This window comes from Hemicordylus capensis, chromosome 1 (genome assembly GCF_027244095.1).
Source record: "Hemicordylus capensis ecotype Gifberg chromosome 1, rHemCap1.1.pri, whole genome shotgun sequence".
Classification (NCBI taxonomy): domain Eukaryota; kingdom Metazoa; phylum Chordata; class Lepidosauria; order Squamata; family Cordylidae; genus Hemicordylus; species Hemicordylus capensis.
The window spans coordinates 32,051,602-32,119,958 of NC_069657.1; the positions used below are offsets into that span (position 1 = coordinate 32,051,602).

The 68,357-nt window shown below is 45.7% G+C and overlaps 3 protein-coding genes across 5 annotated transcripts in view; all 3 read left to right on the plus strand.

The window, feature by feature from the left end:
• LOC128340316 (alpha-1-antitrypsin-like) overlaps window positions 1–1,575 on the plus strand; it is a 19,793-nt gene extending 18,218 nt beyond the window's left edge. Inside the window, exon 4 of the mRNA XM_053285289.1 lies at window positions 1,378–1,575. Within this exon, the coding sequence (XP_053141264.1) occupies window positions 1,378–1,575 (198 nt within the window). The remainder of the gene's footprint in view (window positions 1–1,377) is intronic.
• Window positions 1,576–18,687: 17,112 nt separating this feature from the next.
• On the plus strand, window positions 18,688–40,003 carry LOC128340664 (alpha-1-antitrypsin-like). 3 transcript variants are annotated; one of them, XM_053286085.1, is made up of 6 exons: window positions 18,695–18,849; window positions 23,380–23,478; window positions 26,456–27,124; window positions 27,853–28,123; window positions 30,760–30,907; window positions 39,574–40,003. In XM_053286085.1, exons 3-6 carry the CDS (start codon window positions 26,479–26,481, stop codon window positions 39,784–39,786), a joined length of 1,278 nt encoding a protein of 425 aa, XP_053142060.1. In that variant the 5' UTR covers window positions 18,695–18,849; window positions 23,380–23,478; window positions 26,456–26,478; the 3' UTR covers window positions 39,787–40,003. The 3 variants fall into 3 exon arrangements, with proteins under 3 accessions (XP_053142061.1, XP_053142060.1, XP_053142059.1); XM_053286086.1 differs by lacking the exon at window positions 23,380–23,478 and having other exon boundaries at window positions 18,688–18,849; window positions 30,842–30,907; window positions 39,574–39,683; XM_053286084.1 differs by lacking the exon at window positions 23,380–23,478.
• Window positions 40,004–50,417: 10,414 nt separating this feature from the next.
• Window positions 50,418–62,904, plus strand: LOC128340659 (alpha-1-antitrypsin-like). Its single transcript, XM_053286076.1, has 5 exons — window positions 50,418–50,452; window positions 51,529–52,212; window positions 55,753–56,023; window positions 60,529–60,676; window positions 62,452–62,904. Exons 2-5 carry the CDS (start codon window positions 51,549–51,551, stop codon window positions 62,758–62,760), a joined length of 1,392 nt encoding a protein of 463 aa, XP_053142051.1. The 5' UTR covers window positions 50,418–50,452; window positions 51,529–51,548; the 3' UTR covers window positions 62,761–62,904.
• The last annotated feature ends 5,453 nt before the right edge of the window (window positions 62,905–68,357 follow it).

Genomic DNA, 68,357 nt, shown 5'->3' on the forward strand with positions numbered 1-68,357 from the left:
GTTTATGCACACTCCTAGCTGTGACCGTTTGAAATAGTTGCAGGGATTCCTGACCTTTTTTTTCAAGAAGAAGGAGGAGAAGAAAAAGAAAAAGAAAAAGAAGTGCGCCCCTTCTGTTACAGACTTTCCACTCATACAGATGGTGTGTGTGTGTGTGTGTGTGTGTGTGTGTGTGTGTGTGTGTGTGTGCTCGCATACATGAGATCTGCCACTGAAATTAATGGAAAAAGTAAATTTGGCCTATTAATTCCAGTAAGATTGCTTATGAGTAACATAGCTTATGGATGTGAACCAGTGACTGGAGTAACCCCTCTCCCTCTCTCCCCCCGCCCTCTGTGTCTAGGGAGACACTTGCTCACATCCACACTAAGTTACTCATAAGAAGTCTGACTCAAATTAATGGGTCACATTTCAAAGGTAGTACTCAGTGTTTCTGAAGCCTGTAAGTCAGGCTGAGGAGAGGGGAACACTGAGCTTCAGCATGTAGCTAACCAATCAGAAGCAGAAAAGAAGAGTCCCTCCCCTTCTACAGTGGACTCATTACTAAGGGCATTTAGGCTTCAAGCAGGTGATCCTCAGATGGGGAAGAAATAAAGCGGCTGCAGGTTGGAGATGCAGGAGGACCCTAAGTACCCCCTGGGAGTGCTTCAAGTACCCCTAGGGGGACTAGTACCCCTGCTGGGAATCCCTGAACTTATTGTTCTGTTTTTATGGCTTTTTCTCATCTGGAGAGAGAGAAAGAAGGAAGCCTCTCATATATGTTAGTATTCTTTTTATTTTAAATGGGCCTTAATTATTCATATAATCAGATATAATCCTTTTAATATACGTTTTTAAAAGTAATGCGTTGTATCAGGCCTATCAAATGTTTTATAATAGATGTTAGTATTATTAATAATTGTTATTATACTTCATATGGTCACCTTCTAACAAATGGTTAGGAACATAGCAGCCCTGCTGGGTCAGGCCCAAGGCCAATCTAGTCCAGCATCCTGTATCTCACAGTGGCCCACCAGATGCCTCTGGGAAGCCCACAAGCAGGAAATAGAAGACTAGTAGCCATAGGTAGTCCTGTCTTCCATGAATTATTCTCTGGGTGGTTCACATTACATATTTTATTAGGTAATAAAGGAAAAGAAAAAGCCCACCCATGAATCTGAGTTTTGTCGAAACAATCTTTTGAGACAACTGTTCCAAAAGGGTATAATCTCCCTTGGATAGGAAGTTAGGGTAACCTAAGTCCCTGGCAGGAGTTTCCTTTCCAGTAGAAGACATACAAATCTGTAACAGCAACATGAGAATAGTGGTGTCATTTCAAATGTGCTTCTACTTTCACCTGTGAGATGGAGTGGAGACTAAAATATTATTTTCCCACAGGTTACTCACAAGGCTGCTCTGAATATATGGGAAAATGGCACTGAGGCAGCAGCGGTCACCGTAATTAAATTTATGACAGGACCTGCTCAAATCCCTTCTGTCATCACATTCAACAGACCACACCTACTGATCATAACTGATAATCCAACACAAAGCATAATCTTCATGGGGAAAATTATGAACCCTAATGACTCATGAATATGGTGGCGCAGTGTTAAAACTGCTGCCCTGTAACCAGAAGGTTACAAGTTCGATCCTGACCAGGGGCTCAAGGTTGACTCAGCCTTCCATCCTTCCGAGGTCGGTAAAATGAGTACCCAGAATGTTGGGGGCAATATGCTACATCATTGTAAACCGCTTAGAGAGCTCCGGCTATAGAGCGGTATATAAATGTAAGTGCTATTGCTATTGCTATTGCTATTGCTGAATATGAAGTGAATAGAGGGAAGCTGGCCCACCTAGGTGATTAAGAAATTAGTTTTCCACTTTGTACTACATTTCCACTAGCATGGGCTTTGAGTGCCACAAGTTATTTTACGACCAGAACTGTACAATAACTGTATAATAAATTTGATCTTAAAATATTACAATCCTGTAGATTAATTTCCCATTTTCCCATTTAAAATCTGCAAGAAATTCAGTGAACAGTGAAATCCTATTGAATTCTATTTCTTTTTTCTAAAAAAAAAATGAATGCCTCAGGTGTTTTAAAGTGCAAATGGGGGGAGGGGGAGAGTCTACCAAAGGAGCAGATGCAGTTTTCAGTAGGTTTTAATGCATTCTAATGGACAACATCAACTACTGCAATGTGCTCTATATTGGGCTACCTTTGTACATAGTCCAGAAACTGCAACTGGAATGCAGCAGATAGGCTGGTATCTAGGGCTACACAAAGAGACCACATTACTCCTATTTTAAAAGAATTACACTGGCTTTATATCCTCTGGCATAGAGGATACTCCTCTGGAGGGTGGGGACCACTTTGTAGTGGGCAATTCGATCATTAGAGGTATAGAGAGATGGGTTTGTGACCAGTGTGTTGACCACATGGTTACTTGCCTGCCTGGTGCAAAGGTTGCAGACATCATGCAGCGTCTAGATAGGCTGTTAAGCAGTGCTGGGGAAGAGACTGCTGTCGTGGTGCACATCGGTACCAACGATGTGGGGAAATGTAGTCGGGAGGTCCTGGAAGCCAAATTTAGGCTGATAGGTAACGTATTGAAGTCCAGGACCCCCAAGGTAGCATTCTCATAAATGCTACCTGTTCCATGCGCAGGTACAGTGAGACAGGCAGAGCTGAGGGGTTTCATTGCGTGGATGAGACGTTGGTGCCGGGAAGAGGGGTTTAGATTTGTTAGACACTGGGATACATTTGTGGGGAACCAAGGCCTGTACAAAAGGGATGGGCTGCACTTGAACCAAGATGGAACCAGACTGCTGGCGCTTAAAATAAAAAAGGTTGCAGAGCAGCTTTTAAAATGACACCTGGGGAACAGCTGATGGGAGCTGGGCAGTATCCCATTTGGCAAAAGCCATCCTTTAAAGTGTAAGGGTGCAGAGGATTCATATAAAACAGAAGGGGACAGAGCAGAACCACATAAAGAGCAGACAGGAGCCTGTGCCAGCAGGTCAAAGAGTCAAAAGAAAGATAGCAGATACCAGGGAAGAGATTCAGCGTATAGGTGCTTATATGACAATGCCAGAAGCTTCCAAGCCAAGATGGGTGAGCTGGAGTGTTTGGTTGCTAATGCAGAAATAGATATAGTGGACATAATAGAAACATGGTGGGACAGTGAGAACCAGTGGGACACTGTTATCCCTGGAAATAAACTCTATAGAAAGGACAGGGAGGGATGCCTTGAAGGAGGAGTACCACTGTATATTAAAGAAAGGGTAGAATCTAACGAGGTAGAAAACATAGGTGGACCGGAGTCCTCCACAGAAATCCTGTGGGTGACAATACAAGGCCTGAAAGGAAATGTGCTGCTGGGGACGTGCCATCGCCCTCTGGATCAAAACTCTGACAGTGAACGGGAGTTGCAGGAGGAAATCAGGGAGGCATCAAGGAGAGGTAGGGCTGTAATAATGGGTGACTTCAATTACCCACACATAGATTGGGTAAATTCACAGTCAGGTAATGATAGAGAGGTCAAATTTCTAGATACGCTGAATGACTATGCCCTAGAAGAACCAGAGAGAAGGCAACCTTGGACTTAATCCTGAGTGGCATCCAGGACATGGTGCGGGATGTCAGTGTCATCAACCCTTTAGGGAACAGTGACCATAGTGCAATCAAATTCAGCATACATGTGGGGAGAGAATTACCAAAGAAGTCTAACACAGACACATTGAATTTCAGAAGAGGAAAGTTCTCCAAAATGAGGAGTATGTTGAAAAGAAAGCTGAAAGGGAAAATCAGGAGAGTCACTTCGCTCCATAATGCATGGAGTTTACTCAAAACCACAATACTAGAAGCCCAGTTAGATTGTATAACAAAAAAGAGGAAAGGTACCACTAAGTCCAGGAGGATGCCAGCATGGCTAACAGGTACCGTCAAGGAAGCCATAAAAGGGAAGAAGACTTCCTTCCGAAATTGGAAGGCCTGCCCAAATGAGGAGAACAGAAAGGATCACAAACTCTGACAAAAGAAATGCGAGGTGACCATAAGGGAGGCAAAAGGAGAGTTTGAGGAACATTTAGCTAAAAGCATCAAGGGAAACAACAAAAACTTCTTTAAATACATCAGATGCAGGAAACCTGCCAGGGAGGTGGTTGGACCATTAGACAATGAGGGAGTGAAAGGGATTATTAAGGAGGATATGGAGGTCACAGAGAAGCTCAATGAGTTATTTGTGTCTGTCTTCACAGCAGAGGATACTGAGCACATACCTTTTCCTGAACCAGGCTTTTGGGGGATGGAGGATAAAGAACTGAGTCAGATAGAAGTGACAGGAGTTGATGTTCTAAACTGTCTTTAAAAACTGAAAACTAACAAATTGCAAGGGCCGGATATCATCCAGTAACACCAATTTCCAAAAAGGGATCCAGAGGTGATCCGGGAAATTACAGGCCAGTTAGCTTTACGTCTGTTCCAGGCAAATTAATGGAAAGCATCCTCGAGGATAAAATTTTAAAGCACATAGAAGAACAGGCCCTGCTGGGAGAGAACCAGCATGGCTTTTGCAAAGGTAAATCTTGCCTCACAAACCTTTTTGAGTTCTTTGAGAGTGTCAACGAGTGTGTGGATCAAGGTGATCCAGTTGACATAGTATACCTGGACTTCCCAAAAGCTTTTGACAAAGTTCCTCATCAAAGACTCCTGAGGAAACTTAGCAGTCATGGATTAAGGGGCAAATACATATGTGGATTGCTAACTGATTGAAGGACAGGAAAGAGAGGGTAGGTATAAATGGAGAGTTTTCACAATGGAGAGAAGTCAGAAGTGGGGTCCCCCATGGAGCTGTACTGGGACCAGTGCTTTATAATTTATTCATAAATGATCTAGAAGCAGGGTAAGCAGCGAGGTGGCCAGATTTGCAGATGATACCAAACTCTTTCAGGTACTGAAATCCAAAACAGATTGTGAGGAGCCCCAAAAGAATCAGTCCAAACTGGGTGAGTGGGCGACAAAGTGGCAAATGCGGTTCAATGTTGGCAAGTGTAAAGAAATGCACATTGGGATGAAAAAACCCAACTTCAAGTATACGCTGATGGGATCTGAGCTGTCGGTGAATGACCAAGAGAGGGATCTTGGGGTTGTGGTGGACAGCTCATTAAAAATGTTGACTCAATGCGTGGGAGCTTTGAAAAAGACCAATTCCATGCTCGGGATCATTAGGAAGGAGTTTGAAAATAAAACTGTTAATATTATAATGCCGTTATACAAAACGATGGTTCGGCCACACCTGGAGTACTGCATACAATTCTGGTCACCACGTCTAAAAAAAGACATTGTAGAACTGGGAAAGGTGTAGAAGAGGGCAACCAAGATGATCAGGGGCCTAGAGCACCTTTCTTATGAGGGTTTGTGACCTGGGGCTTTTTAGTTTAGAAAAAAGACGACTGCGGGGAGAAATGATAGAGGTCTATAAAATCATACATGGAGTGGAGAAAGTGGATGGAGAGAAATTCTTCTCCCTCTCCCATAACACTAGAACCAGGGGTCATCCCATGAAATTGATTGGCAGGAAATCTAGGACCAACAAACGGAAGTACTTTTACACACAACGCATAATCAGCTTGTGGGATTCTCTGCCACAAGATGTGGTGACAGCCAACAACCTGGATGGCTTTAAGAGGGCTTTGGATAACTTCCTGGAGGAGAGGTCTATCATCAGCTACTAGTTAGAGAGCTAGAGGCCATCTCCAGCCTCCAAAGCAGGATGCCTCTGAGTACCAGTTGCAGGGGAGTAACAGCAGGAGAGAGGGCATGCCCTCAGCTCCTGCCTGTAGGGTTCCAGCGGCATCTGATAGGCCACTGTGCGAAACAGGATGCTGGACTAGATGGGCCTTGGGCCTGATCCAGCAGGGCTGTTCTTATGGCCGGTCCAGGGGCGTAACGATAGGGGGGCATGTGCCCTGGGCGCCACTTGGCAGGGGGTACCAAAAAGTGCCCCCGCTGATCCCCTTCCTTTCCCGATTTTTTTTTTTTTTTTGCAAAAAAAAAAAATTTGTAAAAAAAATTGAGTCTTGGTCAGCGGCGGCGCCCCCCCCCCCCCCTCGGCACAGGCACAACTTGCCAGTCACTTGCCGGGCGGGGCGGGCGCCCTCCCACCATTGGCTCCTGGCTGATGACTCCTGCTTCTGTAAAAACCCCAAATGTTGCTCCCTCGATGAGATTCTCCTCCAACCCATCCCCCTCTGAATGGGGGTGGGAAGCGGCGGCTTCCGTGGCGCAGGGGTCGTGTCCTCTGCTACGTTTCCTGAGCAACAAGGAATCTCTTTCTCTAGAAAAGCAGGCGCCGCACTAATGCGACTACTACTACTACTCTTCGGCTTGCCTCCACCTCCTCTAGCCTAAGGCGTCAATGCAGCGGCGCGCCAGACTTCCTCTCTCTCTTGCTGCTTCCCTATCGCTAGGCGGGATGGCGGTAACCACGTGGTACTTTCTGGCGGTGACCGTGACTTGAAGCCGAGCCTTGCTCCTCTCCGTGCTCTTCTCCTTGGTATGGTAACGGCCCAGCTCAGGTGAGTGAGCAGACGATGCACGAGAGAGCAGCAACTCCTGTGCGCTTTTGACTCCCCTGGGAAGCCTTCCCCATCCCCTCTCTGTGAAGCTGCGGTCCTCCTAGGCATGATCGAGCGGGAGTCACTAAGACTTCTTCTTTTTTTTTCCCTGCCTAGAAGAGCATAAAATTGCGCCGTGGGTGCAGCCTTTCCCGCGCAATCAGCCTGTAGCAATGGTAGAGTAGAGATTTTTCCCATCGTTTCCTAGGATTTGCTCGCTCCTTTCATTAGTTGTTTTATTTTTCTTTGCAATGCCGCAGTAAATTTGTTAAACTTTAGGGCTTCTCAAGGGCAGCTCTGGGGTGGGGGACAAGAGGGCAATGCTTGCCCCGCCACTGGAGGGGGGGCCCACGCAGGCTAAGAGCCCCCTCGGATTAGGTAAGGTGCTTCCACGTCTCTTTGCTTCCACACGTCGCATTCAGGTGAGAAATGGGTCCCCCCCCCTCCCCACCTCTCCTTCAGATGCCCGGTGTGATCAAACTCTGCCTCATGGACTCCCTGCCTCCCAGGCACAGAAACTCCCAGCGCTCCAGTCTCTCCCTCTCCCCTTCTTTGCCCGAGATATGAGCAAGTTCTCTATACAAACTGCATTTCCCCAAAGAAAAGGTATTTTGCAACTTTGGTCTGGTTGCACCCGCTTTCTCCGCGCTCTCTCAGCGTCCCCAGGGGGGGGAAACCCCAACACCGGTGTGTGGCTTGTGTTCCTTGCTGCCTGTCAAGCCAAGCCAACTGTGAAATATCTAAGGGGTACTGCTGGTTCCCCTTTTAAACGAAGGAGAGGGGATGGGGTGGTGTTGGTGGAAAAACGGAGTGTCCAAGGGGAGTCTCAACATTCAACAGATGGATATTGAGTTGGGATGGAGAGAAGTTGCCCTGATGTAAGGCAATACATTTTGCCTGCATCCCAAAACCCTCTTCTTTGCATTGAATTTTTAAAAATACATATAGAAAATTGGGGCTGGTGCTTGTACTTTTGGAGTTTCACGGCCGCCTTGAGTTAAGAAATGTTCTGTTAACCTGAACTCTCTCACTCCCAGGCTGTATCCATAACATAATGCTAATGAAGAGTAATAAGCAGATCAGAGAGATTATGTTCATGACAAGTAGCTTTGCTGTAAGCAATATGTTTAATAAATCATAATGCCAGTAAATTCCCAAAATGTTTGTAGTGTTTCTGTTTCTCTTTTTTAAAAATGTGCAATATGGATCCACTGACAAGTGACACTGAGAAACCAGGGACATAATTCATGGGGAAGTTCTCCTGCACAACCCCTATGGAAATGAGGGATTAAGAACTTCCTGCTGGATCATGTCCCAAAGTCTTAGCCTTACCTGCTGCATCTCACAGGTACTGAATGCTCATATGCACGTGATGTCTGGGTTCCCTCATAGTGGGGAGGAGTAGATCCTTGCCAAAAATATAGGGCAAGTGTTGCATGGTCAACATGGAGCTGTATTAATCAGAAGAGAGAGTTTTGCAAAGCCACAATGCAGGGGTTGTTCCTTGGACAGGGTGTGTGTGAGAGAGAGAGTTGTCTGTCTTGTTTAGTTCTATTTGCAATATCCATTCTGCGGTTGTGTGTAGAGTTGGGGAGAGTTAACTGCGTGGTGTAGGAGAGAGCTTTGTTTTATGTGACTCTGGAGTTCATATGGATGTATTTTGTGTGAAGGTGTGGATTTATGGACCTGTCCGAGTGCTGCGGAGCTGCGGTTTACATGCAGTAAGGACGATTTCTGAAACATGTGTGTCAGTCAGAAGTATGTGGGTGGGGGGGGCAATTTCAGTGCTTGCCCTAGGCGCCGTTTTCCCTAGTTACGCCTCTGGGCCAGTCAGTTCAGTTTCAGGTTTATTCCATGTCTTGATGATTTTACTAATTGCAATAGACATTGCATGGCGAGAAAGTTCTACTCTCTTCATTTTTCAAATACTTTATATTGTTCTTGCACAATGGTGATTGGCCTTTCATTTCCGGCTGGATTTTTGCTGCCTTTGCTCCCAGCTACGTTGACATGTTGGCAGACTTCACCAATTTCTCCATTTACCCCTTCTATCTATGCAAGTTCCATTTGTAGTTCTAAAGAGATTCTAAAGAGGTAATGGTTGGTCTAAGTGCTGAGATGTTTTTGTCCCAGAAGCTGCTGAGTAACGTGTTGGGTTACTGCCACATTGCCCAGCCATGCCTGCAGGTGGCAACAACAAGGTGCAGGCAGTGAGATTGTGCTTCTGTACCCCACTACAGTAGTGGTGATGGGCTATTGCTCCTGCACCATCCCACCCCTTTCATAGTGTTTATATTTGTATGTGTGTGAACATTTTCCTTGCCTTTCTGCATATGTATCAGAGCAAATGCAACTCCTGTAGCAACTCTTCTGATTTTAAAATTATTTAATTACTTAATTATTACTTAGATAAATTATTAGAATTACTTATGATTTTTTGGGGTAAATATTTCCAAGGCAGCTGCAAAGTACTTTCTCTACTCTAATCCCCCACTGATCAGTAAGAGAGAGAAAAACACAGAAGGATGTAAATCCCTTAGGTAAATAAACATTAAAAGATCTCAGGTAATCTCTTTATAAGATACTGCTTGTTATGTAAATAAATAGAAGAAGGGTGTTAATCCCTTAGGTAAATAAGCATCATTTTTGTTGTCCTTTTCTGTACCTTTTCCAGTTCTACAATGTCCTTCTTAAGATACAGTGATCAAAACTGTACACAATACTCCAAACCTGGGCAATGTTGGGTTTCCTGAGACAGCAACTAAGGGCAGACCAAATCAGAGAGAGAGGAGATACTGGCCCCTGATGACAGTCCACCCCCACATCATGGAAGCCAGAGCCAGCCACTCTCTTGGAGATGTCACTGAAAACAGCAGGTGCCCCTGGTGGGGTTCTGATTCTCTCCTAGATCCCCCTCCATTGCCTCTGGTTGCATAGGAGCAGAGAAAACTCTGAGCCAGAGGTGAAATCCAGCTCTGAAGATGCATGGCATGACTGGCTGCTTTGGGCCTCTCTCCAAATGTGTCTATTCATGAGGAGGTGTTACTAGCAATGCTTTTCTGTCGGCTCTCAGGAGCCCCACCCCCCACTTGTGTTTGAGTCTCCAGGCTTGGAGATCTCACTCTTAACATGGTCAGGAGCCGCACAGCATTGTGAGCTCTACATTTGTGGCACAAGGGGACAGATAACCCCATCCAGAACAGGCAGAGCTAAACCATCTCTTGGATCCCAACCACCTACAGACAGTACTTCTGTCTTGTTTGGATTCAACTTCAGCCTGTTATCCCTCATCCAGCCCAATATCACCTCTAGGAAAGCACTTACGGGGGTCATGCCATTTCCTGATGAAGTTGGTATGAAGAAAGAGATCTGGGTGTCATCAGCATATTATTTTATTTATTTTTATTTATTTAACACATTTGTTTAACACATTTATTTAACACATTTAACACATTATTTAACACATTAGAGCCCCTGGTGGCGCAGTGGTAAAACTGCTGCCCTGTAACCAGAAGGTTACAAGTTCGATCCTGACCAGGGGCTCAAGGTTGACTCAGCCTTCCATCCTTCCGAGGTCGGTAAAATGAGTACCCAGAATGTTGGGGGCAATATGCTAAATCATTGTAAACCGCTTAGAGAGCTCTGGCTATAAAGTGGTATATAAATGTAGGTGCTATTGCTATTGCTATTGTATACCACCCCAAACTCAAGTCTCTGGGTGTTTTAAAACAAAACAATAACAACAAATAAAAAGGTTAAAACATAAGAATTTAAAATTCAAAACATTAAAACTATTAAAAACACAATTAAAACAATATCTAATTAAAAGCCTGTGTGAACAAATGCATCTTGACAGCCTTTTTTAAAGTTGTAAGAAATGGGGGGGGCCCCTCTTATTTCAGTAGGAAGTGAGGCGGGTCTCAAAATCCATGATATCCACTTTGGCTGGGTTTGCAGGGAGAGTGGGCTAAGCCCGCTCTCCCCGCAGACGAGCAGGGTGGGAGCAATCACACAATTCCCAGCTCTTGTGATGGAGCCGGTGGGAGCTGGAGAGTTCGGGGGCCACGCGGCCCCCGGAAATTCCAGTGTGCCCTGCGCCAGCACAGAGGGCATACTGGAGAGACCCCTGGAGCCGAGAGGTGACTTTTTGCCTCCCCTCCGGGGGTCTCCTCATGAGTAGCCATGGCACAAATTGGGCTAGGCTCCCCTAGCCTGATTTTGGCTGATCGTCAGAATAGCCTCCATGTGTTCCAAAGCTTCGTGGCAGCAATGGAGAAGGCCATTGTCACTGTCACTGAGTAGCCACCAGACGAGCTGGTAGTAACTGCAGACAAACCTCTCCAGGTTCATAGCAAAGAAGGCATTATCTTAAATACTCAGGGGCCAAGCTGTTTAGGGCTTCATAGGTCAGAACGAAAGCCTTGTATTTTGCCCAGAAACTTACCAGCAGCCAGCGCAGATCTTTTAAGATAGGAGTGATATGATCTTTCCGAGATGATCCAGAGACCAATCTGGCCGCCGCATTCTGGACCATCTTCAGTTTCTGGACTACATACAAAGACAGCCCCACATAGAGCGCACTGCAGTAATCAAGTCTGGAGGTGACCAGACCTCCATATATCAATGCTATATTGATAGCATCCCAGACCAAACTTCCTCATAATCTCTCCCAACAGTTTCATGTAGATGTTAAAAAGCATTAGACACCGTATGGAGCCTTGTGGAACCCCACACTTTAGCTCTCACTTTTCAGAGCAACCGTCTCCAAGTGACACCATCTGGAATCTGCCAGAGAGGTAGGAAAAGAACCACTGTAAAACAGTGCCACCCACCTCCTTCAAGCGACCTGGCAGGATACTATGGCCAATGGTATCGAAAGCTGACAAGAGATCCAGGGGTGTATCTAGGGTAGGGCAGGCAGGGCACGTGCCCTGGGCGCCACTTGAAGGGGGCGCCATTTTGTAAAATGAAAAAAAAAATTAAAAGGCTGCCAGAAACAAAATGACCACCGTGCATGCTCAAATGGCGTCTGTGAGGCCCTATGTCATACCAGGCCTTGCAGAGGCCATTTGTGCATGCGCAGTGGCCATTTAAAAATGGCCACCGCATATGCTCAAATGGTCCCTGTGAGGCCCTAGAGGCCATCGGGGGGAGACCTTTGCAGACACCCCCCCCCACAGCCTTTAGGAAGCCCCCCAAAGGGGCTACAGGTAAAAAAAGAATTTTAAGTAATATAATATAAGACACTGTACACATATTCAGATTGGCACTATGTACAGAGAGTCAGGGCTTGTGAATACTGAGCTGACGCTTAAGAGCTAGGATTGTATTCATTTGCTCTTACTTTGCTTCTTGTGATAAGTGAGTTAAATGTGATGTCTTGCTAATATGGCTATTAATGGTGAGTTTGTCTTTGAATCAGTGTGAAACCCTTAGTATGAAGGCCCACTGGGAGTTTCTTGCTCTCTTTCTCTCATTATAACTGTCTTTCTGAAATACTAGAATATATTCCAAGCAGTGACACAGTTTACTCTACATATCCTTTCATTATTTTCAGAGTATCTGGGAAAAGTCAAATTCTCCATTGATTTTTAAAACTTATGTAATGGTGATGTTACAATGCATAGTAGAGAATTAGACAGGCACTTCTGTTTAGTTTCCCAAGTACACCTCCACTTGGTATTTGGGTATTTCATGAGCCCCAGCATACTGAAATTTGTAGTTTTCCAGCATTTTTTGGTCTGGCTACATCCACTGCTAAATGGTTTTTGAAATATTAATAGATTAACGAGCATGACTTGTATTTTTCAGCTGATATTATGGTAAAGTTATCTGAAAGATGAGTGTCAGATGTTTGGACAGGGGGTGCAATTTCAGTGTTTGCCCTAGGCGCTATTTTCCCTAGATACACCTCTGGAGAGATCCAATAGGACCAGCAAGTCACACTCCCTCTGTCGATCACCCATTGGAGATCATCCATCAGGTCTACAAAGGCAGTCTCAAACCCATAGCCCACCCAAAAGCCAGTCTGGAAAGAATCTAAATAATCTGTGTCATCCAAAACTGCCTGGAGCTGAGAAGTAACCACTTGCTCTATCACCTTGCCCAACCAAGGAAGATTAGAGACAGGTCTGTAATTAGTTAACTCTGAGGAATCCAATGCAAGTTTCTTCAAATACGGTCTAATAATAACCTCCTTAAGACAAGGAGGCATCCTGCTCACCCTCAGAGAAGCATTTATAATATTTACCAGACTCTCTCTGATAATTTGACTGCCAGATGAAATTAGCCAAGTTGGGCAATGGTCAAGAAACAGGTGGTGGGGCGTATAGTCCAAAGGATGTGGATATTCATAGCCTTTTCCTTGTGGATATTCATGCAAATGAGTTTAGTCTATAAAATTCCCCACATTAATGATCTGGTTTGCTAGTATTACCATCAGAAAGCTATTTTACTAATTCCCCAATGAGATTGTGTATGCCAATTGTTCTTTAATCAAAGTTGAAAATATGACATTAGAAGCTTGGTGTCCTCATTTGTATCATGCTCACATCCATGCCCAGGTTAGCCCTACCTGCAAAGGTGAATCCAAATAAGAGTGAGGTATTTATTGTGTGGGATTGGAACTCAGGAGACAATTTTGATCTGCCTGCCCTCCCCCAGAAGGAACAGGTACAGAGTCTGGGAGTGCTTCTGAATCCAAACCTCTCTCCAGTGACTCAGGCTGAGGCAGTGGCCAGAGATGCTTTTGATCAGCTTCAGCTGATATGCCAGCTGCATCTGTCGGGGTTTTTTTTAGATAAATGACCTCATAACAGTAGTGCATATGCTGATAAGCCCCAGATTTGATTACTATAATGTGCTCTATTTGGGGCTGCCTCTGTATGTAGTCTCTGGGTCATCTTGAAGAGACCAAATTACACCTATATTAAAAGGATGACATTGGCTACCAATATGTTTCTGGGCAAAATACAAAATTCTGGTTATAACCTATAAAGCCCTAAACAGCTTAGGCCCAGGGTATTAAAGAGAACACCTTCTCCATTATGAGTCCTGCTGCCTACTGAGATAATGTAGGGAAGGCTGTCTGCAGTTGCCAGCAGCTCGTCTGGTGGCTACTCAGGGACAGGCCTTCTCCATTGCTGCCCGGAAGCTTTGGAATGCACTCTCTGCTGAAATAAAAGCCTCCCCATCTCTGTCAGCATTAAAAAGGGCTGCTAAGACACATTTCTTCATCTAGGCTTTTATTTAGACTTATTTAGTCCATCACTGTTTTAAAATTGCTTTAATGTTTTAATTTGTGTTGTTTTATTGTAAACCGCCCAGAGACATGAGTTTTGGGATACACACACACCATATTTTCCAACAGAAATGCTGCATTGAGGGGGAAAGGCTGGAAATTTAAAAAAATGCACATCAAAAACTCCTCATCGGCATAAACGCTGCTGCTAAACCAAGCCAAGTTCCAGTAAATCAAATAAATATGGCTATTTGCACTAGGGCGCAACTTCTAAAAGTGCCATGCTGCAGGACCAACCTGGCCACCCACGCCTGAGCAAAACCCTCTTCGGGGGAGAGAGCAAGGGGCCAAAATGCCGCCACTCGGAGCCCAAACAATCATGGGAAATGAAAAGGTTGGGGGGAGCCAGCAAGCCCAGGGCCAGGAAGTCCCTACTGTGCTGCCACTGAGCCTCCTGATGCCCTTTTTTTCCTCTTGTAAGTGGTGCATGGGCATAAATGCTTTAGGTTAGGAACATAGGAACATAGGAAACTGCCATATACTGAGTCAGACCACTGGTCTATCTAGCTCAGTATTGTCTTCACAGACTGGTAGAGGCTTCTCCAAGGTTGCAGGCAGGAATCTCTCTCAGCCCTATCTTGGTGATGCCAGGGAGGGAACTTGGAACCTTCTGGTCTTCCCAGAGTGGCTTCATCCCCTGAAGGGAATATCTTGCAGTGCTCACACATCAAGTCTCCCATTCAGATGCAACCAGGACAGACTCTGCTTAGCTATGGGAACAAGTCATGCTACCACAAGACCAGCTCTCCTCCCTCAAAAAAAAAAAGTTGTGGGATACTATCCAAGAGTCTAAGTGGTCAGGCATACCCAATAGGATTTTCCATTAACTATTTTCCCTTTGAACAGTACACACATACACACATACACCCATGCCATTTCACAATCTGCTTTTCAAAGTTCCTTCAGTTCAAGGAATACAAGGATAATGTCCTCTTGGCATGTGGAACCTAGTTGCACACTTCCCTGAATCACAACCAATATTTAGTTTAAAAGGTTGACAAAATTTAACCTATCACTTCCCTGTTTTTGTGGTTAGAATTTAACCCTTCCCACAATTTAGAATCTCTCCTATTTTTCTACATGCTCTGAAATATTCAGTGAATTTTGGACTTGTTGATTTATTATTGTGCAGAACAGTGGCTGACACAATAAGAAAAATTACCCAAAGTTGTTCCATTGGAATTAAAAGGACAAGTTAGGCATTGCACTTCAATGAGACTACTCTCTACTTCAATGAGATTACTTGGTATAATTTTCCTCATCATGTCTGCCATTATTTACTGTTTTCAGCATTTCTTGCAATGGACTGGGCAATTCAGTAGACTTTTCTCTTTCTCAGACATGCTTGGGAATATTGTCTGATATAAAACCCCAGGTTTGTTTGTTTCCCCCCATTGGAAGATTTTCTTTCTTTTATATTAAGGGCAGCAACCAGTCTAAGTTAATCATGACTAAGTCCCATTGAAAATACTGGGACTTCAGTTAGTCATGCCTAACTTTTCTCATCAATTTCGATTGTTCTCAGTAACAACTCATCCTAACTAGCCCAGGAGAAGGCACCAAATGAGGTGCAGCTGCTAGTTCTGCCACTCTCTCCCTTTCCACCTCAGCTTTGAGAATGATGCTGCCTACAGGCTGGCTATTCATCAGGTAGAGTGGGGCAGGCTGGTTATTCATTGACTCATTACAGTGGGAAAAGGTACTTTGCAGCTGAGAAGCTGGTGAGAGGAGAGAGAGTTTTACTACTTTCCTGCTAACCTGCTAACTTTCCTGCTATACCCCTGCTAACTTGGCAAAGAGGCACCTTTTAATGTGGTGATTCTCTTTATTTAGCAGGGGGAAAGTAACTGGCCCTATCCACCCCCAGCACAGTACCTCCGGTGACCATTGCTGGTGTCTGTCTTATGTTCTTTTTAGATTGTGAGCCCTTTGGGGACAGGGAGCCATTTTGTTTATCTTATTTATTTGTTATTTCTCTGTGTGAACCGCCCTGAGCCATTTTTGGAAGGGTGGTATAGAAATCGAATGAATGAATAAATGAATGAATGAATGAATAAAACTTTCTAGTCATGTGCACCGGACCGCGGAGCTGCGGTTCGGTGCTGGGGTGGGGGGTTCCATTAAGGGCGGGGGGGCTTTACTTACCCCTCCCGCCCTTTCCCGCGTTGGCGCCGTAAATATTGTAAGAAATCCGGGCGGCAGGATCCCTCGCCGCCCGCTTCTATTCCCAATTATGGCTCTGCTCCTCGGAATTTTAAACATCGGGGGGCGGCAGGGTGCTTCCCTGCTGCCCCCTCGAAGCCCCCTGCTGCCGCTGAAGCCCCTTTAAATCTCGCCCGGACCGGAGATTCCGGTGGAGAAACCGCGCTCGGGCGGGCGGCAGCGAGACGTCCGTCCGCCCGCCCACTCCCTGCCTTGCCGAGTGCAAAGTGCAGGGAGCCTTCTGCGCACGCAGAAGTAAAGCCCCCCCCCGCCCTTAATGGAACCCCCCCCACCCTAACCCTCCCAAACCAAAACCACCCCTTCTCCAGACCGGTTCGGAGGCCAGTAGAATGGCCTCCGAACTGATCCATACACACCCCTAAAACTTTCCCTATCAGCCACTTTCTCCTTAAAACCCATTTCTCCCCTGGCCAGTTTAACTCTTCTGGGTTCCAACCCTCTGTGTATGAAGTAAATACGTGCCTGCAGCCCTGAGGTGAGGGAACAGCAGGATGGTGTTTTGGGCAGGGACACACAACGCAGCAACAGGTTCAGACTGGCCCACAGGGCAACAGGGCATATTCCCAGTGCACCCCACCTGCAGGGCACCCCTGTGCCTCACCACACTCAGCAGCAGTGAATACTCCCACCCTTAAGCACCCATTCTGCTCAAAACCTGGCGCCCTCCCCACATACATTCCACCGCCCTCTCAGTGCCCAGCAAGTAAGATTGCTGAAAATTGCTGGTACCCTGCAAGTCATGTCATCTGCACCTAGAAATGTTGGCCGATGCTGCAGCACTAACGTCCTATAATCCGGTGCTGGTTACAGATGGGTTGCTGGAGGGAAGTGCTGCAGGATAAACTGACATTGCCAGATTCAGACAACACAACTGGCATGGAAATAGTAGCTCATGCTGGGAGCACACACTCAAAGGGAACCTTTCTTGCTGCATTATGTGTGAACCCACCCTACCAAAATAAATAAGCTCTCCTCCACTAAAGCTTTTCTACTGCAAAACCCACATTTATTTTATTTGATATAGTTTTATACCACACAAAACTTACATTTCTTGGCGGTTTACAACAAACCAAAATAAATGACAACAGAAAAGTTAAAACATTAGTTAAAACAAATCATCATCAGAAAAATGAAAACATTAGTTAAAATACTTAAATACTTAAATAGTTAAATACACTGTAGTGCCTTCAAACCATCTCAGCTGCATCATTGAATTAGAAGTAGGGATGACCCAAACAAGTTGTCCACAGTCCCCGCAGCACTTCATGATTGGCATGAAACACACCAGCCAGGATTAGGAGGCCAAGATGCACACAGTTATATTAGCTCAAAGGGCATCCACATTTATATTTTCTCAGGATGCCTCTCATTCCCTTGCAGAAATGTGCATTCAGTCTCTCAATTGGTTTTCTCAAGAAAGATGTGCAAAATATCTTCTATGACTGCAAGCATGAAGATTCCCTCTATTGTTTATATCATTGTTTCTCATGCATCCCCTGTGTGTTCATGTACGATGTCTGCACTGGGCAAGTAATACATTGGTTGTGGTGCTCTACACCAGGGTTTCTTAACCTTGGGCCCCCAGATGTTGTTGGACTACAACTCCCAGAATCCTCAACCGCAAAGGCTATGTCTGGGAATTCTGGGAGTTGTAGTCCAACAACATCTGGGGGCCCAAGGTTAAGAAACCCTTGGGCCCCCAGATGTTGTTGGACTACGCCATCTTCTGCTATTCCTGTCTGTCATGTAACCCTCAGTATCTTCACTGGCAAGTGAGGGTTCAGCAGACTGCTCAGTGCCACACATCCCACCACAAATAAGGTCATTCACATGACCTAATGGTACAGGGCTGGGAAGGGTGGGAGGAAGGCAGGATCGCACCTACACTCCCCCACAGATGATTGTGTTCTCTTTGGCTGTGCCACTCACATACCCACATGAGCCACACTGCCAGGAGCGGCATGGCAATCTGGAGGCCAGAAATCCCACAATGCACAGCATGGTGCATTGGGGGATTTCCCTGCTGCTGGGAGTTCTAGTTGCCTGGCTCGGTGGCTGCTTGGGCACAGGCAGCCAGAGCAGCCACACAACTGGGGCGCGCCTGGGTAGAAGGGCACACTTGCACCCTTCTACCTCAGTAAAAGTCAAGGTAAAAAAACTCTGGCTAACTGGCAGGACAGCCCCATGAGCAGCCTTATCCAGGTTGGAAGGCTACTCTGGGAAGAGCAGACACCGCTGAGAAGGTGAGCAAGCCTTTCTAAACATCTAGCCTTTTCCCCTTCAAACAAACTAACAGGAACAGGGGAGTTTTGCAGGGGCTGTTTCTCTTTAAGGGGTAGGGGTGTGTGTGTGTGTGTGTGTGTGTGTGTGTGTGTGTGTGTGTGTGTGTTACTTGTTAGGGTTATTTGTTAGGGTTAAGATATCACAGGGCTAGGAGTTCTTAGGAGTTCTTACCTAACTCCAGTGTTTACTTAGTGGGTGCCTGGAGGGGGTGGAGTCAGCTAGGGCTGGGAGAGGCCCCACATTCCTTTCCTTTGACTCACATCCTGTGTGACAGTTGGAAGCCTACTCTACATATGAGGTGAAGGCCCGAGAGCACAGCGAACAGGGATAGCAAACAGGACGTAGGAGTTTTGCAGGAGTTTAGTGGAAAGTGTGCAGGGGAGCCTGGAACAAGCCCCTGCGATCACAAGGATCACAAGGAGCCTGGTGGAGAAAAGAACGTAAGTACATATCCCTCCCTCGTATCCCTCATATTCTTGGGAAAGGCTGTTTGGACAGTTAAATAGTTGACCATTACAGCTGAGACCTATCCTAATAAACTATCTAATAAACGGACAATAAGCTCCCTAAATACTGTAAAGAGCAAACAAAAACAGTATGAAGATAGAAGGTCAGCAGGGGAAGGGGCACTTCCCAGTGTATTGCACAGAGTGCCATATATATGACTATTTGCCCCATGGGCAGAAGTCATGGGTGTGTACTCGGTGCAAGGAGCTCCTGGCTCTCAGGGAACAAATCCGTTCCCTTGAGACCAAGGTGGTGGATCTGGAGAAGCACAGAGAGACAGAGAGGCATGTGGATGAGACCTTCAGGGATGTGATAGAGGCATCCCACTCCAGGGCTGGTAGCTCCTCTGCTGTCAGGGAGAATGAAGGTCTTGGGCGAGGAGGACATCGGTCTGAGGAAGAGGGAAATGCTCCTTTAGAAGGGACCCCTTCCGTGGATGATGAGCCCATATCCTCTTGCACGGGGGATACTCCTCTGGGGGTTGGGAGCCTCCTTGTAGTTGGTGATTCAATCATTAGAGGGATAGAGAGATGGGTTTGTGACCCGCGTGTTGACCGCACAGTGACTTGACTGCCTGGTGCGAATGTTGTGGACATTACGCAGCGTCTAGATAAGCTCCTAGGCAGTGCTGAGGAGGAGACAGCTGTCGTGGTGCACGTCGGCACCAACGATGTGGGGAAATGCAGTTGGGCAGTCCTGGAAGCCAAATTTAGGCTAATAGCTAGCATTTTGAAGTCCAGGATCTCCAAGGTAGCATTCTCAGAAATGCTACCTGTTCCACACACAAGTACAGTGAGACAGGCAAAGCTGAGGGGTTTCAATGCGTGGATGAGACATTGGTGCCGGGAGGAGGGGTTTAGATTTGTTAGGCACTGGGACACATTTTGGGGCAAGCAAGGCCTGTACAAAAGGGATGGGCTACACTTGAACCAAGATGGAACCAGACTGCTGGCACTTAAAATCATAAAGGTTGCAGAGCAGCTTTTAAAATGACGCCTGGGGAACAGCCGATGGGAGCTGGGCAGTATCCCGTTTGGCAAAAGCCATCCTTTAAAGTGTGAGGCTGCAAAGAATTCAGATAAAACAGAAGGGGACAGAGCAGAACCGCATAAAGAGCAGACGGGAGCCTGTGCCATCAGGTCAAAGAGTCAAAAGAATAGCATACATCAGGGGAGAGATTCAGTGTATAGGTGCTTGTATGCCAATGCCAGAAGCCTCCGAGCCAAGATGGGTGAGATGGAGTGCTTAGTTGCTAACGCAGAAATAGATATAGTAGGCATAACAGAAACATGGTAGAACAGTGAGAACCAGTGGGACACTGTTATCCCTGGGTATAAACTCTATAGGAAGGACAGGGAGGGGCGCCTTGGAGGAGGGGTAGCACTGTATGTTAAAGAAGGGATAGAATCTAACAAGCTAGAAAACCTAGGTGGACTGGAGTCCTCCACAGAAACCCTGTGGGTGACTATACAAGGCCGGAAAGGGAACGTGCTACTGGGGACGTTCTATCACCCTCCGGATCATAATGCTGACAGTGACTGGGAGATGCAGGAGGAAATCAGGGAGGCGTCAAGGAGAGGCAGGGCTGTAATTATGGGTGATTTCAATTACCCACACATAGACTGGGTAAATTCACATTCAAGTCAGGACAAAGAGGTCAAATTTCTAGATACACTAAATGACTGTGCCCTAGAACAGTTGGTCATGGAACCAACCAGAGAGAAGGCGACCTTGGATCTAATTCTGAGTTACACCCAGGACCTGGTGCATGATGTCAGTGTCATCGACCCTTTAGGGAACAGTGACCACAGTGCCATCACATTCAGCATACATGCAGGGAGAGAATCTCCAAGGATGTCAAACACAGATATTTTGAATTTCAGAAGAGGAAATTTCTCCAAAATGAGGAGTATGGTGAAAAGAAAGCTGAAGGAGGAAATCAGGAGAGTCACTTCGCTCCAGAGTGCATGGCGTTTACACAAAACCACAATACTAGAAGCCCAGTTAGATTGTATACCCAAAAGGAAGAAAGGTACCACTAAGTCCAGAAGGATGCCAGCATGGCTAACGGGTACCGTCAAGGAAGCCATAAAAGGGAAGAAGAGTTCCTTCTGAAATTGGAAGGCCTGACCAAATGAGGAGAACAGAAAGGAACACAAACTCTGGCAAAAGAAGTGCAAGGTGACAATAAGGGAGGCAAAAAGAGAGTTTGAGGAACATTTAGCCAAAAGTATCAAGGGGAATAACAAAAACTTCTTTAAGTACATCAGAAGCAGGAAACCTGCCAGGGAGGCAGTTGGACCATTAGGCAATGAGGAAGTGAAAGAGATTATTAAGGAGGATATGGAGGTTGCAGAGAAACTGAATGAGTTCTTTGCGTCTATCTTCACGGCAGAGGATACTGAGCATATACCTGTTCCTGAACCAGGCTTTTTAGGGATGGAGGCTAGAGAGCTGAGTCAGATAGAAGTGACAAGGGATGATGTTCTAAACTGTCTGGAAAAACTGAAAGCTAACAAATCACCAGGCCGGATGGCATCCATCCAAGAGTCCTCAAAGAACTCAAATGTGAAATTGCCGACCTCCTTGCTAAAATGTTTAACTTATCCCTGAAATCGGGCCCTGTACCAGAGGACTGGAGAGTAGCAAATGTAGCACCGATTTTCAAAAAGTGATCCAGGGGCGATCCGGGAAATTACAGGCCGGTTAGCCTAACCTCCGTTCCAGGCAAATTGATGGAAAGCATCCTCAAGGATAAAATTGTAAAGCGCTTAGAAGAACAGGCCCTGCTGGGAGTGAGCCAGCATGGCTTCCGCAAAGATAAATCTTACCTCACCAACCTTTTGGACTTCTTTGAGAGTGTCAACGAGTGTGTGGATCAAGGTTATCCTGTTGACATAGTATACCTGGACTTCCAAAAAGCTTTTGACAAAGTTCCTCATCAAAGACTCCTGAGGAAACTTAGCCGTCATGGGATAAGGGGACAAGTACATGTGTGGATTGCTAACTGGTTGAAAGACAGGAAACAGAGGGTAGGTATAAATGGATAGTTTTCACAATGGAGGGAAGTAAGAAGTGGGGTCTCCCAGGGATCTGTACTGGGACCGGTACTTTTAAATTTATTCATAAATGATCTAGAAGCAGGGTAAGCAGCGAGGTGGCCAGATTTGCAGATGATACCAAACTCTTCCGGGTAGTGAAATCCAAAATGGATTGTGAGCAGCTCCAAAAGGATCTCTCCAAACTGGGGGAGTGGGCGACAAAATGGCAAATGCGGTTCAATGTTAGCAAGTGTAAAGTGATGCACATTGGGACGAAAAACCCCAACTTCAAGTATACGCTGATGGGATCCAAGCTGTCGGTGACGGACCAGGAGAGGGAACTTGGGGTTGTGGTTGACAGTTCGTTGAAAGTGTCGACTCAATGTGTGGCAGCTGTGAAAAAGGCAAATTCCATGCTAGGGATCATTAGAAAGGGGATTGAAAATAAAACGGCTAACATTATAATGCCCTTATACAAAACGATGGTGCGACCACACCTGGAGTACTGCGTACAGTTCTGGTCACCACATCTTAAAAAGGACATTGTTGAGCTGGAGAAGGTACAGAAGAGGGCAACCAAGATGATCAGGGGCCTAGAGCACCTTTCTTATGAGGCAAGACTACAACACCTGGAGCTTTTTAGTTTAGAAAAAAGACGACTGCGGGGAGACATGATAGTGGTCTATAAAATCATGCATGGTGTGGAGAAAGTGGAGCGAGAGAGATTCTTTTCCCTCTCACACAACACTAGAACCAGGGGTCACTCAATGAAATTGATTGCCAGGAGATCTAGGACCAACAAACAAAGTACTTTTTCACACAACATGTGATCCACTTGTGGAACTCTCTGCCACAGGATGTGGTGACAGCCAACAACCTGGATGGCTTTAAGAGGGGTTTGGATGATTTCATGGAAGAGAGGTCTATCAATGGCTACCAGTCAGAGGGCTGTGGGCCACCTCCAGCCTCAAAGGCAGGATGCCTCTGAGTAGCAGTTGCAGGGGAGTAATGGCAGGAGAGAGGGCACGCCCTCAACTCCTGTCTGTGGCTTCCAGCGGCATCTGGTGGGCCACTGTGTGAAACAGGATATTAAACTAGATGGGCCTTGGGCCTGATCCAGCAGGGCTGTTCTTATGTTTTTAAGGCTGTGCAAGCCCATATAGGGCTGCTCGTGTGAACAGCTTCACTATCTTCTTTCTCTCTCCACCTGGAACCAAGCTCCAATCCCACTGTTGTTGGGCTGTATCCCATCAAGAGAAGTGGGAGAAGACCAGATACAAATAGTTGCTGGTTGATCCATTGATGCCAAGCTTAACGGAGCTGAGATGTGTGGGTGCTGCCTGATGTGATCTTCTAGAGGCTAAAATTCCTGTTTCTGCAAGGTCTGATGCTTCTGAAGGATTTACTCTTTCCAAACACTAGGTCTGATATCTGGGAGGAGCCGGTTTCATCTGCCCAAACTCAGGAGCACAGATCTGTGCAGTGCCTCAGACTATTGAGCAGACACTACCATCTTTCAAGGTGAATTTAGCTTGCAAGAGGAAACAGTTATTAAATTCCCAAAGAGAAGCAAGACTTAGAAGCTGTTCTGACGATCACCAGGAAGCGAGCTAAGGGAGCCTAGCTGGCTTCCCGGTGATTGTCAGAACCACCAGGCTCACAGGCGAGCCCTGTGGTTCCAAGGCAGCTAGCCCGCCTAATTCCCCCTCCCTTTAAATGAGGTTAATGGAGCAAGCACTTCGTTAACCTCATTTTTCTGCTTGTTAGCCGCTGCCACGCTCCTTTCTAGTTTTGGTGTGTGGACTAAGCAGCTCTGCGTCAACTTCACTATTTCCTGCATTCTGCTGGAAGTACTCTTGTAGTCTCCATTGCATAGGTCCTCCTTGAGACATCAGGCTGCACCACTACATATTCAAAAGCATGCCCTTATTTCCGGCTAAACGTCCCTGTCTCCTCTACCCAGCCTGGCTAGTCTTATCGGGACTGGCTTCAGAGCAGGCACAGGGAGGGGATTGAGTGTCACCCTCTGCCTCCTTTGTCCCAGGCTGTTTGTTCCTTGAGTCTGCCCCTCTCTGGGGGCCCCTGACACTCTCCACCAGCCTCCTTCTCATCCCTGGCTGGCTCCTTATATAGGAGGCTATGCATCAACTGCCCCCAATTATGGGGCCAATGCCCCTCTTTATTACCTGTAATTGATTACCCCTTACAGCTGTTACCAATGCCTCTCCCCCTTCTCCTTCCTCCTGCTCAGACCCCCTCCCTTCGGGAGGCATGCTGCTGATGTTATCCTCGTATGCCTCCCCTTCAGTCCTATCAGGGCTCAGCTCCTCCTCCACTGGAACTGAGTCCCTGCCCGTTGGCAGTCTTTCCTCCGTCTCTCCCCAGCTGCCACCCGTCTCTGTCACCTTGGGCCCTCTCACCACTATGTCTTTGGAGGTAAGGACAGCCGGCCTCGCCGGACAGAAAGTTTTTGGGGTATAAAAATAGTCCCACCGGTTCAAAATGGCCTACTAAATGGCTTGGGGCCATCAGAGTTGCAACTGTTCAAATGGCCCCTTATCTAGACTGCTGATATGATTGCACAAACTTCAAAGACAAATGCCAAATCTGTTTCATCACATTTTGCTCTCTGTCTCACTTTGATCATCTAAATATATCTGCTCCACTTAATGGTTAATGAAGAATACCAGGCATTATATAAACCTAGCATTTAAAAGGGTAAGAAAGGAGTATGCAGTCCAGCTAAATGCCGTAAGAGTCTTTTACTGGTTCTGTAAGTATGACATACATAGTCAGACTGAATATACTTTTTTTGTCCATGGGTCATCATTAGGGATGCAACATTTCAGAGAGCATGTTTGCAAGTCAACTTCTCACATTCCCAGAAAAGCACTTTAATTTCCACATAAGATGGCACAAGGAAGCTTGAGGCCAACACTGCAGCATCAATTTATGTGGCCAGGGTAGGTTTCCCTTGACGGTAGGTCATCTGACACATGGTTTCTCGACATGGGGCACATGTACCTCTGGGGCTATGAAAGATGTGGGCAGGGGTACAAGATGAGGGGGAGATGTGAAAGAAGTCCAGCAAGGAGTATAGAGTGCCTTTTCCCCCTTGCTGCTCATTCTTGGCTGCTGGTTACTTCCCAGAATCAATCAATCTCTCTCTCTCTCTCTCTCTCTCTCTCTCTCCCCCCCCCCCACCTTTCCTTTCCTATCTGTCTATAGTGGCCCTTCCTCCTCTCAGAACTAGACATGGACGAGAATATTCTCCAACCACTGTTTTTTTTAAAAAAAACTGCACCTGGGTGGGGAGGAGAATTCTTAAGAGAATATTATCCAGTTCAGAAATGCTACCTCATAAATTTATTCACAGAGGAATAATTTGCAAATGCATAGATGGCTCCTTAGGGGTATGACTAACAGAGGAACCAGACCTTAAGGAACATATGCCCCTGGTGGTGCAGTGGTAAAACTGCCGCCCTGTAACCAGAAGGTTACAAGTTCGATCCTGACTAGGGCTCAAGGTTGACTCAGCCTTCCATCCTTCCGAGGTCGGTAAAATGAGTACCCAGAATGTTGGGGGGAAATATGCTAAATCATTGTAAACCGCTTAGAGAGCTTCCAGCTATAGAGCGGTATATAAATGTAAGTGCTATTGCTATATGCGGGGCAGGAGGGGCAATGAATTGAGGCTTCTGTTATGGTGGTGGTGGTTTCTGTTCTTGTTGTTGACGTTTTACCAGTGACTGATAGAATCTATTTAATTTTACAACCATATTTATGAACAAAATAGAATTTATCCAATTGTATAACCAAGTTTAGGAACAAAATCCTCTGTTTTCAAGATCAGAGAAACAAAGTCCCTCATTGTCTTGACAAATCTTTCTTTCTGTCAGAAAATGATAATTTGCCATTCTGAAGGCACCTGAGTAGCTGAAAGTTATTTGGCAAACCAAAGGGGGGGGTGTTTAACTGGTATGTGATACACCATCGACCCCTCTTGTTCTCTCCCCTCATTCAGTGAGGTTGGATCCTGAATCATGCATATGATCAGTGCACTATATTATACAGTGTATACAGTGTACTATATAGTAGCTGCCGGTGCGGGCGCCATTAAGCACAATTAGTCGATGTTTACCTCCGCTCCAGCGGCACCTGGAAGCTGGTCCAAGCAGCAGAATGCCTCCAGCACTCCCTGCAGCGAGGAATCAGCTCGGCCACTCACATGGCTGCCAGCAGGGGACTGGCCATGAGGAAGCCAGTGACGGAGCCAATCCCCCACCACACGGAGTGCTGGGCAGCATGCTGCTGCTTGGAGCCGCTTGTAGGAGCAGCCAGAGCAAAGGTAAACATCTACTAATTTATACTTAAAGGTGCCACTTGCTGCCCTGCCCACCAGAGGCATCATCACCAGCCACCACTGGTAACAATACATAAATCTTCCAGGGGGTGTGTGTGTGTTCATCATTTTCTCTTTCCTTTTTTCTTTTTTTAGCAAATTCCATATTCCAAATCACAATGAAGTGCATCATCTATGTCTCCTTGTTACTGATTTTTGCTCTACAAATCCATTGTTATCCTAAAGACCCAGAAGACCACAGTTTCCAGGATGGTGATGGACATGAAATTTCACATGAAGTGCCCAGTATCACAAACTATCAAAAAATAGCTCCCAATAATGCTGATTTTGCAACCAGACTCTACAAGGAAATAATTACTAATTCAACTGCCGAAAATGTTTTTCTATCTCCCTTAAGTATCTCCACAGCCTTTGCGTTGCTGTGCCTGGGTGCTAAAGCTGAAACCCATTCTCAAATTTACAAAGGACTTACATTTAACCTGACAGAGATTAAAGAGATGGAGATACAGAATGGATTCCGCCAGGTCATCGAAGTGCTTAACCGTCCAGGAAACAAAGCAAAGGTGAACATAGGAAATGCCTTGTTCATTAATGAGTCATTGAAAGTATTACCTAAATTTCTGGATGATGTCAAAACGTTGTATGCAGCCGAAGGCTTTTCTGTCAACTTTAAGAATTCTACCATAGCTAAAGATAAGATAAATAATTATGTGCAGAACAAAACACATGGAAAAATAGACAATGCTTTGGATGACCTTGATGAAAATGCTGTAATGGTTATATTGAACTATATCTTCTTCCAAGGTAAGTTTAAGAATTATAATAAATATTTAATGTGGTAGAAATATTCACACCTGCGCAGCAGTCCAAACTGGGACTGAACCAGCCTGGGCTACTCAGGGAAAGACCAGCAGGGGTGTGGGGAGCTGCCCCCAACCCGTGGGTGCTGTATTCATCAGTGGCAGAACTTCTAAGGTACCTTGTTACTCACCTCCTGCCTGCTCTGCCCCCCTTGACTTGGCCATTTACCAATAGACCTCCAAGCCCTTTCGATCTAGCTCAGTTAGAACTCGGACTGGCTTTTCCAGTTTTGTGCACATCCCTAGTGGGAGCTATTTTCCAGCTGTTGTGGGTGGTTACTGAGTAAAACCATGAGATGTGTGGCATGTTTCATTGTAGTTTTCAGTTAGGGAAGACTGTGGGGAAAGAGATATTTGCGATACACAGGATATTCTGACCCACCATTCTGTGAATGTTTTAACCAGTGTCTCACTGCTTTATCCCCTAGTGTTCTTTTTATACAGTGTTTTGATAACTAGGAGGATTCCGTAATTTGTTTCCATATATTTGGATTTCTTAATCACTTAATTCCTGGCATTGCCTTTTACTAAACTCACATGATTATGTATGCAGCAATGATACAGAAATTTGCCAGTTAAGGAATTATAAGTAGTAGTAGTATTAAAAGTAATACAATGTTTATGTAGGAATTATCATTTACACTATTAAATTGCCCATTTTTTTCTGATAAGGCTACTGGAAAAATCCTTTTCACGCGTACATGACCAAGGAAGAAGATTTTTTTGTAAATGGAAGCACAACTGTGAAAGTCAACATGATGTTTCAAGAGGCATACTTCCAGGTTCTCCGTGATGAAGATCTGTCTTGCTGGGTGGTGAAAATGCCTTACAAAGGAAAAGCCTCTGCATGGTTCATTCTGCCAGATGAAGGGAAAATGAATGATGTGGAGAAGCAGTTGCAGAAAGAAATTTTAACTAAATGGATGACAAGTGTTAGAAACAGGTAAGCAGGAGAAAGGGCATGCACATACCTCTTACCTGTGGGCTGCCTAGAGGCACCTGGTGGGCCACTGTGTGGGCCACAGAAATCACCATTAGCCTATTACAAAAAGCAACTTTACTGGGAACAGCCTATATTCTGCGATGATATCTATAATAATAACAGCAACAACATTGACAATAAAATTCAGCCATCCCAGGTCCTTGGGAAGGACTTGATGTCTGGATAAAACAAACCAGTCAATAACACCTGTTTGACTGTGTTGTTGTTGTTGTTGTTGTTGTTGTTGTTGTTATTATTATTATTATTATTATTATTATTATTAATAGTCAATATTCTTTTCATCTAAATCGTTCTATTAATATAATACAATTCTGTTAACATAAAGCCTGATAATTCTATTCATCATAAAATCAATATTTGTTGTACTGTCCATAGGAATTCTGGCATTCAGAATCTACATAATCAGAGCAAGGTTTACATAATCAGAGCAAGGGGCATAATCAGAGCAAGATTTAGACAGAGGTGCACCTAGGTAATTTGGGAGCCTGGACCTAAAGGCCTTTGAAGGCGCACTCCCATTCCCCGCTACAAATTAAGAGTCATTTTTCAACACATAGGTTCTTAAGGGCACAAACCACACCATCCAGGACAGACTAAAGACGATTTGGGGGCCCGCAGGGGGAGTAGAGGCCCTGGACTTCGGCCTTGAAGTCCAGAGGTAAGAGCACATCTGGGTCTAGAAAATTCTGGTGAATAATGGCTGTTAGAAGTTGCAAAATTTTCTTTTTAACAACTTAGTTGTTGGTGGCGAACCTTGGAGAAAACCTCAGGTTCCAACTGGAATTTGTCAGGGAAAACAGGAGTTAACTTTAGACCCTTATGAGCAGTTTTGTGCGTTAGGACGTACTACAGTTACAAACTCTGGCAGCGTTAACGGCAGTTAAAGTGTACGTGTGTACCGGCTCTACACCTTTCAGTGTTTGTGACCATTTCTTGTCCCCAAATAACATATTTTTAAACTTATACTTCTAGCAGTTTACATTATTTAAAAAAAATAAATCAAGAAGTTTGCAAGGTTGTTAGCTAATCTGAGATAAATCCATTAAGTTATAGGATTCCAAAGTTTCTGTTCTAAATCACTCCTTTAATGAAGGGCAAGATTTGTTCTGGTGTAACCCACATCACCAAGCAAACATGCCTGTCAATGTGCAGGCTGACACTAGGGTCTTTTACACAATCATATGAGGGGGGCTACGGAGGCTAGAGAACTCCTACCCTAGTAGCAACAGATGATCAGAACCTCTATTTGAGTCAGTGAACTCAAGAAACACATGAGTAAAGTGCGGGGCGCGCAAGGGAAAAGATAGCCTTAAAGTATTTTTACCTTTAAAAGCAACCTGCAGTGGTGGCCAGGGCAGTGGCCACAGCTGTGGGGATGGCATTGGTGTGGGCTCCTTCCACCAACTCCTCCCAGACTTCTAAATAACTGGAAGGCTGCACTATGGCCTGTTTGGGGCCTCTGCACATGTGTGCACATGCGCAGAGTCCTAAGACAGGTCTCAGCATGGCCTCCCACTCATTTGGGAGGCTAGTAAGAGGGTGGAAGAAGCTGCCACTTCCCTGTCCACCATCCCCACATCCATGGCTGTCTGGTCACTTGGGAGGCTGGGGTGGAAGGAGCACCTACTGCCAACTCTGTCATCCCTGCCATAGCAAAGTAGCCACCTGGTCACTTGGGAACCCATGGTGGGTGGAAGGAGCCCCTGCCACCGTCCAACGCAGCTGCCACCATCCTAGCCTCCACTGCCCCAGCCCCCATGACTCTCTTCACAAGTATACCTGTCAATCCCCTTGACCTGGCTCGATGGTCGGGCTGTACTGGGCCTTGGCTCAATCGAGTCTGAGCCGCCCAGGGTGGCTCGAATCTGGTCTGGATTCAAGCCAAATTGCGTGATCCAGCTCTGTGCACATCCGTAATCTTCAGGCTGGTTCGCTTTTACAGGGAAGATGCATCAATCTGCACTGATGCTTACCCTATATTGTTGAGTGCTGTTCTCCGTTAATTAGAATTATTAGTCTAGCAATATGTAACTTCCATCCTCTTTGTGTTTAATAACTCACTCTCCCTCCCTTGTTGCGAACTTTCTTGATAACAGAAAATAAACCAGGGGAGTGGGATCATAAGAGAACATAGGAAGCTGCCATATATTGAGTCAGACCACAGGTCCATCTAGCACATTATTGTCAACACAGACTGGCAGCGGCTTCTCCAAGGTTACAGGCAGGAATTTCTCTCAGCCCTATCTTGCAGATGCCAGGGAGGGAACTTGGAATCTTCTGCTCTTCCCAGAGTGGCTCCATCCCCTAAAGGGAATATCTTACAGTGCTCACACATCAAGTCTCCCATCATATGCAACCAGGGTGGACCCTGTTTAACTAAGGGGACAAGTCATGCTTGCTACCACAAGCCCAGCTCAAGATAGTAAAACCAAGACCGTAGAATAAAAATAGTAAAATAACTTGTATGAAGCTCAGAAACTACAAATGCTATGTATACTGCTGGGTGTATAAAATTACTTGTCACTCAACATATAAAGTACATGTTAATGGTGTTTTTTTTTTAATGTGTTAACCAGAAAAATAAAACTGTTTCTTCCGAAATTATCCATTCATACATCCTATGATCTCATACCACTGATGAACAAACTGGGTGTGAAGGATGTCTTTGGTCCCAATGCTGATCTGTCTGGGATTACTGGAGGAGGCAATCTGTGGGTTTCTCAAGTAAGTATGCATATAGGATTGTGGCAAAACATGGCCTAGTTTTCCCCCTTTAATCAAGCATTTTTGACCATACTATGCATCATGATCAGAATTTAAAGTAATGTCACTGACAAAACTACCTCTAAGCATTGTATGGAAGCCAATTTATTTTAAATAAATAAGCTTTTGTAAGAGAAAGTGTCAAGGTGAGCCAGTTTGATCAAACATCAGTATAAACTGTATAGAAATCAGTATAGAAATCGAATAAATAAATAAATAAATATATAAATAAACAAACTGGTGGGGTGACCAAACCCCATCAGGAGCAGACTTCTATTAGGTCACCACAGGTATTCTCCATGCAGAGTATGCAGACATCAGCATCAGACTTGGGTAGGTCCCGGGCGGGGGGGGGGGGAGGTTTCCAATGGGTCTCCAATTAGGCTTGAGCAGAACCAGCTTGATTTGAAGCAGGTTCAATTTGAACCAGGCAGGTTAACCTAGTTTGAATGAGGACCAGACTGGCCTCAAAAAGAGGCGGCCAGAGTCCACATTCAAACGGAACCAAGCCCAGGTAGAATAGAACCAGTTTGAACTGGTTCAAAAGTTCGAGCAGCATTGTGGCCGCCATTTTCTCTGTGTGTTAACAAGTTTTCTCCCTTGCTGAGTGGTTTTCTGCCACTGCCATCTGATTGGCCAGCAATCTCCTTTCTCCCATTTGGCTTGTTATCGTTCAAATCTGAGTGTTGTCAAGGCAACTCAGCCCCCATTGGTGGGGAGGGGGAGGGACGAGGGAGGGAGAGCAAAAAGGATTTAGTTTCAAAGTGTATTTAAAGCCAGGCAGCCTCTGGATTCTGGAGGAAGAGAGAGTAGGGATGTGCCCGTGCACCATGGAGGCGTGGTCCGGCACTGGGGGGAGTGTCACTTTAAGGGCAGGGGGTAGTACTTACCCCTCCCGCCACTCTTCCCCCTCCGGCGCTCGTCTTTAAACAAACGTTTTGGGGGCAGCAGGGTTCCTCCCTGCCGCCCCTGCCCCCATCGTTGGCTGCAAAGTTCTTTAAGCACACCCATTGTCACCGCCGGCAGCCAACTTTACAGCCAGCGATGGGGGCAGGTGCCTGCTAAGAGAGAGAGCTGCCTCAACTTTCTGCATTGCTGCTGCCTGCCTTGCCTTGCTGCCTTGCTTTGCTGCTGGACCCCTGCTCTGCTGGACCCCTGCTATACTGTATTACCTTGCTGCTGAGGCCCCGCTCTGTTGAATTATTTTGCTGCTGGACCCCCTTGCTGCTAGGCCTTCTTGCTGGACCCCTGGCTGTTAAGTACCAGTGTGTGCTGTTTGGCTTGATTGCCCAAGCTCCCTCCTGGTCAGACTCCAGCTGAAGACAATGAAAGAAGACATCATATTGGTAAGCTCCCACCACCAACAACAACACAGAGTAAACCCCTTGTTTTTTGTTTAGAGACTAGAGTATTAAAAAAAAATAGGGCCTAGTTTGGGGGAAGAGATGTCCTCTAGGAGGATGCAGGGCAGAGCTAGGAGCAGGATTGCAGGCAGGGGGAGGGGTGATGCTGGTTGTGGGGGCAGTGAGAGGGGCTGGTTCCCAAGTCACCGCTGTCCCCCTAGAGGTCATTACATGCAGGCTCACCTATTTGGTGCTGCCTACTCCTGCAGTGCAGCTGCCTTTGGCAGCTGAGGTAGAAGGGCAGGGTGAGGGGCTCCACTGTCAGGGAAGAAGCTCTTTCCTTGATGGAAGTGGAGGAGGAGTTGTCATCTGCTGCTAGCCCAGCAGCCAGGTCACCATCCTCCTCCTCACTAATCCCTCTTCTCTGTGCAACCCCTGCCCAGTCCGAGACTGAGTCAGAGCAGGAAGAAGTCATTCCTGTTGTTCGTGGACCTTCTGAGCCCTGGACAGAAGGTGGTGGGGATCAGGGTGGTGGCCCCCAGCAGGAATCAGCAACCCCAGTAGTTCCATCACCACCCAAATGTTCCAGGATCGACAGCAGCATGGTATGGGAGCTTTTTGAGTACTGCCAAGGAAAGCCTACATATGCTGCCTCCATCCACTGCAGGGTACAGTTAAGGAGGGGCAAGGACGCCAAGCATCTTGGGACACCTTTGATGTGGAGGCACCTCCAATGGCATCATCCGGGGGTCCTTGCTTCTGCTGGAAGCACTAGGCCTAGTGTGCCCTCGACTAGTGGTGGCAAGGGATGTGCTACTGCCCAGAGTAGGCCTGCTCAACCTAGCCCCCCCCCCACTGTTTTTGGACTTTAACTCCCATAATCTCCAGCCACAGTGGCCAATAGCCAGGGATTATGGGAGTTGTAGGCCAACTTTTGCAGGAGGGCCGAAGTTGAGCAGCCATGGCCCAGAGTCACATCTTGGTACCTGAGCCATTGGAGAGATTATAGCTCTGGATGACCTGCTATTCCAGATGGTGGAGAATGACAGCTTCAACTGGCAGCTCCAGTTGCTTGCCGCCAACTACCAGATGCACTCACGCACCACCTTCAGTAGGTGGGTGGCGCCCTCCCTGTACCGGGCACACAGCGAAATTCTGTCGGGGCTGCTGGAGTCAGTAGAGCCCAACACCTGCCTCTACTTCACTACAGAATGATCTGTGGACCATATAGTGGGATGCAGCTATAGTGGTATAGTGGGATGCAGGCTGCTTTCCTGACCCTCACAGTGCACTGGTGGGGGTAGGAGAAAGAGGGGAGATCATCTGCTGCTGGTGGCATAGCTAGCCCCTCCCATGCATCAAAGCCCAGGTGTGCTGTGCTGCATGTGGAGCCGCTGGTCACAGGCCATGTGGTGGATGAGCTGTTGGTGGTTATCGGACACCAGAACGAGTAATGGCTATCCAGGCAACCAAACCTTTGCCGAGGCTTCCTAGTTACCAACAGTGGTGCCAACATGTTATAGGCAGCCCACCAGCTGCAGTTTGTGTCCATACGTTGTATGGCATACTCTCTTCACCTAGTCATGACTGATGCATTTGGCTTCAAGGAGGCTAGGGCCAGGGGGAACATCAAGGCATCCCCTCTGGAGGGCCTGCTGCTGCTGCCACAGCTGCTCTTGTGGAGAAAGTGCCACAAGATAGCAGCCTACTTCCACTAGTGCGAGAAGGGTAGGCGGATGCTCTAGGAGAGGCAGCATGAGCTCAGCCTAGGGATGCTGAGACCTAGTAGAACTCCACCTTTCTTTTGCTGCAGCACCTGCAGGAGCAAGGGGCAGCCATCCACACTCTGGGAAAGAAGTGTAGCTTCGGAGTGTGACCTGTCCAATGCGGCCTGGAAGCTCATTTCCAAGCTTGTCTCAAAACTCTAGCCATTCCTTCTTGACATGAACACCTTGTGTGCCAAGGCAGCAACACTTAGAAATGCTGAGCCACTGAGGAAGCATGTGCCCTGGCAGGTCAGTTGAGGACAGGAGCAGTGGATCTACTCAGCAGCAAGTTGGGTCAATTAGCAGAGCATATTTTGGCCTGCCTATGTAACCCTACTATGCAATGCTGTCACCCCAGTGAGCTGCCCAGGTGGAAGGCCCTCCTGGTTCAAGAGGCTAGGCAGGCAGAGGAGAGGAGGATGGGTCTGAACCAGGAGCAGGTGCTGGAGTACCCACTGTGAGCATGCAGTCCACATCCAGCAGCAGCGTGACTACCGCTTACAGGTCCAACAGCATGGTGTTCCCAGCAGCACCAATGCAGCTGGCACTTCCACCCATGTGTTCCACCCTATGGTTCAAATGGGATTGCCTTGGCACCTTGCTAGGGGGTACGGAAGGCACCACCTGTGCCCTAAAGCAGTGCCGAGAGCTTTCTGCAGTACCTTTAGGAGCTGATGGTGGCGGACCCTGAGACAGAGACGTTTTGGGCAACATGCCTTGAAGTCTGGCAGTGTTACAGACCAGGCCTGATTTATACACCAAATATGCTCATTAGCTAGTATACAAAATTAGGTCTGGCCCATAATGTCATCAAGTTCTTTATATGGTGACCCGTGTGTGATCTGGGCGCAAGAGGAAAGGAGATCAAACCACTCCTGAAAGGGTTCAATGGGCTTTATTGAACATAAAAGGCTTAACAACAACCTAGCAAAGCAGAATTGCTAACAGTATTAAAACAGAACATCTAGCCAGTACCAATATTCCACCCAGTGTGCCTGACTGACATATGTGCGTGCAATTAAATCTTCCTAGAGCCTAGTACAGTTTAGATACAGGCGGAAAAAGGGGGAGGGAGGGAGGGAGGAAGGCTCAGGGCTTGTATGGTTTTGGGGGGATCAGAAATTAGTAAGGGGACGAGGGGAAGGGAGCAGGAGAAGGGGAAGGGATGAAGGAATTCCAGGCTTGTAGGAGCAGCATATTTACCAGGCTGGAGAATGGTGGATCTTTCAGCTGAAGAGGAGAGACTGTAGCTGGGAACAGCAACAGAGCGATGGTCTGGCTTCTGGTGGTCAAGCAGACAGTTTGCTCAGAGCGAGGCAGAGAGTGAAGGTGCCATGGCTGGGGAAAAGTCTTGACTTCTCACTGCGCAGTAGAAGTCACAGGCAGTTCCTGTTCATGAGCAGAGTTCCTGAGCAAATCTTGCTGTAGGCACAAGATAGCTAGAGTGTGAGCAGAATGCCCGTAGGCACAGAACTGCTAAACTGCCATGTCCAGAGACTCCTTCTTATAGTGGTTCCATCCTTTGATGTCCCTTTTTAGTCTTCTGGATCACAAAAGGCATTTATTCCTGCTATCCTTGGAATATTGTCTTTTAATTACCAAAATTAGCTCAGGATATTTGATCAGTCCAGAGAGATCTCACTCTCATCTCCTGTTAGCTGTTATCTTGAGGAGGGGACAAAGTCCAAAAGCAAATCTGCATCCCAGATGTGCTAGCCTGGTCCCAGAAGGTGTTAAAAGTTAGCAATTAGTGAGAGGGAGTTAGTTCTGGTTGTGTGAGACATTATTCCTTGTATACCTCTATCTAGTGTGTATTTGCAACAAAAGAATATTCAAAGTATCATCAAAAGGGTAAGCATGAGTGAGGCAAGTTAATCAACACATTTGACTTAAGGCAGAAGCATCCTTTTACTGGACACAGGTTAATTTCAGCAGTGTGAGACTGGTAATTAAGCCTGACCCATTGTCTCAGTGAGTTTCCGCGACCCTGATAAACAATGCTCCATTCCCCTGCCTCTACAAATCATTGACCAGGCAGTCGTGAGATTCACCTCCAGTTCAGACATTGAACTGAACTCTTAAAATAAATCAGACACAGGCCTATATTTCATCATGCTTCTGAGTTGGTACCTCTGGTTATGATGGGTTATGACCGTTCACAACAGCAGGACTTGGTGACGGTTGCCAGACTGTTCCCCTCATGGCCACTAAGCAGTGTCCAGAGCGAGAGGGTGCTCTCCATGGCCAGGGATGTGGTGACACCCCTTCCTGAAGGCCAGCCTTCACCTGCTAGGCTACTCGGAGCTGGATGTGAATGGTGAGTGACTCACGGTCACTCCCACCTGTAGCAACACCAATGCTGGCTTGCCCACCCTAGCCAACCACCAAATCAGATGTTGTGTCACAGTCTGCCCATTAGTGCTGTTGACATTTTATTTATTTATTTATTTATTTATTTATTTACATTTATATCCTTCTCTTCCTCCAAGGAGCCCAGAGCGTTATACTACATACTTGAGTTTCTCTTTCACAACAACCCTGTGACGTAGGTTAGGCTGAGAGAGAAGTGACTGGCCCAGAGTCACCCAGCTAGTTTCATGGCTGAATGGGGATTTGAACTCGGGTCTCCCCGGTCCTAGTCCAATGCTCTAACCACTACGCCACACTGGGCTCTGGGCTCTTTGGAGGAAGAGTGGGATATAAATGTAAGAAATAAATTAAATAAATAAATAAAAATGAGTGTAGACTGGTGCCCTGACATATGTCAGCCTGGAAGGCTGTCAGAACAGCCAGGGCCCAGCCAATCTGAAGCCAACTTATTCCAGAGATGAGGAGAAGAAAGAAGACTTCTTATCAAGTATGTGTGGTTTTCCTTTTCTCAGCACTGTCTAATATCTTGCCATGCTATTGCTGCTGCTGTGATTTATTATGAACAGCTATCTGCTTTTGCTGGATCCCAGATGGACAAAGGCAGAACTTGGTTGCCTGAGACTTGTTGATGTTTGGTGTTTGAGATGGTGGTGTTGTGGCAAGAAGCAATGGTCAGTGGAGCTCAGCGCTTTCTAGTGTATGTAATATTTTCTTGATGATTATCTGCATTCTGCATTGCAAGATATACACTCTTTTTTTTCCATTTTAAAATTTTATTGGTTTTTACAGTATCTTAACAATCCAATTACATTTAATTAAATAAATATTGACTTCCCGCTTACCAATCTGCACAGTTCATGTTAGCTATACATATAAACCATTGCTATAGTAATGCAAAACATATATACTCCACATTGCAAATTCGATTTTAGCCTACCCAACCTGCTGTTATTACTAAATTTCAAACCCTGCTGAAAGGTCCATGTTAGAAAAATAGTTCTTTAAATAAAGTAAGAATGGTTCCCAATCTTCTTTGAAACATTCCAAGTTTTCATCCCTTATAAGTGCTGTGAGTTTTGCCATCTCAGCGTATTCCAAAATTTTTATCAACCAGTCTTCTTTTGAGGGCATTTTATTGTCTTTCCATTTCTGCGCATATACTATTCTAGCTGCCATGGTTGCATACATAAAAATGTTAAATTTCTTCTGGAGAACTCTCCTTGAGTTATTCCCAGCAGGAAGGATTCTGGCCTCTTAGGAAATGTCATTTAAAATTTTTTCTTCAACTCATTATATATCATATCCCCAAAGGGCCTTTGCCTTCCCGCATGATCACCACATATGGAAAAAAGTTCCTTCACATTGTCCACATTTCTAACATTTGTTTGCCAACATTTGTTTGCCAACAAATGCAAGATGTACACTCAGTCAAAATGTGGCTGAAGAGGTTGTTCTTCTGCTTCAGCTCTGCTAGCAAAAAGGGTGCTGCTGCTTCTGTTGCAATGGAGACAGAATTGTGTGTGTGGGAGAACAACTTGTGCCAACCATGCAGTGCGGGCAGCTTGCACTGTGGCAGGCAATTCTGGGTCATCGGGGTTTTTTCCGGGCTCTCTTTTTCACCGTGTTTGGGGTTGGGACTGGGAGATTCCCTTTTTTGTATTTGTGTGGCCCCGAAAGCTGTTTTGACCATAGGGAATAATGGGGAAATCAAATCACCCCATTATGCCTTATGAGTAGTGCCTAGGGGCACCAAGGCAGGTTGGGTGGTAGAGTGTGGTGGGTGCTATCTAGGGCAGGTCACACAACCTGCAAAACAATTGGGCAACTGAGCAATATTTAATTATTATTCTTTGAATTTTTCTTGGTTAGTAGGGTTGACCTACTGACCCAGAAGAAATTCAAAAAATCATTTTTTAAAAAAATCTCCCAATTGTTTTGTGGGCTGAGTGGTAGTCAGCACCCACCTGGCCTCCCCCTCCCCTCTGCCCCTGCTGGCCCAGGCTACTCTGGAGGAGGTTGGTATGGATGGGGCAAGCCACACCTGCCCCGCTGCCCCCCATGGCTGCAGCCACAGCAGATCCTTCATTTAAATACCCCTGACCCCCCCTCCCCCATCGCCTCTAGCCCTAGGGAAGTCCCCCTGCCTCTTTACAGGTAAAGGGGAATCCTTATCAGACTCCCCTTTCCCATCCCTAGGGAAGCCCCCTACTAGCCCTAGGGAAGCCCCCCCCCCATCCCTTTAATGGTAAAGGGGAATCCTCGTGGATTCCCCTTTACCAGTAGACCACTGGTAAAATTACAGTTTCACCTCAGGCCGGCTCCCCATTTTAGAGGGTTGGTGCAACTCGAACCTGGACCACTTGGAAACCACCACCACCGCCACCCCGGTTAGAGTCGAACCAAGGTTAGAACCAGTTCATTTGCACATCCCTAGTGCTGCGACAGTTGACTGTATCATTTTAAAGCTCTCAGACATTTGTATGTCAGGGACAGGGCCATCTGGGAAATCTGAAATGCACCAGTGCCAATGACAACTCTCGTTTCAGGGACCCTTCTCAGGGGGTTGCCTCCCTGGGGGGTTTCAGGGACCCTCCATGGGTCTCTGTGGTGGCAACTAAGCCAATGGTCCCAGACTGGGCCTGGCCGGAGACCTGAGCAGAGAAGTCACTTTGATGTGCCTGTGCAGTGTAAATCGCAAGTGTTGCAAGCCCGTGATGTCACCGGCTTGCCATACTCAAGACTCACACTGCGCAGGCGCACGAAAGCGGCTTGCCTGCTCAGGTCTCTGGACAGGCCCAATCCAGGACCTTTGGCTTAGCAGCCGCCACCACAGAGACCGTGCTGAAGTGATGATTCCATCCATCACAAAGCGGAGCATGAAAGTGCCCGAAAAAGCATTGTGGAAATTCCCTCCCGGTTAATCCTCATTGGCCGTTTCAAATCAAGTAGTGCAGGTGCTTCTCCGTCACTTGCTTGCTCCTCAAGGTATACCACCACCCTCTTATCAGCGGCTTCTCAGCATGAGGGCAAAGAGCAGAACAGTGCTAGAGAAGACTTTGGTTAGCATGACAATACTGGTGTGTTATTGTACATGTGCTTCTATTTTCAGCTGTGAATGCAGGGAGGCTAATGTGTTCTTTCCCCACAGGCTACTCACAAGGCTGCGCTGGATGTACACGAAACAGGCACTGAAGCAGCAGGAGTCGCTGTTATTGTGACTCTACCAGGATCTTATTTCATGCCCTCTCCCCCTCCTCCTATCATCAGATATGATCATCCCTTCTTAATGTTTATTACCGATGATCAATCCACTGCCATGACCTTCCTGGGGAAAATTGGGAACCCCAAGTCAAAAATATAAAGTGAGCAGAGAGAAGCTTACAAAGACTTTTGGGTGATTAAAAATAATTTTCCCCCTTTGTACTACACTTCCACTAGCGTGTGCCTTGCCCCTTTCATGCCACAACTGTTCTTTGGAGGGGGAATAAGGCAAGAGCGGCAAAAAAAAACACCCCTGTATAATAAATGTATATTAATAATAAAATGTTTCGTAAATAAATAATGTGTGTAAAATAAAACATTGTAGTCATGTAGATTGAATTATTGTGCCACTATTTAAAACCTTCAAGATGTTTCTTCTCTAGAAGGAGGCCACTATTTCATTGGTGAACAGTTAAATCCTATCTAAATGCCTTTTCTAAAAACAAAAGCTCCAAGAGCTTTCGAAGTGGAATGAGTGGGAAAGGCTATGCCAACAGGAGCAGTATGAAAATGGCTCTTCAAAATATGTGGTTTGTGGCTGGGCTGAGCTGCCAGGATTTATAGTTGCATGGAAGATGCCCCTTGACCTGCAGTCCCATTCCATGTAAGTTTAGGGTAGGCTGTGAGTACTTGGTAGGAAGAGGTATGAATGCTGCACGTTTTCTAAGGAACACTTTATATCATTTAATATATATACTTGCATGGAACCGGTGGGGGCTGTGGAGATCGGGGGCCGTGTGGCCCCCAGAAGTTCCAGGATGCCCCCTGTGAGCTCACAGAACATCCTGGAGAGACCTCCCAAGTCTGCCCTGCACACGCGATGGGCGCAATGCACACCAGGTACTTCCAGTCACTTCTGGCCAAGGATGGCAACAGGACGGCAGGGAAGTACACTGCCGCCCCAAGGGGCTTTGATACAAAGGAGCACCAGCAGGGGGAATGCGGCGGGAGGGGTAAGTGCACCCTTCCCCTCCCTTAAGGGAGCACCCATGCTGCCTCCGAAAGCCAAAATGGCCCCGGTGGTTGAAATGTTTCGGAGGCTTCTATAATGGCCTCCGAAACATTTCGGGCACAAGCCTGCCTTTCAGCATGCCTTGTGTGGTCTGCCCTGGCCATTCTCAGCACCCAGAGTCCTTGAGAAAACTCTCTACCTCTATTCAGATGTTCCAAAAAATAAAAATTAAAAAAGAACCTATGTGCTTATAGTGCCAAAAACAGGTCAGAGGTCTTACTGCAGCATGTCACTCACCCCTCCATCTCACTGTTCATAGTTACAGCAGTGATTGTAGAGGGAGACACCACACCTGCGATGGCTGGCATTTCTGTGATAGGAAGCCTGAGCAATCCAGGATGCCAATCATGGAAGTTCTGGCCACCACAGTTACAACATTTCCTTCTGCAGATAATCACCTGCTGTAATCATGAGCAATCAGCTGGAGGGGATGAGTGACACACCAGGGTGGGATTTCCAACCTGCTTTCAGTGCTGAGGCTGCAAGCATATGGGACATGTTCAGGAGCCTCACAGCACTGTGTAGTGGTTAGAGCGCTGGACTAGGACCAGGGAGACCCGAGTTCAAATCCCCATTCAGCCATGAAACTAGCTGGGTGACTCTGGGCCAGTCACTTCTCTCTCAGCCTAACCTACTTCACAGGGTTGTTGTGAAAGAGAAACTCAAGTATGTAGTACACCACTCTGGGCTCCTTGGAGGAAGAGCAGGATATAAATGTAAAAATAAATAAATAAATAAATAAATAAATAAATAAATAAATAAAAATAATATTGGGGATCAGTCACTTAGGCCGTGGGACAGTAACCCCCAGATTTAGCAGCTGTCAGAGACGAAAGGGAACTAGCCTCGTGCCTTCCCAATGCTGGAATACCTAAGTAGACTCCTGAAGTTAAACTCTCAAAAGTTAACTCTCTGTTCAAGGTCTCGCTGCACGATTGACCCTCCTTTGGTTTACCTCCGCTCCATAGATGCCTCAAATGAGCTAAAAACCAATCATCTCAGCAGGGAAGTCAGATAAGGCTATGAGAATGCCCTTTCCCTCCTTATCAAAAGAAGGCTAAAGTGGACAATTGGATCTCAGAGATGTACCCATTAAAACTCTAATTAGTTTACTAGGTGTTTCCGACCTAAAAGAGTTCCTGTGTTTGCACATCCAATCACTCTATTTGCATTGATCTATTCAAGCATTGTGTTGTAACACAGCACAGCAAACACCAACAATGGGATCTTTTGAGATTCCCCAGAACTGCCCTACCCAAGAAAGAGGAGCAACTGTAATGTCCCCTCAGGACACGATTTGGGCTTTAACTGCCCCTGGATTCTTGAGCCAGTGTGCTCCCCTTGGTCTCCAGTGCCTCTCGCATGGTTTCCATATTTTGGAGTCACCCGTTAATTGGATGCTGCAGTGGACATTTGCCATACCACTTGGTGGTGTTTCGCTCTATGGGACACCCTTGTTTCCAGGCCTGAGATTGACTCCCTTGCCATATCCAATCTGCACAGTTCTTCTCACTACCACCTGGAGCTGGCTTCACAAGAACAGACGCCCTTTGGATCTATCCCTGCTACCTAAACCCCTTGATTCTTTGCTTCTGTTTGCTGCTTCCTGGTCCATCACCGAGGAAAGAGGTCCTTTGGTTGCTCCCAAGTTACAAGGATACACCAACCAATAAAAGGATTGAACAAGGTTGTATAATAACTGCTGCACCCCAGTCTGGGTTCTCTCTATCCCTGTTCCTTCTCTCTTAAACCGAAGAGCCTGTTTCTCTGAGCCTCCTTTGTCTGGTCAACCTAGAAGCTACTTTAATTCGGACACTAAGCTAAATTTCTTCTTAGCAGTTGTATGGTTAATCCTGTAACATATTTTTAGTAATAACATTGCTTTAAGTGGCTCTCTTACTCCATTGCACCCCTTACCCTCAAATAAAACCTTCTCTGTTTTTGAACCTCTCTCTCTCAGAGTCATTTTCCTGTAACCAACACTTTTCACAAAATTTATTCTGATGTTGTACTGCTCCACTCTGAGCTAATTTCCCCACACAAAGACTGAAAGCAATTTTGGGGCATTCACCAATCACCCTGGGGCAGTTCCATTAAAAAGACTGAGTGCCTGTCTGTCTGCTTCTGCCCCCCGCTTTTTGCTGTTTGCCCCGTGGGATTGGCTGCGGAGCTGTGGGGAGTCTGTGCAGGAATGGGGCCCGGGGGGTGACTTGGCAGTTACCTGAACACCACCTGCCCAGAGCCAGCTGCTCTGGGCTATTTAGGGTCACTGCCAGTGGTGGCAGGAGAGGAAGAGGAACATCTGCTTCCCAGGAGGACCCCTGTCTATCTGCTTCTTCCCCCTGCTCTTTGCTGTCTACCCATGGGACTGGCTGCGGAGCTATGGGGAGTCTGTGAAGGATTGGGTTCCAGTGGGTGACTCAGAAGTTTCCTGAACATCAACTGCCCAGAGCCAGCTTTTCTGGGCTATTTAGGGTTGCTGTCAGTGGTGGCAGTCCTGCCACCATCAAGGTTGCAACTAAAGGGGTGACTCCAAAGCGGATCACCCCTTCTGGGAGACACTTCAGGGGACAGCAAGGGTGAGGGCCTGGCCTCCTGGCCCAAGAACTCATACATGGGTGGACATTTAATAGTTGGGTTTCTGTTTTAATTAAGTCCTGTGTAAGATTGGTTTATATTGTGCCATGGGTTGCCTAGAGATGGAAATACAGGGGTTGTATCCACTGACTATGGGACAGCTATTCCAATGGTGCTGGGGGGGAAGTAACATTGACCGATCAGGAAGCTGTTACAGGGGAAGGGAAATCAGACATGCAATAATTGTTTCTCCTTCCAGCTGTACTGCCAGCTCTTTGACCTTGGGAAGCAGTGCCAACAACCAACCACAGAGCTTTACCTGGCTCCTTTGTAATGCCAGGTCAGTCCAGAATAAATCAGAAACCATCCATGATTTCATTCTGGATGAAGGGGACAACCTGTTATGTATCACAGAGACTAGGTTAGGGAAGGCTGCACTGCTTTTTCAGGAACTTTAATGCTCAGCTTTGTGTTGGATGCATCACTTCCAAATCTGGAGGCCATGCACCTGGTCTGAAGCACATTTGTGCAGGAAAGGTAAGTCAAATCAAGCAAGGAGGCATGGAGGAAGTTGTGGCACCTTAGTTTGCCACTGTCCGTGTTGCTGTGGCTGCTACTTTCCCTGCCTTTAGAGCCTTTCATTAGGCTTGGAGCATAAAGAGAGGGAGTCATTGATAAGTACAGTGTCTGTGCACCTTGGGCTTAAAGGGGCTTGCAATGAATTTGGGGATCTCAACCTCTCCACAATCAACAGTGAGATTGTGGGTTGTTTGGTCTGTCTGTCCACCGCATGTTTTGGGGCTTAAACAATTTTAAGCAGTGATCCTTCACATATCCCTACTCCTAGTAGACCTGACTCCAGGTGTCTGATCTTTCCCAGGCTTTTTGAAACTGCTTCTAATGGTGAGAGCATAGGAACATAGGAAGCTACCTTATACTGAGTCATATCATCGGTCTGTCTAGTTCAGTATTGTTTACACCGAGGATAGACAACATTGGCTCTCCAGATGATATTGAACTACAATTCCCATCAGCCACAATTTATTACAGCTAGAGATGATGGGAGTTGTAGGCCAACATCTGGAGAGCCAAGGTTGCCTACTCCCATTTTAAACTAACTGGTAGCAGTTCTCCAAGGATTCAGGAAGGATTTTTTCCCAATCCTATATGGACATGCAGGGATTGAATCTGGGATGTTCCGCATGCAAGCAGATGCTCTACAACTGAGCTAGGGCCTCATCCCCTAAGGGGAATATCTTACAGCAGGCAGTGCTTATATGTGGTCACCCATCCAAATTCAAACTAAGGTGAATCCTGCTTAGCAAAGGGGACAGTTCATGCTTACTACCTCATGACTAGATCTGCACCCACTTTGGTCCTCGAGTTTTGGAATTTTCCTCTTCAAAATGATTTATATCTTCCACTATCTATTTCACATGAGTCTTCTATGTAGGGTGTGTGGGCGACATTCATCTTGAGCAGGAATGCAAACATTTTCATCAAGCACTGGAGGCCAGGAAAGCACATGTCAGCATGAGCCTTTTTAGGGAGTTGTCATTGGCACTGGTGCAGATTTCCCAAATGCCCCTGTCCCTGACATACAAATGTCTGGGAGCTTTAAAATGATGCTGCCAACTGTGGCAGTAAAAGAAAAACCTGCTGACATTGCTGTCCTATAAGCTTACTGGGCTGGGAACTTACAATAGGGGGCAAGAGTCATTGGAGATAGGGGTATGCATGGAACCAGTTTGTGTGGGTAGGTTCCAATTTGCACCAAATTCGAACTTGTACATGGATTTTAGAACTGGTTCAACCAAACTGACACTGATCCAGTTTGAATTTGGTTCAAACCAGTTTGACCATAGGGAATAATGGGGGAAATGAACCACCCCATAATTCCTCATGGTTAGTGTCTAGGGACACCAAAGCAAGTTGGGTCGTAGGGCATGGTGGGTGCTACCTTCCACCCATCCCAAAAAATAATTGGCCAACCAGGCAATTTTTATTTTTATTTTTTAATGGATCAGTATGACAATCCTAACTACTAACCCTGATTTTTTTATTTCAAAAAAACTCATTAAAAATTGCCCAATTGTCCGATTGTTTTGCAGGTTCAGTGGTAGGTAGCACCCACCATGTCCTACCACTCAACCCACTTTGGTGTCCCTAGGCACTACCCATGGGGAACAATGAGGTTATGCGATTTCCCCATTATTCCCTACAGTCAAAACAGCGTGCACTGCCACACAAGTGAAACATACACATACAGTACCAAAAAGGAGGAATCTCCCAAAGCCCAACACAGAACATGACACAAAAAACAGTCCAATAAAGAATCAGTGACCCAGAATCTGCCTGCCACAGTGCCAGGTGCCCACACTGCATCGCGGGCACAAGTTGCTCCCACACACTGAGCTGAGTCTCATGATCAGTGAGACCCAGTTTGGGAAGCTAAGTGGGGAGAGCGGGCTAAGCCCGCTCTCTCCACAGATGATCAGGGCAGGAGTCCTGGCCAGCCGGATCAGCCACCCACATCAGCTCTGTGACAGAACTGGCAGGGGCTGGGGAGTTCGGGGGCCACGCGGCCCCTGGAAGCACCAGTATGCCCTGCGTGAGCACGCAGGGCATACTGGGGAGACCTCCGAGCCGGTAGGCTGCTTTTCAGCCTCCCACTGGGGGTCTGCTCATGAGTAACCACAGCACAGAGTTGCGCAGCGGCTACTCACGATTTTTTAAAAATGGGTTTGTGAAGCGCTTGCTCTGAAAACCTGGTTTTAGGGGCGGGCTACTTGAGCGGGTTACCCACTCAAGAACCACAGGGCTCGCAGCCGAGTCCAATGGTTCTCACAATTGTAGAAAACTGGGCTAGCAGAGGCTAGTCCGATTTTCTACAATCGTGTGAATAGCCCCACTGTCTGACATGCACAGTTATGACCCAAATTCACCAGCAAATGTAGCACCCTTTTTGCAAGCATAGTTCAAGTAGAAGAACATTTTGACAGAGTGTACATCTTGCAACACAGAATACAGATTGAAGACAGAGAAGACCACAGCAGTGAGTGGAGCACAACTTAGTCTCAATAACAGACACCTGTAGCTCATCTCACAGCAAATAATCACCAAGAAAACAACAGCAGACAGCAACAGCAAGCAAGCAGCAGCAAGAGTGATTTTTGTAAGGCCAGGGCTTGTCTTTAAATAGAACTTGAAACTCCCTCCTTTTGGAGCCCCCACCTTTGCCCTCCACCCTGGCCAAGGACTGGTGCCACTGGAAAGCCTATCAGAGAGCCAGAGACATCTGACCAATCAGGGAAGCAGGAGCTCAGTAAATGAAATCAAGCAAGACAAGTGACACAAAATGGAGTCTAGGACCTAAAAGGCTAAAAGGCTGCTGAAATCTGAATTATTCCCTATGGGGGAAAGCTTAAAGACACGTACACTTAAAAAAAAATCATTTAAAAATCACCCCTTTGCCCAATTTCTTTGAAATCTGGGTGGTAGCTTCCTTGCACCCACTGGGCACTACCATCTACCACAACCCGCTCTGGGCCACCCTGATTCACCCCACGTGGAGCTATAAGGCTGCTGAAATCTGAATTATTCCCTATGGGGGAAAGCTTAAAGACACACCAACTTCAAAAATTCTTTTAAAATCACCCCTTTGCCCAATTTCTTTGAAATTTGGGTGGTAGCTTCCACTCATTGGGAAATACCACCCACCCCACCCTTTTGCCCCTGGGGCCCATTCTTTGCCCTGAAACAATTCAGATTTGGAAAATTTGGGTACAAATCGAATCTGAGTGATTCGGGGGGGGGCAAATTTGGACCCAAAACAAATTGGGGATGATTCAATTTGGGTACAAATAAAAAAAAAATCAATCCATGCACATCCCTATTCTTAACCCTTTTGAAGAACTCGACTATACTGATAATATATCCCCACTCATAAGAACTATCAACCTCCTTCCCTCTTGGAAAAATGGCATTCAATGAGGTGCTTTGCCCCACATGACTTTGGGCATATAGAAATTAATACCTCCATTTTTACTGAAATCGGCCTACAACCCCTCAGGGATCAATTGATTAGCAACAGCTCTCTTTGCTGGGATGGAACTTGAAGATATAACGGACAACTGACATGATCTGACATCAGAGGGAGATAATCTTAAATAATTCCTATCGTGGTATGTGGCAAGCAGGAGGAACAATAATAATGTTCTTGGATTTTATAACTAAGTTCCACATTTTGATATTTCAGGAAACCTGGCTTAAAGTTTGAAAACCAAACCAAAAGATATCAGTTTGCCAGGCTAAGGAGCATATTCTGTTCTAGCAACTACAGGCAAACCTTGTTATTCATGGGGGTTCCGTTACATGCCTACTACTGCGAGTAATGAAACCACAAGTAACGAGGCATTGTGCCTACTGGGAAAGGGGGGTCAGATTCCAGAATGGACCAGAAATGTGGGGGGGGGGACCCAAAAAGCAAAAAGAAGCAAAACAGTGGCAAAAATAATTGTAACTGTTTACTATACCATACTCCCATGTGCTCAGGGATGCCACCCACCCCACACCGCAATCGACAGAATGCCCCCCAAACCACACAAAAAATGTTGCAATTTCCCCCCAACTCATATTCCACCTCCTTTTTTGGAAGAATGGTTCCTCCTGTCTCCTCCTGACAAAATGACAGACGGAAGTGACTCCATGGTCACTTCTGGCCCTCTAGGAACTGTGAATACATGTATTTTAACCCTTTTGTATCCACACGAACACATGTATCTGCTAATATAGAGTATGCAATGGAGCCTCTTGTGCTTTCCTTCTTACTGCAGTCCCTTTATACACACATCTCCAAAAGCACTACTAAGGGTCAGGGGACTATTCAAGATAGTATGAGATGAGTCACAAGCAACCTCAGTGACCGATAGCCAGGGATTATGGGAAATGTAGGCCAACATCTGAAAGAGGGCCAAATCTAAGCAGCCTTGCTGAACAACCTGCAATCCTACTTGTTTTTATTGCAGTCCTCCAGCTTGGTTCCCAAGGTAAACATCTCTTGTCAATGTGTCAGATATTTGTGCATCACAGCACCACCATATTTTCAAAATGTACTTCTTTGGCTTGTTTGATGTGCGTTGCCAGAAGGTAGAGTATCTCAGACACCTAACAGTTGTTTGTCAACTGTTAGGTTAGACTCAGGAATGTAGAACTGCTGCAGCTGCTGCACAAAGAAGGCACAGATACATCTAACAGTGCCATTTTGGCAATCAGTCTTCTCTCTTGTCATGTGACTTTGTCATTAAGCTTTATATTACTTGTGATGTCCTCAAATCAAACCATCAAATCTGTATCACTGCCCACAGTCCCTGCAGCACTTCCTGATTGGCATGCAACACGTCAGTCAGTATCAGCAGGCCAAGATATGCTTTCACTTTAGTTTGGTCAAGGTGCTTCCATCATCACATAGGAAGTTGCTACTGTAGATTCATCTACAGCAGATTCAGACCGTAGATTCATCTACAGCAGCATTGCCTATTCTGACTGGCAGTGGTTCTCCAGGACTTCAGGTAGTATTTGGATTCACCATGGTCCTTCCTTCCTTCCTTCCTTCCTTCCTCTGATTGAAGGGGAGGGAGTTGCTTCACTCACTACCTCCTCCTGCCAGACTAAACTCCTCTGGATCTGGCCTATCACTGGAGAACCCAGATCCCACCTCGGCACTATTCACTTCATCACTCATTTGTGCATTGCTAAATACCTCGATGTCACCCACACAATGCTTGAAAGGCCTCACCCTTCCTCCTCCATTTCTTGTCTCCACTCCTGTCCTTCCCTGATGAACCTCCTTGCCCACCCTCCTTTTGCTATTTCCCAAGATGAGCCTCTCACATCCCAAAACCATCTCAGCTCAGCCCTGCCTCATTGCTGTTGTGCATGCCAGCTGCTACACCAGCCTGCTGGCCCCTGCTGTCACCTAGCTTCCTCCCATCACTTGACCAGTACCATTCACTCTGGCCAGGCCTTTGAGGCACGTCAGTTCCACATGTTATCCTTGTGTGCTCACATATGTTACATGCATTGGGCCAGTGACAGATGTTTTATACAACCTTTTATCATTTCTGCTTGTCATGTAACCCATTATCTTGGTAACTTCATTGGCAGGTGAGTGAGGTTCAGCAGAAATGCCACACATTCCACCTCTACAGCTTCTTGTTCTCTCTACCTGGAACCAACTCCTGCCTCTCCTCTGGGCTGTATCCCACTAGGAGAAATGGGAAACGACCAGAGATGTACTGTGGATGGTTGATACACTGATGCCAGGCTTACTGAAACTGACGTGTGGTTGCTGCTGTTGTGATCCCTTTGGCTTTATTCTGCCGGCAAAAAATCCCTGCTTCTGTGAGGTCAGATGCTTCTGAATGATTTACTTCCAAATACTAAGTCTGATATAGTAACAAAGGCTGGTTTAATCTTCCCAAATTCAGGAGCACAGAACTCCGCAGTCCCTCAGACCATGTTTCAGACACTTTCAACTTTCAAGGTTGATTGAGCTTGCAATGGGAAGCAAAACTGATGTTTCCAAAGAGAATAGTGTTCTCTCCCATTCCAAATGGCTTAAAATGGGCATGGGATAGAAACCACCCCCACCACAGAAACATTTTTAATATTGTTGTTAACCACCATGGGGTTCTTAGGAAGAAGTGTGGTATATAAATATAAATTTTAACAAATAAAATCATGGGTCAAACAGCACTACCACAGGTATTTGATGGTGCTATGCTTTATTTTTTGCATGTGTTGCATTGTTATTGGTTTAAAGTGGTTTTTGTACTTAAAAAATTCTTTCTTAATTTAGTGTTGAAATGTCTTAAATAAATAGATAGCCCCACTGGTTCAAAATGGCCTACTCGGAGAGGAATGGCTTCAGAGCTCCAGGCTTAGGGTACATTTCAACCAGCCCTTATCATAAAACTGTTGCAGATGCCATGTTCAAGGTGAAAAGAAAAACAACTCATCTGTTGCATCACAATTTCCTCTCTGTCCTACTAAGATAATCTATATTTACATTACTTAATGGTTAATAATGAACATTAAGTAGACGACTGGGACTCAGATGGCAAAGCAAAGAGTAACATAGACCACCTGAATGTCGTACGAGTCTTTTGGAGATTTTGTACGTATGATATACACTTTTCTCAGTTTTTTTCCTTATCGTTTAGATGGATACAGGGGTACTAGCATCTAAGAGCTTGAAATATTTGCTCAGTCTTCTGTTGGGAAGGGTAAGAATCAATATGGCAGTGGTGCTGCTATGTAAATATAGTGCCTTTCACAGACATGATGGGTCTTTATTGGGTCTAACAGAACTGAGATGCATTATAAATATGCTATTCATGTCTGCAGTTGAGGTGCCAGAGCATCTGAGTCAATATAATTTTGAAATGCACCATTCCAAAAATATATCAACAGTTCCTTGCAATATATTATTTACTGACTACTAACTACTAACATTTCTAACTAATGAGGCACTTCACACGATTAGTGTGAAGCACCAGGAGGCTAAGCCTGCTCTCCCCACACACAAGCAGTTGCTCATTGCTGGGTGGCTAGATCAGCCGCCCAGATGAGTGGCTTCTCCAACTGGGCCCTCCCATGCCCATCTGTGGCTCCGTTGGGAGCTCCGGGGATTGGGGAAGGGGAGGACTGCTGTGCAGTGCCCTAATCCCCCGAACCCCAGGAAGGCACCTCGCAAGGGCAAGTCGCCTTCCTGGCTCCCCCCTTCCCTCTCCCCCCCCCACCCTGAGTATGCCAGCCACAACTGCAGACAGCACCGGCTGACACACAAGCAGAAAAACAAGGTTAACGGAGCACTCCCTCCATTAATCTTGTTTAAGAGGAAGGGTTGTCAGGTGGGCTTACCACCATGGAGCCACCGGTCTTGCCTGTGAGCCCAGTGGTTCTGACCATCACTGAAAACCGGGCCGGTTTTCAGTGATCGTCAGAATAGCTTCACTGACTACTAACTACTAAGATTCCTTAATATAATGTTCACAAGAAATGTGAATCGTTACATAACTCTTGAGAAGTAGAGCACCATCCAACACATTTGTGTAAGGCTCACTCATTTCTGAAAGGGAAGTCCCCAGTGGATCATACTCATCTTCACTCAAATTCTCTGCTTCAAATCAAATTGTGCATGAGAGGTTAGAAATGGGCTGAGCCTTAAATCTATGCTTTGGGATGTTTTAGCAGAACAGCGACAAACCTCAATGAAGTCCTTCCAGTTCTTCTCCTTGCTGCTGATTGGTTTTCAACTCCATGATCATTGCCTCCAAGGACACCCCGTTGATAAGGAAAGTCATGGAGGTAGAAACTCACCCAAATATCGGAGGCCCCCTTTGAAACTTCAAGAAAGCAAAGCCATAAACTGGCATAAGATCGTTCCAAGTAATGCTGACTTTGCATTCAGATTCTACAAGGAAATCGCTTCCAATGCAACTACCAAAAACCTTTTATTCTCTCCCCTGAGCATCTCCTCAGCCTTTGCATTGCTCAGTCTGGGAGCTAAATCTGAAACCCTTAATCAGATTCACAAGGGCCTTGCTTTTAACCTGTCCAAAATTAAGGAACAGGAGATACATCGTGGATTTCAAGAGCTCATCCACAAGCTCAAACATCCAAATAAAGCAGAGGTGGACATGGGGAATGCTTTGTTCATCAGTGAGAACTATAAGTTAGAGCCAACATTTTTGGATGATGTCAGGAACTTCTATGAATCTGAAGGCTTTTCAACAAACTTGGGGAATTCCACGCAAGCTGAAGATCAAATCAATGGTTATGTACGGAGCAAAACTCATGGGAAAATAACCCACCTAGTTGAGAATCTTTCCTCAAACACTCTAATGGTTCTTGTGAACTATATCTTCTTTAAAGGTAAGTTGAAGAATAATAAGTAATCACTTATAAGGAGTTAAGATATAACCAGCAGGAAAACTATTCACAAGTATCTTACACCTTAAAGAACAAAACAGGTAGGGGTCCCCCCCCTTAAAACAGAGCCGTGTGTGTGTGTGCGTGTACATGTGCGTAATCCCAGTCAGAACACTGCGGCATGGGAGAATGGAAGGGGGTGTTTTCAGATAGAAGCTTCAAGAACAAATTACCATTTTTGACAGTACAAGGGGCAGAATTAGCCTCCTCAGTCCTATATACTGACTGATAGATTAGTATCCCCTTACCCCACAATGGTTATTAAGACAAATAGGTGCTCCTGATTTGAACATTTTCCATATGTGTTTCAACAAGCATGTAGTTTGACCCCAAGGAAAGGTTGTACTGTCAAGTCAGTGACAACTCCTGGCTAACACAGAGTCTTGTGTTTTTCTTGGTAGAATGCAGGAGTAGTTTACTATTGCCTTCTCCCGCACAGTATGAGATGATGCCTTTTCAGCACCTTCCTATATTGCTGCTGCCCAATATAGGAGTTTCCCACATTCTGGGAAACACACCAGCAGGGATTTGAACCAACAGCCTCTTGCTCTCTAGGCAGTATGCTTCCCTACTGCACCATAAGAGAAGGCTTGCTCCCAAATCACCAGCAAATGGTCTGGCAGTATATGGAAAACAACCTCTCTTGATGTTCTTAATGTGCAGTGGGGATCATGCAGAAGGAGGTGCTCTCCCAGGTAACCCTGTCCTAAGCTGTTTAGGGCTTTAAAGGTAATTACCAGCACTTTATATTTTGCCCAGAAGCCTATTGGCAGCCAATGCAATTGCTTTAAAAAGAGCATAATATGGTCACATCCCAGAGACCAACCTAGCCACTGCATTTTGAACCAAATGAAGTTTCCAAACTACATACAAAGGCAGCCCCATGTAGAGTGCATTGCAGTAGTCAAACCTAGAGGTTACGAGAGAGTGCACCACAGTTCTGAGATCATTATCTTCAAGGAACGGATACAGTTGTCGTATCAACTGAAGTTGATAGAAAGCGCTCCTGGCCATAGCCTCAACCTGAGAAACCAAAGTGAGGCCTGGGTCCAGAAGCACTCCCAAGCTACATACCTGTTCCTTCAGGGGGAGTGCAACCCTATCCAGTACAGGAAGATCTATCACGTTCCTTGAAGTATGACCCTTTATCATGAGTACCACTGTCTTGGTTGGATTCAACTTCAATTTATTATCCCTCATCCATTCCATTATTGACTGCAGGCAGACATTTAGTGGGGCTATGCCATATCCTGATGATGATGTCATGGAGAAATAGATTTGGGTCTCATCAGCATATTGATAACACCCTGCTCCAAATCTCCTGATGATCTCACCCAGCGGTTTCATGTAGATGTTAAAAAGCATTGGAGATAGGAAGAAGCCCTGAGAGACACCATAAAATTGCTCTCATTTTAGAGAGCAACTGTCTCCAAGTAATACCATCTGGAACCTACCTGAGAGATAGAACCACTGCAAAGCAGTACCACTTATTCCCAACCCCGCCCAAGCAACCCAGAAGGATACTATGTTATTGAAAGCTGCAGAAAGGTCCAAAAGAACCAACAGAGTCACACTGCCTCTGTCCATTCCTTGGTAGAGATCAGGCCGACTGAGGCTGTCTCCACCCTATAGCCTGCTCTAAAGCCAGTTTGAATCCACTTATTTTTTAACAGTAGGGTACTGGTGGTCTGAACTCTGAATGCTTATGGTTGGAATTTGGAGAGAAATGTGGCAGAACCATGGAATTCTGAACTTGCACGTTTTAAACTGTCTCCACCCCATAGCCCACTCTACTACTACTATGAATATTTATATACTGTTCTTCAACAAAATTCTCAAAGCGGTTTACATAGAAAAACAAATAATATATAAATAAGATGGTCCCCTGACCCCAAAGGGCTCACAATCTAAAAAGAAATATAAGGTAGACACCAGCAATAGCCACTGGAGGGATGCTGTGCTGAGGTTGGGTATGGCCAGTTGCTCTCCCCCTGCAAAATATAAGAGAATCACCACTTTGAAAGGTGTCTCTTTGCTCAGTTAGTAGGGGTTAGTTAGTTAGCCATCTTGAGGCTGGGAAAATGGAGCCCGGCCTTCAGAAATCCCACAATGCACCACACAAGGAGTGTGGTGCAATGGGGGATTTCACGCTGCCAGGCACTCTGGCCACCTGGCTCTGTGACTGCTCAGGCTGCAGGCCAGGAAGTGAGGTAGAAAGGCTTACGACTTTCTACCTCAGTAAAAACCCAGGTCAAATACTCAGGCTAGCCAGCTGGACAGTGCCAGATCAGGCCCAATCCTGGCACTCCACATGAACAGCCCTACCCACTCGAGCAGCCTTTCCTTGGTGTGAACAGCCCCAAAGAGCGGTCAGAGCAGATTCCTTTACTCACTATCTCTACCCCAATACTTCTAATGTTGCTAAGAGCTGATTCTTTCAGGAGCTGCATCTTCAACAGTTATTTGTAACAAATACTTGGCATGTATAGACTACTTTCAAATATTCAGTGTATTTTCTGTTCATTACACACAGAGCCCTGTAAGCATTTCCAACTCTGTGTTAAGTTTATAGACAAAACTGACATTATACAAAGAAATATTAGAATAAATAACAATAATAAAATATTTCCAGCTTCATTTGCTGGCTTACCTTCCCTCACACAAGAAGAAATGAATATACATTCAAACACACACACACCTTTCAAAGTTTCCAGTTTTATTTTCTAGCTTGCTTCTCCTCAGAAAGAGAAAAAATAAATGTACTTTTCCAGTCCCCTCACACAGAGAAAAAGAAATGTGTATTTACACACAGACAAACAGAGTGGAAGGCTTCTAGCTTTATTTATTCACTCAGGTTCCTGTACCTTTGAGTTGAACATGGAAAAGAAAAAAGTCACCACTGCTCTTTACATTCAGAAAAGCAGCACGTAAATCCAAAAAGAAATAAAACTGCACCGCAGCAAGAAGCTTCATGCCAAAATGTCTGCCTGTCAGGCTGCCCCCAAACTGCTCCCATACTGGTCACAGCTTGAGCGAAAGGTTGGGCACAGTGCAGGTGTGTGCACAGGCCTCATGGATTTAAGCACCGCATCTTCCCTTCTGTGACAAAAGGGACGAGGAGGTGCCAGGCCCATGCAGCACATACGCAGCAAAACCGATACAGCACTGCACATGGCCCCTATCCATCTCTTCCCTTCTGTCACAGAAGGGGACAGGCAGCACTAAGTTCTATGCCTCAAAGCAAAACAGATTAATAGCATTTGGCAACACTGGGTGCATGGTCAATGGTCCCAAGGCCATCAAGTGAAAAACAATGCAGGTGAGATGCCCATGGTCATGAACAGAAGAGCCATTCTTATGTTCCCTGCCCCCTCCCCCGCACCCCAAAATCCCATGAGCACAGGCAGCCCAGGGACATTTGTTCACCACCACCTTGCTTCATTATAGTTAATGCACCTGACCACCCTTTTCTTTTCTTCTAAGCCTTCTGGAAGGATCCTTTTTATCCTGACTCGATAAAGGAAGAAGATTTTTTTGTAGATACAAACACAACTGTAAAAGTCAAATTAATGTATGAAAGAGGTTATTACAATGTTCTCCATGATGAAGATCTGTCTTGCTGGGTGGTGGAACTTCCTTTCAAAGGAGATGCCGTAGCATGGTTCATATTGCCAGACAAAGGGAAACTGAAGCATGTGGAGGGTGCTTTGGCAAAAGAAGCTGTGTCTATATGGCCAACATATTTTACAAAGAAGTAAGCCTTTTCTGTTCTAAAAAATATTATTAATTATTGGTATAATAGTGTTGGGGTTATAGATTATTTAGCAAAGTGCCAAGAAAGCTCCCACTCCAGTTATAGAGCACAGAGGTTAGTTGTTGCAGCTATACACATGAAGATCACTGTAGAGTCTCAACTAAATTGGTTTATTGGTGAAGTACATTTGAGATAGGAAAGACCAGTCCTTTCTATCAGCTACATAATGAATAGCTGGGTGGCGGGGGGAGAGGTGTTTCCATCTTCTGAGGAAAGGAAGAGGACTGACTCACTACAGGAAGTACTTGAGGGGTCAAAGCAGGGGTCATAGAGTATAGGCAAACAAGGGCAGGTAGGGAGACCCTCACTAGCTACCTCTGCACCCGATGCCCCTAGCGGTCATTAGGATATTTGGTGCAAAATGTCGATGCACTGGAACGCCATCTCCAACACCCCTTCTCATCACCTGCCTCACAACTCCCATCTTCTCACAAAGAATCTGTCTCTGGGAAGTGGCTTAGTCTACCACCATCTCATCTGTTGGGCAGTACTCCAACTTGACAACCCCTTTTCCTTACATGTCTTGAACACAGTGATACTTTATGGGAATGTGCTTAGTTCGAGACTTCATCTTCTCCATCTGGTAGATCTGGATACAACTTTGGTTATCCGCAAACATTACTGTGGGCTTTGGTTCCTCAATCCTAATGTCTGATAGTAGCTGGTGCAACCAAACTGCTTCCTTGCACGCTTCAGCAGTGGAGACATATTCTGCTTCTGTGAACGAGAGAACAACAAGTGATAGCTTGTGGCTAGCCCGACTTATGGCATCATCTCTATACAAGAACAGGTGTGCACTTGTGGACTTGCAGTCTGTTCTGTCTTCGCCACAGTCTGAATCCATGTATCCCACTAGTCTGGGATTGCTGCTTGCTGAAATCTCCAATGTGTAGTGTGCAGTACTCTTTAGGTATATTCCCAGTCTTTTAACTGCAATTCAAACATTACTGGTTGGTGCACTCACTTTTCTGCTCAGGATTCCCACTGCTGAAGCAATATCTGGTCTTGTTACTGTGGCTACATACAGAAGCTTTCCAATTGCCTTTCTGTTTTGGCTGTTGGTTGGTAAAGTCTTGCTGTCTCCATCTTGCTTCCATTTCATCCATTGGTCTACTGACCTCATTGGCATCTCTCAGTCCCAGGCATTCTAGAAGATCTGTTATATTCTGCTTCTGGTTGAGAAGGAATGTCCCACCCCATTCTCTTTTGATTTGGATGCCAAGGTAATAGGAGATGCTTCAGAGTTCCTTCACCTGTATTTCCTTCTTCAGGTGCTGTACAATCTCATGGTTGTCTTGTTTCTCCTTATATGCCATAATCAAGTCACATGTGAGGATGTCAGGATGTAAGTCCATTTATTGTCTCTGAATCTTGAATATAGGCAGGGGACAGCTTTCCTTGCATGAACCCCTCTTTAAGTAGCAGTTGATTCAGTTTCTCATCCCAGGCTCTGCCTGCTTGATGTAAGCCATAGATGATCTTTTGTAGTTTGCATACAAGCCCCTTGTTTCCAGGTACCTCAAAGCCTGGTGGCTGTTGCATGTAGATGGCTTCCTTGATTTCTTCATGAAGGAAGGCAGTCTTTACATCCAAGTGGTCAACTTGCATCTTTCTGGTTGCTGCCACACTGAGCAGTGTCCTAATTGAAGTATGTTTCACAACTGGTGCAAAGGTCTCATCATAGTCCTCACCATAGATTTGGGAGTATCCTTTGGCTGCTAGTCTGGCCTTGTAGTGCTGTACATCCCCTTCTGCATCCTGCTTGACTTTGAAGACCCACTTACACCCCACAGTCTTTTTTCCAGCAGGTAGCTCCACAAGTATCCAAGTCTCATTTTTGTGCAGGGAACCAATTTCTTCTAATGCTGATTTTCTCCATTTCTCAGCTTCATCAGCTGGCATCTTTTCTATATCTCGCCATGTGGTTGGTTCTTGTATCTCTCCTCCTTTCGTCATGAGTGAGAGTCTATTGGGCAGAACCCCTTTGTTGGGCCTCTGTGAGTGCCTCAGTGCTGTGCAGCCCCTTCTGAATCTGCTTCTGGTTCTGACATAGATTCTTTGGGTTCACTGGCTCTAGCTTCATGAGGGTCCACTCACATGGTTCCTCTTTCACCTGGATCTCTGGCACAAGTTCTGGTACATCACCACTATTTGGCCATTACAGGATCAAGGATTCTGTTTGAAATTTTTTGGAAAGATAAGTGCAAGACTTCCTAAATAAATCACTAATGAATTGGAATGGCTGAGGAGAGAATACCGGAACCGTAAAAATTAATTCATTGCTTTTCTATAAATGCATGTGTTTTTGGTTAATGTTAGCATTCTCAATTTGGTTGTTGCATACAGCACACATAAGTCCTATTCATATACTATGCTGAACATTCATAGCAATGTTGTGTACATGCACATATTTTTGTGTAAATGACTGCCAGACACTTCAAATAGTACAGCCCCAGCAAACACAATTATGAAAGGGACGTGCCAAAACCCACCTGTCACATCTCGGAGACATCCTTCCTGTTCATCTGACAGAGGCTGGATGACCACTTGTCAGGGATGTAAGATTTGACTGCATAACCTTCAAGGTGCCTTCCAACTCTACAGTTCTTTGAGTCCCCTTTTGTTCCTCATGACTGACCAGCATTGCCCATTTTCCCTCACACACACACCCCAGTTTTATTTGGTTTGCTCACCAATAGGAGTGTGCACTAACAGTTTGTGCTGAATTGTCTTACCTTGAATCGGGGCCAGTTCAGAGGTTTGACCACAGACCAAACTGGGTGTGGTTCAGTGCATGATCGGGGAAAAACCCAGGTCCGGTTCGAGTGAACCCATTCAGCACAGTAAGCGGTGGCTGGGCAGGGGTGGCAAGAGAGGTAATAAGCTGCTTAGCCAGCCAGTGTGGCTGCCAGTGCTGCTGCTCACCACCGCTCACCATCCCTGGCACAACCCCAAGTATGCTCCCCCGTCCTTTACTAAGCCATCAGCGTGGTAGCTCCTCAGTTATGGCCTCCGTGCCTAGTCTCTGTGCATGGCTCAATACTGGCCTCCACCGGCAGCTTGGTTCAAGAGGCAGGAGGGTGCCTCCGGCCATACCAGAAGGGTGAGCAGTGGCGAGCAGCGGTTCTGGCAGCTGCAACAGTTGAGTAAGCAGCCTTTTACCTCTCTCAGTTAAGTAAGCAGCCTTTTACCACCCGGCTGCCCCTTACCGTTAGCAGAGTCCCCCACCCCTGTACTTGTAAAGGGAAATTCTCACTGGATTCCACTTTACAAGTATATTGGCTGCCCAATCCGGTTCGATCAAACAGACTGGACTAGACAGTTGGTTCCACCAAACAGCTTCAGAACAATGTCGTTCAGTTCGAGTTGATTCAAATTTGAACTGGATGTCGTTTCTTGGTTCATACACACTCTTACTCATCACAACTCACTGCAATTACTGTATATCAATAATTTCTCAGCTGGGAGAGAAACAGCAGATTGTATGATCCCCCTGTATGTTTTCATGCTGGAGGATGAGCAACTGTCAGGGATGCTGTGGCTTGAATAGATCAACTCCAACTCTAAAATTCTGTTATCATATACTGTTATCAAATCTTTTGATCCTCACAATGGGCCACTTCAAACAATGGGTGTTCAAATGATATTAAAACTCCCATTAGATTTAAATATCTAATTTAGATTGAAATCTAATTTTAAATCTCTAATTCCATCATTTTGAAGTATTTTTTTTAAAAAAATTACATGCCCAATCTGTAAATATTGAAGCCATGGGATTCTGTTCTGATCCATGGCAGCTGCCCAATGATGCCAAGCCCCCATACTGGTCCTAAGCAAGTCCCCAAAGGAATGTGTCCTGGGAGTCAGTCCATGTTGGCCATTATCGTACCTCTAGTTATGGTGGTTTATTTGTTATATGAAATATTTCAATCCTGCTCTTCCTGCACAATGCTGCTTAGAGTGGCTTACAATAAAGCCATAATTTTTTTTTTTATTGTGAGCCCATTGGGGACAGGGATCCATCTTATTTGTTTATTATTTCTCTGTGTAAACCACCCTGAGCCACTTTTGGAAGGGTGGTATAGAAATCGAATGAATGAATGAATGAATGAAAATAGTCTTTAAAATTAAAGATAATAAAAATAATTTAGAACACAATACTGCAATCAAACAAGATATTAAGAGACAGCAAGATAAAATAATGAAAAGATAGATAACCTTATGAACTAAAATTGTTTAAAAACTAGAAACTCTTATAGCCAATAACAATATTCATAGGAAGAAAGAAAACATGCTCATGAGATGGGCAAAAACCTAGGCGACAACTGGAAAAACTAAGACACCCAAGTGCCTTTGCTAAGGAACCTTTGCTGTTTGTTTTCTTAATTGCAGCAATGAAACAATACACCCAAAATGTTTGGATCTTTGTTTCCTTTATTATACAGGATAATAAGACTAAGTATTCCAAAATTTACTATTTCTGCAACTTGTGATATGAAATACATCTTCCAGAGATTGGGTGTGACTGATGTCTTTAGTGGCAATGCAGACCTGTCTGGAATTACCAGCCAACACAGTCTGAAAGTTTCTAAAGTAAGTATATGATTATTATTATTTTTAAGTAAGTATGTGATTTGAGGTTACGTTATGGCTATGCCTTTTCCTTTAACCAAGTTCTTTTAAGCATATACAGCCATCAGATTTTAAAAGAAAAATAACTGACAAGATAAGTTGTAGTCATTAGACTTATACAAAAGGACAGAGCTCAATTCTGAGGCAGTTGGTGCCTGGAAGGGGTCATTCACCTTCACCTCCAAAGTGACCCTTTGTTTGCTCAACAAAGTTTGTTCCTTTAAAATTTAACTGTTTCTTGGTCATTGCTGCCAACATGCCCATTTTTAACAGAGTTTAATCCCTCCCTGGTGTGGGTGAAATTCCAGTGAAACTCTCCTTTTACCAATGGAAAAATACAGAAAACCTTCCACGTGCAGTCTACACGTGAAGAGAAAACTTGGTAGTGTGAGTTGCTGAGCAATCAACATTGAGGTATGTTTGCACCAGAGTAAAACCCCTTTTCCTGAGTTAAAAGAGTCAGGTCTTTGTTTTGCCCCTGTTGGCAAGCTTCATTCCACAAAGCAAAGCAACCCCTGGAAGAGCAGAAGGTTTGAAGTTCCCTCCCTGACATCTCCAAGATAGGGCTGAAAGAGATTCCTGCCTGCAACCTTGGAAAAGCCACTGTCAGTCTGTGAAGACAATACTGAGCTAGATAGACCAGTGATCTGCCTCAGTATATGGCAACTTCCTACGTTCCTATGTTGCTAAGAGGAAATCTGAGCCACACAGAGATCAATGTTAGTTCAGCATTCTTCACTTGATTTATTGATTTATTGTTAGTATTATATACTGCCTTTCATAAAATTATTCCAAGGATACCTTTCTGCTCTAAAACTCACCCTAGTTGTAGGAAAATATCCACATTTTGGTACATGGGGGACAAAGTGTGGGAGTGATTTTAGGAGGTGCTTGCTACTAGTGGGATGGCAGCTAATGATTCTGAAGAAAAGAACTGGACTTGCTTGTATAAGCAGTTTCTTGGAACTTCCCTGGATTGTGGATTCAGCCTAGACATTTGATGAGGAATCAGTCATTTTTGCTTGGAGCCAGGGGTTGACATCATCCACATCACAGACTCCTAAGGGACTGCTGAGAACTCCTAAGGGTTATGCAAGCAGTGCTAGCTCAGTTCTCCCCATCTGCTGCAATGGGGGAAACTGTGAAAGCACTACACGAACAACCACTGCTTCTGAACAGTGTCAGGGCTGCTTTAGGAATCCACAGGAGATCTGGGGTGCACCGTTCTGGCAATGGAATGCTGTGGATCATGTCAGCCAGTATCTTGGCATAGCTGGTCAGGTTATTCCGTACAACTGCTATTCCTCCCTGGTCCACAAGGGACAAACTGCTATTCCTCCCTGGACCACAAGGGACAACCCCTAACCCATTAATCATGACTCCATTGTCGCCCCAAGCTATAAGTGCTAAGATTGGGGCTGCAGGTCTAAGCACATTGAGAACCGTTGCTTAAAAGGAGGACATTTTTCAGGAATTCCATAAAGTTGCTCACAATTGCAGACTGTAATCTGAATCTAGCCTAGCATAGTTCATCCAGAATTAGACCTGGAATACTGTGAACATTTTCCATCTCACAGACAAAAAGGATAAGCAGACCTATCTCCATTGTATAGGTACACAATACATTTTGATCTGTCTCCATATTTTGATCTGTCTCCATATTTGTATTTATTATTTGTTTTATTTAACATATTTTTATACCACCCCTAACTTATGTCTCTATAACATCTCCGTAGGCTATTCACAGGGCTGTGTTCGATCTCAATGAGAATTACACTGTGGTGGAGGGAGCCGCGGGGCCGCCAGGACCCCTAATTCCATATGTTTCATATGGTGAACTAAGTTCTCCTCCTCCTCCTCCTCTTCCTCCTCCCCCTACTCTTCCACCACCTCCTCCGATCATCAGATTCAACAAGCCCTTCCTGTTGTTCATCGTTGAAAAGAAAACAAACAGCATCCTCTTGATGGGGAAAATTGTGAATCCAACGGAAAAACTTATTTTTGGTGAAGAATCAAAGACTTCAAATTACAACCTTTCTGGATAATTAAATAACACATGTTTGCATTTCTGCTATGCTTACCTTAGTATTGGTGTAGCTCCCACAGTGCAATACAGCTTTGTTTTAAGGATGAAAGAGATAATGACTATGAAGTATTTGTGTAATTAAAAATAAACTTAAAGCACTGAACTCCTGCAGGTTAACTTTATGTGCCAGCAGTTTAAACTCTCAATCGACTTCTGCCATTGGCAAGTTCTCCCTGCTTCAAATTGTGCTGCTAAATGCTACAAAAATCACAGGTCCAAAGCAATTACAGCTATGCAGATGAAGGGATAGGACTATGCCAATGAGAGCAGACATTGTGCTCTCTGGCTCCTATTATACTTGTTGTGGTTATTTATAAAGCACCTAAAATTACTAGATACTGCACAGGCACACAACCTCAAAATGAAAGCAAAACACAAAATATTTACATAATCTAAGAGGAGGTTCCCCCCACCCCCAGTTCTTTCCTGTCAAATATGGGAAATATGGGTCTTTGATTCAGAGTCCTCTTTCTTTTGGGCAAATACAGGTATACACCTGCTAACTTGGCAAAGAGGCACCTTTTAACGTGGTGATTCTCTTTATTTAGCAGAGGGAGAGTAACTGGCCCTATCCACGCCCAGCACAGTACCTCCAGTGACTGTTGCTGGGGTCTATCTTCTGTTTCTTTTTAGGTTGTGAGCCCTTTGGGGACAGGGATCCATCTTATGTATTTATTTACATCGATGTAAACTGCTTTGGGGACTTTTGTTGAAAACGGTATATAAATATTCATTGTATTCATAATCGTATCCTTGTGCAAGCTGAACGCTTGCACAAGTGGACCAAGAGTGTAAGAGATTGAGCATCTTTGAGCATCCACTCATCCAACCTGCAAGTTGCTATGCTCTACCCACAATCCTGTACAGGGTAGTGGTGCACATGTGCAGAGACCAGGGGCATGCTGCTAGGGTTGCCAACACTTTACTGCTAGAATGAGGGACACAAGTTTCAGAAGGAGGGACACAAGTTTGTGGGGGCTGGCTGGGGGGGTTGGGCTGGGAGGTGTATACAGTGGTAATCACGAGCCTTTGTATCATTGACGTATATGTAATTAAATATATGCTATTGAATAAATGAGGGACAAATGCTAGCAACATTTCATCCCTGAAATGAGGGACATCCTAGATAATGAGGGACAGTTGGCAATCTTATATGCCATGGCCACACCAGATGCCAGGCAGAGCACCACCACCCCACATGGGATTGCAGGCAGAGCACAGCAGCTTGCAGGTGCTGGTTATACGCTGGAAAGCACCTGCTTATTATTCCTTAAAGGATGCATGCCTCTCACCATCACCACCACCCACCCCAGCTCTGCCCTCATTGGCCGCTCCTGATTCTGAGACTCAGTCTTTGTTGGGAAACACCAACGAAACAATATCTGGAAAAGAAGATAGAGACAGTTGCCCTCCCCCTGAAATATAAGGGGACCATCATGTAAAAGGTTCCTCTTTGCCCTGTAAGAAGGGAACTCTGCCAACAGGACCAGACTCCATTTTCAATTATTTTGATTAAGTTCTGTGGTATAGAATAAGCAGAGATGCTAACAGGAAAGATTTGGGGAGAAAGAAAAAGCAAACATGCATGAAGTAAAATAGCCCTACAATGCACAAGGGTGTTGACTAATATGAACTTCTAAAGAAATGGCCATCATGGGACACATCTGCATGGAAGCCACACCCTCTGATCTGTCAAGTTGTGTTACACTGACATGCCAGATATGTGGGCTATGGTTACTCAACATGGAAGGGAAGTATTGTAACAGTCCACACCTGCTGCTGATAATAACACAATCCTCTACACACTTTAGGACATTGTCACCTGCACACTAGTAAACAAAGGCCTCAAAATAAAGCCATGTACCATTCATACTTTTCATCTTTAAACCATAGAGCAGCCTGGACACTAAACAACCCCAGAAACCGACTGAGTTTGGTATTTTGGTGGGGTGGGGGGTTTCTTGGTCCCCACCAAATGTCTACTCAAAGCAAACGTTTCACAAGTGTGCTTTCCAGCTGAGTGTTTGGCCATTTCTTCCTCCAAACTACATTGGATAGTAAATACATTCCCACGCTACATTGGCATGGGATAGTAAATAGATTCCACCATACTATTTGTATATGTTGGGGGTGGGGGTTAAACTTGTCTTGGTAGCAGGTCTGGGTAAAGTGGCCAGGTGTACATAATCCAAAAAGAGGAAACACCTCACCAAAAAAAGGGGGGGGTCCTCCTGCTGATTTGCACCATCCCCAGTTCCTTGCACAGGGAGTACAATTTTTGGAGAGGGCTTCAGCCCCTGGCTTCTACCAGTCAAACATAGAACAACAAAGGACCCCTTTCAAAATGGACATGAATGTGCATAAAACTTGCACATGGTAATCTATATATGTAAATGCTAACCCCGTTTAAGGGAGGGCAATAAGGAGGGCTTGATGTCAGGAGCTGTGCTGTTCCCGTTGCAGCACGTGACCCACCAAAACCGGGCAGGGCTCCCTTAGCCCGGTTTCAGTGGGCCATGAGAATAGCCTCTATGTCCAAGGAACCTATGTGCCTACTTACTTTGCTGTCCAGGTGCCAATTACTGTACTTCTCAAGGCTCTTGATTGTAGAGTTGGACCAGTTCATACAATATTTGGTCTGGTCACCCAACTCAGGGTTACAGTCCCTTGACTTCTTCTTTGACCCCCCTCAGCTGCCAAAGAGAGGGCTGGCCACCCTTCCCTGCAATGGGGTCCTCACCCATGTCACAACTCACCTGAGCTCTGGATCACTCTGGCAGGAGGGTGGAGAGAGAGACACACGAAAAGGGGCTGTCCAAGACTAGACTGACAGTTGGGTTGTGCAGTCACATAGCCCTGCTTGAAGCCCAGGGTTGGATTAGGCAAATCCATGGACTCCAGGGCATCCTGGAAAGCTAGTGCCATACTGGAGGCATTTCCTGCACCTACAATGGACAATTGTTCATCTTGGTGATGGAGAGTAGGGAGGGACAGTTCCCTGCGGCTGACCACTGTGAGTATTACAGATGGCTGAGGAGCTGAGGAGACGGCATCTCCCTCAGGTATCCATTGCTCTCTGGATGGCTTAGCAGGGAGGAATATGCCCAACCATCAGTTTTCTCCTCTCCATCAACTTGGCTGCTCCAGCATCAATCAATTGGTCCTCCTGCTGATTTGCACCATCCCCAGTTCCTTGCACAGGGAGTACAATTTTTGTAGAGGGCTTCAGCCGCTGGCTTCTACCAGTCAAACATAGAACAACAAAAAAGGACCCCTTTCCAACCAAGGTGCACCCTTGGCAAAGGAGCCACCAGGGGTCATTTGTGCAACGCTTCCCATCACCGTCTCTCCCTGTTCACATTGCACACACACAAACACATTCCCCCTGTTCCAAGTGGGCAAGCAGCATCCGATGGAGTCAAGATGGGCCCCTATTCTTCTCATTTCCCACCTTTTTCTTCAGAGAGGGTAGGGCAAAAGTGAAGCACAAGTTGTCACTTACCTAGTGGGCCCCTTCTCCCTCTCTCAAGGACTCAGGGTCATCCACCACCCCACCCCTTGCTTGTTTAATTATGGCTGCTCCCCAGCCTAAAAGATATGGAAGTGAATCTGCTTCAAAGATATAAAAGTATATCTTGGTTGTTGCCAAGACAGTACTAAGCATTTCTCTCAACATTTGCAACTGGAAAATTTGGCTCCATGCAGTATCTTCAGGTAATCTAATGGTCTCAAGTTGAATTGTAGGGATATGGGGCATGCTATATATAGTAAGTAATATATAGTAACGAAATCGGAGGTTGACAAACCTGCGGCTAATAATTGAAACTGTGAATCACATCGCAGACATTTGTCCAGCTGTGGTTTGGTAGCCTCCAGTTTCAGGGTGGCCCCTCCCTGCTCCTCAACCATTGAGGCCGTATCCCAGACAGATGCATGCTGCTCGCATCACTAGACTAAGGGCAAAGCATCAGCACGTCACCCAGGTGGCCACCACTGGTCACAATCCCCAAGAGAATGTTAAAGCCAGTCTCAACTACTTGTAGTCTCACATAAAGTATCCAACTGATGTAACAGAATCAATATTAGAGTACTACAAAAATCTTGCCACAAAACAGAATCAAAGTCAGTGCCTTTGCTGGTCATGGCAAACTTTCTGCACTTAGACTTGTACAGGCTAGTTCAGAATGTCAGATGATATGTGCACAACTTGGAAAGACAGTAGATGTACCATCAGAACTCTTTCAACAGTTTGAACATTTCACGTATTGTTTGGCTGTAAGAACACAGCAGATGAGTTAACCTTCATAGACTGTGTAGTACAGGGGTAGGCAACTTTGGCTCTTAAGCTGTTGCTGAACTACATGTCCCATCATCCTCAGCCACAACAACAGCTCAACAACAGCTAGAGAGCTATAGTTGCCTACCCTGTTGCAGTACAATCACATCAACTGCCACCTTGTTGCGACTTCCTGCAACAACACATTCACTATGCTGATCACCAAGGTTTACTGGGGAAACTGCTTGATCCAGTTTCCAGAAATTCCCACTCCAGGCAGCTATGGATGGAAGAATAGTAAGGGGGACTTACAGTTCAGTGGACAGCTGGGAAACCAGCTCCTGATTCAGTTTTTGAACTGTTGTCCTGAAGGTGCAAACAGTCTTCTGCTGGGCTATAGGGATGTGCACAAAACTGGCTTGGCCTGTTTGGTTTGAATTCAAACCAGCTTTAAACCAGGGTGGGTTGGGTTGGTTTTGGTTTTGCTCACCCCCCCCCCCAGTTTAGTTTGAATTCAAATCCAATTTGAACCCATTCTAAAAGGTTCTACATAAGGTATAATTGGGTCTCGAATCAGCCCATTATTCCCTATGTGGAGCACCTAAGGGTACAAAACTGGGGTGGGAGGTAGACACCCAGGGGTGCCTACCACCCACTGAACCCCAAAGCAATTGGATACTCCTGTGATTATTAATGATTTTTTGAAGATTTTTTTCAATTTTTCCATTTCTCCCATAGGGAATAATGGGGATTTGAGGATGCCCCATTCTCCCCTTGTCAGGGCTGGGCATCCCAAAGTGGGTCTTGGGGCACGGCAGGTTGTGCCACAACTCCCCCCAGCCAGCCCCAAGTTGGTAGGGTTTGTAGGTTTTCCCCCAGGAATTTTTTAGTTCTGGTCTCTCTTAACAGACTATCTCTATCAGAGTGGATTCTCTGGGTTGTATATAATATTATGAAAAGCTCTTCGTAGAGAGAACTCATATGGCAACAAAAATCTAAAATTCCCAATGAAGAGCTTCTAATATCTATCAGAGTGGGTTCTCTGGTTTGTATATAATATTATTACTACCACCCAAAGCAATCGGACACTCCCACGATTTTTAATTTGGGGGGGGGTGGATTTTCCCATAGGGTATAATGGGGACACACTGGCCCATTATTCCCTATGCAGAGCACCTAGGGGCACAAACATAGGGTGGATGGTAGGCACCAATAGGTGCCTAGCCTACCACCCACCAAACACCAATTGGACACTCCTGTGTTTATTAATGATTTTTTGA

Excerpts from the sequence above, each read along its gene's own strand:
- LOC128340664 (XM_053286085.1), top strand. The coding sequence starts at position 26,479 with ATGAAGTGCATCATCTATGTCTCCTTGTTACTGATTTTTGCTCTACAA. Across the intron at positions 27,125-27,852 it reads GAACTATATCTTCTTCCAAG|GCTACTGGAAAAATCCTTTT; the intron begins GTAAGTTTAAGA and ends TTTTCTGATAAG. Across the intron at positions 30,908-39,573 it reads GCAATCTGTGGGTTTCTCAA|GCTACTCACAAGGCTGCGCT; the intron begins GTAAGTATGCAT and ends CTTTCCCCACAG.
- LOC128340659 (XM_053286076.1), top strand. The coding sequence starts at position 51,549 with ATGAAGTCCTTCCAGTTCTTCTCCTTGCTGCTGATTGGTTTTCAACTC. Across the intron at positions 56,024-60,528 it reads CCAACATATTTTACAAAGAA|GATAATAAGACTAAGTATTC; the intron begins GTAAGCCTTTTC and ends TTTATTATACAG. Across the intron at positions 60,677-62,451 it reads ACAGTCTGAAAGTTTCTAAA|GCTATTCACAGGGCTGTGTT; the intron begins GTAAGTATATGA and ends ACATCTCCGTAG.